This window comes from Colobus angolensis, unplaced genomic scaffold, assembly GCF_000951035.1.
Source record: "Colobus angolensis palliatus isolate OR3802 unplaced genomic scaffold, Cang.pa_1.0 Scaffold328, whole genome shotgun sequence".
NCBI lineage: Eukaryota > Metazoa > Chordata > Mammalia > Primates > Cercopithecidae > Colobus > Colobus angolensis.
Genome location: NW_012116577.1, coordinates 2,664,689 through 2,721,215, shown reverse-complemented (window position 1 = coordinate 2,721,215; position 56,527 = coordinate 2,664,689). Strand labels below are relative to the sequence as shown.

Here is a 56,527-nt window from a genome sequence, read left to right as displayed (position 1 = left end):
GCACTATTCACAATAGCAAAGACTTGGAACCAACCCAAATGTCCATCAATGATAGACTGGATTAAGAAAATGTGGCACATATATACCATGAAATACTATGCAGCCATGAAAAGGGATGAGTTCATGTCCTTTGTAGGGACATGGCTGCATCTGGAAACCATCATTCTCAGCAAACTGTCGCAAGAACAGAAAACTAAACACCACATGTTCTCACTCATAGGTGGGAATTGAACAATGAGAACACTTGGACACAGGAAGGAGAACATCACACACCAGGGCCTATTGTGTGGTGGGGATATGGGGGAGGGATAGCATTAGGAGATATACCTAATGTAAATGAGAGTTAATGGGTGCAGCACACCGAACATGGCACTACATACATAACAAGCCTGCACATTGTGCACATGTACCCTGGAACATAAAGTATAATAATAATAATAAAAAAAGCATACCTAACTACTCCAAGGTACTCTTATAGGAGCTAGGGATATAGCAATGAAGAAAACACAAAAATCCCTTTCATCATGAAGCTTACACTCTAGACAATAACAAATAAACATATTCCATAAGTGAAAAGTAAATTTGATTTAACTTTGAAGATGAAAGTGTTATGGAAAAAAATAAAACGGGGTAAAAAGGAAGGGGTGGCGAAAGGAGGGCATGGAGGAGGATGACTTGAGTCAACATTGTTGGCAAGGTGACCTTCAGGCAAACACATGAAAGACACGAAAGAGTGAGCCATGAGGACATCTGGGGAAGAGATTTCAGGTGGAAGAAGTGGCTCCTGGAAAGGCTACAGATATCCCTGGCATGTCTGAAAAATATGGAGGAGGCCAGTGAGGCTGGAGGAGGGTGAGTAAGGAAAAAGCAATGGAGTTGGAGTCAGAGAGTTCTGCTCGTCTAAGACTTTGTGAGCTGTTGTAGGAACTTTGATTTTCACTTATTGTGAAATGGTGAGTCCTCTGGAAGGTTTTGACAAGAAGACTGACATGACCTGACTCCTGTTTTAAAGACTCACTCTGTCTACAGGAAGGAGAATAGACTGTCGGGTGCGGGAGAGGACATATTAGGGTGAGGGTGGAAAGAGGGTGCTAAATAAAATGCTCATACAACCCTCTAGGCAAGAGGCGCTGGTCAGACCAGGTAGCCAAGGTGGCGAGAACAGAGTAGCTTCCAGATATTTTCTCAAGATAGTGCCAGCAGAGTTTTCTGATGGAGATGATGTATGAAACCACGCATAAGCAAGTCCATGAAGAACAAGTAACTCACATCAGAACAGGGTATGAGATGAAGAGAGGAGCCACTATTTTTGGCCTGAGAAACTGGAACAATGCAAATATTATTGGCTGAGGTGGGGAAATAATGGATAGAACAAGTTTGGGTAGGGGAGAAATCAGGAGTTCAGTTTAGGACATAGGAAGTTTGACATTCTGTTAAATATTCTGTTGGAATAGGTAGTTAATATGCAAATATAGAGTCTGTGCTCAGTTCATGGTATTTAAAGCCATAAGACAGGTTGAGTTCATCAAGTGGAAGAGAAGAGGACTAAAGACCGAACCCTGGGGCCCTCCAATATTAAGAGATGGAGAAGACAAGTCACTGAAAGAGTGGCCAATGAGGTAGAGGAAAAATTAAGTGCATGTGTTATCCTCAAAATCAAGTGAAGAAAATGCAGCAAGAGGAGTCTACTGATCAACCACACCAAATCCTGCCATTAAGTCAAGTAGGCTGTGGAATGAGAATTGATCATTGAATTTAACAATGTCATTGAGGACTTTGAAACAGCATTTCACTGTAACAGTAGAGGCAACCCACTGAGTAAGATGAATTTAAAAGAGACATTTGAAATACTGAGGAGTTTTGTTGCAAAGAGGAACAAATAAATGAAGATCAGTTGGTGGAGGAGTGGGGGCAGCAGAAGGAGTTGTGTTGTTGTTATTGTTACAAATGAGAGATGGCTACAAACCATATTGCACTGGGTTGAAGAGTGAATGGAAGTTGAAAAAAAGGCCGGGCACAGTGGCTCATGCCAGTCATTCCAGCACTTGGGGAGGCCAAAGCGGGCAGATCACTTGAACCCAGTAGTTTGAGACCAACCTGGGCCATATAGCCAAACCCCATCTCTACAGGAAAAAAAACAAAAACAAAAACAAAACCCAAAAAGTTAGCCTGGCATGGTGACGCATGCCTGCAGTCCCAGCTCTTTGGGAAACTGGGGTGGGAGGATCAACTGAACCCAGAACATCGAGGTTACAGTAAGCTATGATCACACTACTGCACTTCAGCCTGGGCAACAGAGTGAGATCTTGTCTCGAAAAAAAAAAAAAGGAAAAGAAAAAGAAAAAACAAATGATTCTTTCAGAAACCTTGGTTGTAAAGGGATGGAGTAAGAGAAGGTACTAACCAAAGGATTATTCAGGGCAGAAGAAACGTTTGCTTCCTGTCTTTTTAAAGAAAATTACTAATGAATTGTGGCCCTGAGAAGGTAGAAGAATTTGGGCCCCAGGGCACAGGTAGATGGTGGTGCCTGGACAGAATGCAAGCAGTCTTTAAATCAGCGTGCAGTAAGGATAAAGATGGAGGGAGCTGGAGATGTTTGTAGATGTGAGCATTGAGTGTTCAGGGGGATTGTACTCTCTGGTTTCTATTTTCTTTGCAAAGTGGAAGAAACAGCAATTTCCTGAGAGTTGGGAGAATAGCAGAGATGTAGGAAGAAGTGCAGAGATCCTGGGCTCAGGTGATAAGGGGAAACTCATGAGAGGGCATATGATTTGGAATGCTTGTTATTTGCTCTCTCCTGCTGGCTGAACACAAACTACTCTTCTCTAAGCACCCAAACATAGACACACAGCCACACACAAACATAGGTATGCAAATAGGAAAAAATGCAGCTGAGCATAATCTCTCAAATACCCCACTCGGATTGTAACATTCTTTCTTTTATTTACTATATAGCATATGCTAGGTGTGGGGCAGAATTCAAAGATAGTCTCCCGTGATCCTCACTTCCTGATAGTCATGGTTTTGTGTAATCTCCTCCTCTTAAGTGTGAGCTAGATCTAAAAACTTGCTGTCAACAAACAGAATACAGCAAAGAGATGAGATGTCACTTCTGAGATTAGATTATGGAAGACTATGACTTGTCTTGCTCACCCTCTTGCTTGCTTCCCACCAGTGGAAATTGACTTTCTTGTTCTGAGGTGCCCCATGGACAGGCCACGTGACAAAGAATTGAGGGTGGCCTCCAGCCGACAGCCAGCAAGGAACTGTGGCCTTCAGCGGGAGGAGTGGAATCTAACTAACAACCTTATGAGTGTGCTTGGTTGAGACTTGAGATGACTATAGACCCAGTTGACACCTTGACTGCAGCCTATGAAAGACCCTAAAGCAGGCGACCCAGTTAAGCCACGGTCAGGTTCCTGACCCATAGGAATTGTGAGATAATAAACATTTTTTTTGTAAACCACTAAGTTTTGGGATAACTTGTTACACAGCAACAGATGACTAATACACTCACAGATTTTACACTTCTGTTTCTAAAGTACATAGGCCACTTTAAATAACTAAAACTTTCCCTGTCCCTGAGTATTTACCATGACAATAACAAAATAAACACATTGTATAGAATGGGCAAGAATTGGGTAGGAAGTGGAAGAGAAGTTTAAAGGAAAAGTGAGGAAATTGATTTGTATATAAACCAGTAATTTCACCTGTATGGGAGCAGACATAGGATACAAGACAACCCAGATGAATGAAAAAGTGAAGGAGAAAAAGAAAAGGATTTTGAATAAAGAGGGTGGAGGCATGAAGGAGACAAACCCTCCCCAAACTTGCTTTAAATAAGCACTAAATAAACTCAGTGTTTAAGGAATGGATGAATGAGTAGCCCTTGCCACAGATCAGCCAAGATTCCTCAGTGTAGACACTGATTTTAGACAGTGAAATAGCAAATTGTGATACAGAAGCAAGTCAGTTGCCCAAGATAGCTCAGTGCCTACCTAGTGGGATAGGACATTGGATTAAGTTCTTTAGGTTCCGTGGCACAGTACAGCATTACCTCACATCTAGGCCTCAATAATTATGAGGCACATTGTCAGGTCTGTGCAGCCCCAGCCTTAACCCCCAGAAACCAATCTGCTTCTCCCATCTGCATGGTTAGGACACATCCATTTTGAACAACTTGATCGTATTCCACTGGTCACAGATGATCAGTCCAAGTTAGGCTAGTCAAAATTCGCCTTTGTTCTCCCAAATCACAGACCTTTTAATGCAGCAGTGACAATATCATCAATCCTCTAAGTGTAAAAAGAGCATGTAGTATATCTATACATTCTGTCTAGTTATAATCCTTTTCTATTTCTTATTGATTGTCTAGGCTGAGTAATATGGATAACATTTCGTTAATAAAATAAAAATAATAGAGGTCCTAGTTAAATGGAGCCCAAATTAGATTTGAATCAAGAACTCCTGGATTTAGTCTCCCACACTATCTGTTTTTGCCTTTTAAGAAAAAGGCAGATTATTTGGACTGGGATCCTGATTTCATGATGTTTTCAATATTTAAAAGGATCCTACTAATGTCTCCTCTGAATGTTAAACATGTTTATGATTCAAGTCCCCAGTTTTGGTGTTCAGTATAAGGAAAATTACATGTCAGAAATAGAATCTGTACTCCCAGAAAGAAAATTGCTACTCTTGGGTGTCTTTTTAAAGGTTCTGAGATTCATGATGGTGCTTCTGCCAAAATAGAGAAGCCAGTTCAGATCTGACTCTCATGAAAGTAAATTTTCAAAACTTAAAGCAATTCATTGAGTTGTCAATTTGAGAATATAAGAACTAAATTTAAATCTTTCTTGACCTATATTACGATCTGCCACAAAAATCCTGGTGGACGTTCCAAGCCAGTTCAAAACCCTCTGCATCTTCAAATCACTCTATTGCATTCGTGTCTTCCCCCATAGTTCCACCTTTTCCTTTTTCTTGTTTTGATTTATAGTACTTGGAGTTCTCTGATACTTTCTCTCACCTTTTATCTAATCATTCTCCAGGTTGTACAGATTATTCCCCCAAATGTCTCCTACGTATGTCCTCTTTTTATTATTACTTCAACATCACCATGGCACGGAACAGCATTACCTTACATCTAGGCCTCAATATACGGGGCACATTGTCACATCTTTGCAGCCCAGCCTCATCTTCCAGGAACCGACCTGCTTCTCCCATCTGCATGGTTAGGACACAACCATTTTGAACAACTTGATTGTATTCCACTGGTCACAAGTGATCAGTCTGAATTAGGCTAATCAAAATCTTTCCCTAAGATTAACAAAAGAATCAGTTTCTGTGATGATGGAAAATGTAGGATCCAGGTTGCTGGTCATCATCTTCTTCCCGTGTGTACCAAAAAAAGAGGCCGGGCACGGTGGCTCACGCCTATAATCCCAGCACTTTGGGAGGCCGAGGCAGGAGGATCACCTGAGGTTGGGAGTTTGAGACCAGCCTAATCAACATGGAGAAACCCATCTCTACTAAAAATACAAAAAAATCAGCCGGGTGTGGTGGCACATGCCTGTAATTCCAGCTACTCAGGAGGCTGAGGCAGTAGAATCGTTTGAACCCGGGAGGTGGAGGTGGCAGTGAGCCGAGATTGTGACACTCACTCCAGCTTGGGCAACAAGAGCACAACTCTGTCTAAAACAGAGAACGAGAGAGAGAGAGAGAGCGCATCTTTAAGAGAGAAAAGGAAACAAAAAAGGAAACAAATATATAGATAAGAGCGAAGATAGAAATTAGAGGCAGAGGTCTGATAGTCTAGGTCACTTTCCCTGTTGCTATTACTCCTGAGGCCTGCTGCTGCATTCCAATCCTTTATAATGAACTGCTTTTTAAATTTCAGTAATTTAAATAGCTCTAACTAAAACACGGTGGGAATCTCCTAATTGTTCTCCCTGCTTCCTGTCTTTCCCTATTTGTATCCATCCTGTATACCACTGTAGGAGAGGCCACATTTACCCCTACTCACTTAGAGGTTTTTGGCTGGGCCTGAGACTGAAATTGGCATAAGACAGACTACTTGGAGAAAAGCATACACATTTATTTAATACAAGTTTTGCATGGCACAAGAGCCCTCATAAAAAATGAAGACCCCAAGATGCAGTTACAATTGAAGATTTCAATACTGAATTGAACAAAGAGCAGCAAATTGTGAAAATGTGACAAGGCCAAGGGGTTTGGGCTAGGGGAGTTAACTAAGCGGAGATGTGATTAGGAAGATAAGGGTTAATTTAATAAGGTTTGTTTGTACAGATTCCCCTCAGCTTCACCTTTCCCCTGCTGATAAGAATGGAACTTTCCCTCTGGAATAGGAAGGACATCTTTCACATGGGACTTTCATCGCCTGCTGTTAAGAAACAGAAGGAAGGTCAGAGTGACCTTCTTGCACCTGCTGTTTTCCAAGTACCTTCAACTCCAAATAATCAGTATTCCAGAGCAGCTATTGTGACGTCATGTTCTTAACTCCTTCACCACTGACAGACAAATAAATTGGAATCAGTGTGTGAAAGCTCTTAATTTTCAGATTAAGGAATTAAGACTTTTTGTATAATCAAATGGAACTGTGTGCAGTTGTAGGGAGGGGGGGACGTGGGGGATAAGTTAATTTTACTAAGTGAAGCTAACTCAGTTTAATAAATAGTTTTAGAAATTTTTAGTGGTTAACAAAAGACTGCATCCCTCTGATGCAAGAACTGCCCATGTTTCATCTCGTCCGAGGTTGACCATACGCCTGTGCTCTGAATGTGACTCTTCCAGGCCCTCAGGGACCACACCAGCGAGCAACATCGCCACCTACTGGGAGTTAGAGAAATTACAGAATTGGATTACCTATTCAAATATTCTTGGATTTCAGGGTTTAAAGGTATATTTAAAAATCCTGTTTTTTTAATAAGAAATATAAACAAGTTCCAGTTGTGTTTAATGATAATTTTTATAGCTTATGTCATAAAGGTGTTGTTAAATTATAACTCTTAGACTTGAACTCTGGGAAGGCTGCAATTTAGGAAATGATGCTGTCTTTGAGTAATTCACATTTTAACTCTCAATTGGTGCCATTAAATCACCTGCATTAAATCAAGAAACTATAGCCTACGTGTTTAGCAATAGATGGGGGTTAGGGCACATATGACTCTGTGATTCTCCATTCAAACTGGGTGGAAGAATAAATGTAATTAAATTAAAAGGCATCTTGCTAGAGGGAAAAGTTGTTCAGTGTTACTCTTGGTAATGGATGCTCTTTTCTTTAGTTATTTACAAGAGACAATCTAGTGTTTTAAGTAGCAAAATGATATTTGCCTAAAGTTGTTCCTTGCTTCATCACGAATAGCAAAAGAAAAAGAGAAGAAAGATGGACAAGTAATTAAGTAATGTATGACACCTTAAAAACTGTAAAAATCTAAGAATATGTAAATTAAATGAGGAAAATAAAATTGCTGCAATTGCAACTGTGGAAAAACATGCATGCTTATGGAATGGGATCCCAGGAAGTCAAGCTGTGTTTCTCCTTATGGAACTCTTCATGTTAAAGCATTTGCATGTTCTCTATGGTACCTTTGCCATGTATCATAATCCTAACCGTATTAATCTAGTTTTGGCCAAGGTCTGAAGCCCCTGTCCCACTTCCTTCTATAGAACCTTCTCTGGGCTCTCTAATCCACTGACCTCATATGGATTAGATTTCAATTTGCCATAAACCTTCAGGCTTGCTGTTGAATCTCTCCCTGTCTTCAATACTCTCCTTAATACTGCATTTGAAAAGTCAGGAAGGTACAGTCCACTCCCAATTAGAAAATTGTAACATTGCAGCATCAAGCACATACACAATCTCCAGAGGACAGTGAAAACAGTTCTTTACTTTGGTCCTCTGACAATTATTAATCCATGTGGAATCCAGTTCCCATGGACATAAGGATGTCTCTGGTCTCCCTTCTCTGTCTTCCTCTTTCTTCTCTTCTCTCCTTTCATGCCTTTTCATTTTACTCCTTTCTCATCCCTCAGGGTTATCTGGTTCCATCAAATTTACCCCTTGGTGAAGCTATAGCAGAGAAAAGTGGGGAGAGTAATTCACATCCCTTAAGTCCTGCATAGGAAAGGATAAAGGACAGTGGTCCTTAGAGGTCCATCCTCAGAGTGAAATATCTAAAAGACAGACAAAAACTTTCTCTTACTGATATTGTCTTCATTTTAAAACATAGCAAAGCTTGTCCTTTCTGCATCTACGTAAATTCCCTATTTATTACTCTCTTTTGATATTGCCTGGGATTGGAGTGGAAGCATGATTTAAGTGGGGAAACACCGAACCCAGGAAGAAGATGAGGAAGGGTTGAAGTTCTACTTGGGGTGGGGGTGGATGTGAGCCCACCGCATGACCCAGTCAGACTCCCCACTCTCCCTCCGCTAGTCAGGCCAGCTTAGCGTGCTTCCTTCCTCCCCACGGGGGATTTCCAGCCAATCTGCTAGACCTACAATTTATAAAGGATAGCTTGTGCTGCATAAAAGGATGGTAGCGGTCTCTTTCATATCAGTTACACAATGAGGCCTCTGAGCAAACTCTACATTTGCATTCGGTTGCTTAAAATAATAGTTATGATCTGTGCCAAAAAGGGAAGGCCAGACTTTCTGTTTCATGTGTCTGACCATGAGACCTCCGGTCTGTAGTTATTTTTCCTGCTGTAATTTCTTCCATCTGTTGTATTGTGGTACAAGGACAGAGGGAAACCATTCACAAGCTTAGGTGAGATTTCTTTTGATGACAAGATAGATGCTAATGGAAAGCCAATGAGAGTGAAACTCAGAGACATTACATTATGATTGACTTTGTGTTGTGCAGTTTACCAAAAACTAAACTATTCTTACATTTTTTCAGATGACTGGTTATGCCTTCGCTAGTCACCATATGTGAGCTCATCAAAGCTACAAGCGCCAGTTACTGAAATGCTGGGCCTATTAATGTGTTGGAAGAAGAAGCAGGAGATCTCGCCTATGTGACTAAGCTAAAAATTTAACCCATCTTAAGAAATGGATCAGAGTTTGTTTAACATTCTATCTCCAATATTTGATCTATGCTTGGGACCCAAGAACGGCCAAAAGTTTCCAGAAGTAACTATTATATGATAGCAGGTGTTGTCAATGCTGACTGTACTTTAGAATTTAAAAGTACCACTACAGAGGCGTAACCTCAGAGCAGTTAAATGAGAATCTCTATGATGGAGCCCAGGCAATAACAGTCTTTAAAAGCTCCTCAGGTAATGTGCATCCAGGGCTGAGAACTAGTACTAGTAGGCAGACTACAATGGAATAGGAGCAAGCTTGCATTCTGATCTCATTTTCATGACATTCATTTATAACGGACAGATTTGCAAACTGCAACTGCATAATTAATGTCTCAATTTAAATTTCTGACCAATAATTATAGTTTCTGATGTAGCAGTTTACCAAACGGTATCTAGCAGATTTTTTTTTTAATTTAAATTTTATTTTAGATTCAGGGGGGACACGTGCATGTTTGTTATATGGGTAGATCGTACACTGGTGGGAATCTGGGCTTCTAGTGTACCCATTATCCAAAGGGTAAACATTGTACCAAATAGTTAACTTTTCGACCTCACTCTCTCCCACTCACCCCACTTTTGATGTCCTCCGTGTCTATTACTTCCATCTTTGTGTCCATACGTACCAATTGCTTAGCTTCCACTTATAATTGAGAACATGTGGTACTTGCGTTTCCATTTTCTAGTTAGTTTTCTTAGGATAATGGCTTCCAGCTCCATCCGTGTTGCTGCAAAGGACATAATTTTATTTTTTTATGGCTGCATAATATTCCAGTGTAGAGATATCACATTTTCTTTATCTAGTCAATTGTTGATGGAAACTTAGGTTGGTTCCATGACTTTGGTATTGTGAATAGCACTGTGGTGAACATAAGTACAGGTGTCTTTTTTGTATAATGATTTATTTTCCTTTGGGTAGATACCCAGTAATGGGCTTACTAGATCAAATTGTAGTTTTCTTTTTAGTTCCTTGGGACATACTTCTACTGTTTTCCATAGAGATTGAACTAATTTATATTCCCACCTACAGTGTATAAGCATTTCCTTTTCTCTGCATCCATGCCAACATTTGTGGTTTTAAAAATTGTTTTTGATAAACCATTCTGACTGATGTAAGATAACTCATTGTAGTTTTAGTTTGCATTTGATAATTAGTGGTGTTGAGCATTTTTTCATGTGTTTTTTGGCCACTCTATTCTACGATCAGGATGAGCATCTATTTCAAATTATGGATTAATCAGCCCATTGCAAGCTGTAGCCCAAACAATTTCATATGAAGCCACCCTACCCATTATCTTATTATCAGTTCTACTGATAAGAATATTCATGTCCTTTGCTCAGTTTTTAATTGAGTTATTTGCTTTTTTCTTGTTGAGTTGTTTAAGTTCCTTATAGAGTTTAAATATTAATTTTTTGTCAGCAGCAAATATTCTGCCCCATGATGTAAGTTGTCTGCTTATTGTTTATTTCTTTCGCTGTGGAGAAGCTCTTTAGTTTAATTAAGTACTATTTGTCTGTTTTTGGTTTTGTTATATTTGCTTTTGGGTTCTTCATCATAAATTCTTTGCCTAGGTCAGTATCTGGAAGAATTTTTTCTAGATTTTCTTCTAGGATGTTTATAGTTTCCCAAAATTTACTTCTTTTTTTTTTTTGAGAGTCTTGCTCTGTCGCCAGGTTGGAGTGCAGTAGAGCCATCTCAGCTCACTGCAACCTCCAACTCCCTGGTTCAAGTGATTTTCCTGCCTCACCCTACCAAGTAGCTGAGATTAAAGACACGTGCCACCACGCCTAGCTAATTTTTGTATTTTTGGTAGAGGCAGGGTTTCACCATGTTGGCCAGGGTGGTCTCGATCTCCTGACCTTGTGATCCACCTGCCCCGGCCTCCCAAAGTGCTGGGATTACAGACATGAGCCACTGCGCCTTGCCCAGACCTTACTTTTAAGTTGTTAATATATCTTGCGTTGACTTTTATATATGATGAGAGATAGGGATCCAGTTTCATTCTTCTGCATATAGCTAGCCAATTTCCCTGGTATTATTTATTGAATAGAATATCCTTTCCCTGTTGTTTATTTTGGTCAACTTTGTCAAATATCAGTTGATTGTAGGTATGTGGCTCTATTTCCAGATTCTCTACTCTGTTCCGCTGATCTATGTGTCTATTTATTTATTTATTTATTTACCAATACCATGCTGTTTTAGTTACTATAGTCTCGTAATATAATTTGACGTCAGGCAATGTGATTGATATGCTTTGGCTGTGTACCCACCCAAATCTCATCTAGAATTCCTACATGTTGTGGGAGGGACCCAGTGGGAGGTAATTAAATCATGGGGACAGGTCTTTCCCATGCTGTTCTCATGATAGTGAATAAGTCTTATGAGATCCAATGGTTTTATAAGGGGGAGGTTCCCTGGGCAAGCTCTCCCTCTTTGCCTTCCACCCTTCATGTAAGACATGACTTGTTCCTCCTTGACTTCCACCATGTTTGTGAGGCCTCCCCAGCCATATGGACCTGTAAGTACATTAAACCTCTTCCTTTTATAAATTGCCCAGTCTTGAGTATGTCTTTATCAGCCCCATGAAAATGGTACAGTAAATTGGCACCAGTGGAATGGGGCACTGCTGAAAAGATACCTGAAAATATGGAAGCAACTTTGGAACTGGGTAACAGGCAGAGGTTGGAATAATTTGGAGGGCTTAGAAGACAGAAAAACATAAGAAAGTTTGGGACTCCCTAGAGACTTGTTGAATGGCTTTGACCAAAATGTTGATAATGATATGGATAATGAAATCCAGGCTGAGGTGGTCTCAGATAAAAATGAGAAACTTGTTGGGATCTGGAGCAAAGGTGACTCTTGTTATGTATTAACAAAGAGATGGGTTGCATTTTGCCCCTGCCCTAGAGATTTGTGGAACCTTGAACTTGAGAGAGATGATTTATGGTATCTGATGAAATAAATTTCTAAGCAGCAAAGCATTCAAGAGGTGACTTGGGTGCCAAAGGCATTCAGTTTTAAAAGGGAAACAGAGCATAAATGTTCAGAAAATTTGCAGCCTGACAATGTGATAGAAAAGAAAATCCGATTTTCTGAGGAGAAATTTAAGCCAGCTACAAAAAATTATGTAAGTACTAAGGAGCCTAGTGTTACTCATCAGGGCAAAGGGGAAAATGTGTCTAGGGCATTTCAGAGTTCTTCATGGCAGCCCTTCCCATCACAGGCCCAGAGGTTTAGCAGGAAAAAATGGTTTTGTGGGTCAGGCCCAGGGTCCCTCTGCTGTGTACAGTGTAGAGACTTGGTGCCCTGCATCCCAGCTGCTCCAGCATGACTACAGGGGCCAAGGTACAGCTTGGGTTGTTACTTCACAGAAGTCAAGAATTGAGGTTTGGGAACCTCTGTGTAAATTTTAGAGGATGTACATAAATTACTGGATGCCCAGGCAGAAGTTTGCTGCAGGGGTGGGGCCCCCATGGAGAACCTCTACTAAGGAAGCATGGAAGGAAAATGTGGGTTTGGAGCCCCCACAGAGAGTCCCTACTGGGGCGCAGTTTAGTGGGACTGTGAGAAGGGGGCCACTGTCCTTCAGATCCCAGAATGGTAGATCCACTGACAGCTTGCACCATGTGCCTGGAAAAGCTGCAGACACAATGCTAGCCCATGAAAGCAACTGGGAGGGAGACTGTACCCTGCAAAGCCACAAGGCAGAGCTGTCCAAGGCTGTGGGAGCTCACCTCCTGCATCAGCGTGACCAGGATATGAGACATGGAGTGAAAGGAGATCATTTTGGAGCTCTAAGATTTAATTGCCCCACTGGATTTCAGATTTGCATGAGGCCTGTAGCCTCTTTGTTTTAGCCAAATTCACCCATTTGGAATGGCTGTATTTACCCAATGCCTGTACCCCAATTGTATAAAGGAGGTAACTAATTTGCTTTTGATTTTATAGGTTCATAGGCAGAAGGGAATTGCCTTGTCTTGGATGACACTTTGGACTGTAGACTATTGAGTTAATGCTGAAATGAGTTAAGACTTTGGAAGACTGTTGGGAAGGCATGATTGGTTTTGAAATGTGAAAACATGAGATTTGGGAGGGGCCAGGGTTAAAATGATATGGTTTGGCTGTCTCACCACCCAAATCTCATCTTGAATTCCTAAATGTTGTGGGAGGGACCCAGTGGGAGGTAATTGAATCATGGGGGTAGTTCTTTCCAATGCTGTTTTTGTGATAGTGAGTAAGTCTCATAAAATCTGATGGTTTTATAAGGGGGAGTTTCCCTGCACAAGCTTTCTCTCTTTGCCTGCTGCCATTCATGTAAAATGTGACTTGCTCCTCCTTGCCTTCCATCATGAATGTGATGCGTCCCAGCCATGTGGAAATGTAAGTCTGTTAAACCTCTTTCTTTTGTAAATTGCCCAGTCTTGGGTATGTCTTTATCAGCAGCATGAAAATGGACTAATACAGTGACACCTCCAGCTATGTTCTTTTTGCTTAGGATTGCTTTGGCTAGTCAGCCTTTTTTGATTCCATATGAACTTTAGGATTGTTTTTCTAATTCTGTGGAAAAAAAATGACTTTAGTAATTTGATAGGGGTTGTGTTGAATCTATAGATTGCTTTGATTAGTATGGCGATTTTAATAATATTGATTTTTCTTGTCCATAAGCATGGGCTAGTTTTCCATTTGTTTGTGTCATTTGTGATTTCTTTTATTAGTGTTTTGTAGTTCTGTTTATAGAGATCTTTCACTGCTTTGGTTAAATGTATTCCTTGGTATTTTAATTTTTTGTAGCTATTGTAAATGGGATTGGGTTTTTGATTGGTTCTCAGCTTAAATATTATTGGTATAAAAAATGTTACTGGCTTTTGTATGTTGATTTTGTATCCTGAAACTTTACTGAAGTCGCTTAAGTCTCAGAGTCTTTTGGAGGAGTTTTTAGGATTTTCTAGGTATATGATATATCATCAGTAAACAGAGATAATTTTACTACCTCTTTTCCAATATGCATATTTTTCATATCTTTCTCTTACTTGATTTAATGCTTTGGCTAGTACTTCTAGTACTGTGTTGAAAAGGAGTTGTGAGAGTGGACATCCTTGTCTTATTCCAGTTCTTAGAGGGAATGCTTTCAACTTTTTTCCATTCAGTATGATGTTGGATGTGATTATGTCATATATGGCTCTATGGCTCCTATTCTTTTGAGGTATGTTTTTTTGATGCTAGTTTGTTGAGGGTTTTTATCATAAAAGGATGTTGGATTTTATCAAATGCCTTTTTTTCAGCAGCTATTGATTTGATCATATGGTTTTTGTTTTTACTTACTTTTATGTAGTAAATTACATTTATTGATTTGCCAATGTTGAACCATCCTTACATTCCTGTAATAAAACCCACTCAATTGTGATGAATTATTTTTTGATGTGGTGTTGAATTTGGTTTGCTAGTATTTTGTTGAAGATTTTTGCATCTACATTCATCAGGGATATTGGCCTGTAGTTTTCCTTTTCTGTTGTGTCCTTGTCTGATTTGGTATCAGGGTGATGCTGGTTTCATAGAATGAGGGAGAAATTCTGCCTCCTTGACTTTTTGGAACAATTTCAGTAAGACTCATACCAGGTCTTTTTTATACATCTGGTAAAATTTGGTGGTGAGTCCATCTGGTCCTAGGCTTGTTGGAAGTTTTTTATTACTGGTTCAATTTCATTACTCATTATTGGTTTATTCAGGACTTCTAATTCTTCCTTATTCAATCTTGGGGTGTTGTATGTTTTCAGGAATTTATCCATTTCCTCTAGGTTTTCCAGTTTGTGCACATAGATGTGTATGACACAGTAGTCTCTGATGATTTTTTGTATTTCTATTTTATTAGTTGTAATGTCACCTTTCTCATTTCTGATTGTGCTTATTTGAATCTCCTTATTTTTTCTTGGTTAATCTAGCTAGTGGTCTGTCAATTGTTTTATCCTTTCAAAGAACCAACTTTTTGTTTTGTTGATCCTTTATAAAACTTTTTTGTCTCAATTTCATTTTGTTATGCTCTGATTTTTGTTATTTATTTTGTACTGCTAGCTTGAGGTTTGGATTGCTCTTGTTTTTCTAGTTTCTTGAGGTGCAATGTTAGGTTGTTAATTTGAGATCTTTCTACCTTTAAATGTAATCTAGCAGGTTCTTAAAATGGTATAACCTCAATTTATTCCCATGGAATAGTGTATATGCTAGGGCATTCATTACCCAAATTTGCAAAAACTAAATATTTTATTCATTTTAACTGATTCTTTAGTGCATTTTTTGTATACCACATAGATATTAGTAAGGATAGAGATTAAGCTTCTGTAATAAGGAGATCCTAAAATACAGTTCATCAAATAATGTTGAAGTTTGTTTCTCCCTCATAAAACAACCAAGAAGAAAATATCCTTTGGTACAAAAGGTTATTCCAATAGTTGCCAATTTCCAGTCAATGGGAAGACAGAAAAGGAAGAAGGCATAACACATCACTTCTACTCACATTTCACTGGCCAGGACTTAGCCACATTTGTATTCCTTGATGTAAGGAAGGCTAGGAAATTGGAATTTCCATCTAGGCAGTTGTATACCTAACTGAAAACCAAAGGTTTCTATTTCTAATACAAAGAAGAAGAGAATAGATACTGTGGAAATTGTCAGTCTCAACAACATCTTCATAAAACTCAATCTAAATATACTGGAATATAAATAAATGATATTATTTATACTTTTATTTTGAGGGTATTTTCATTATGCCTTTTAACTCTTCAAAAGCTTAAATTTTGTGTTTATTTGATCAAAAAGATATTTTATGATACACTATTTTTCTTTATACATAGTTTTATCTACTAACCCTAGTAAGTGACACATGAAATATGGGTCACAGTATACTTCTAACTCTTTAAGTTCAGCATTGACTTGGGATTTTCAAAAAGAAAAAAGTTTAACAGAACAAGGTCTAGACAGATCTTATGATTGTAAATGTCATTACTTTATTCAGTTGAATGGATTCCAGCAGTATACTCATGGACTCCTTTGAAAATCTCATGAAAATCATTGATTCTCTATTTACCTAGATCAATAATGTTAGGGATTTTAGGAAGTCCTCTCCCTATGAAGCTCAATTTTAGAATGCCTTAACTATATATACAGGGATATCCTCCCATTTTTCACAGCAACCTGGCAAAGTACACATAAAAATCATGAATCTATGTCTCCAGGACCCATCAGTGAAATTCCTGGAGCACTGGCCTAAGGTGAGACATCTAGCACAGGACCTATGCAATAAATGTCAGTTGCCTTGCATTTCAAGCCTCCTTTATTCTCTGTGAGAATCCCTTGGTGTTTTACACACTCCCCTTGGGATGAGTGTTATGCCTCCCATCTTCCTCAACACAGATCATACCTCCCCACCATGGAAGTTGACTTGGCTATTCCCACATCATTAAATGCTGCTCCTCCTTCTAGCATGGACATGGTTCTTCACTTCATCAATGAAACATTTTTTTAATCTTTTTGCTCACTCAGCACCTGAACCTTCTTTTTTTACATATGTTGTGTACATCATCCCTTTATTTTTGCATGTGAGACAAAATATACCTTGTGATATAGATGCTAAAAATGCAAGATGCTCTCTTTCTAAATTAACTTGTAACTAGCACATGGGCACTTGGTATAGGCTCTTCTTCGAATGGAGAATTAAGAACTTGTGATACAACAAACCAGGGCCTATGGAGAAAGGTCTCTGGCAGCAATGACAGCTGGAGATTAGGGGCATCAGTAGTTCCAGTGTTATTGGCAGCATCTAGAGTTATTGCCAGTAGGATCAGCAGTACAAGGCACAGTGTCTAGTGCTTTGTGGCAATATCTGCAGCTTCCAGGCTGACTGAGTTCTGCTGTGCACTAAACCATGTTTGTTAAAGACTCCAGTATAACCTTCCATTTTTGGAAATAAAGTTTTCTAGAGTTTCTCCAAAATCACCACCGCAGTTTTTTGTTTTGTTTTGCAAAAGCTTAAATAGTAATCCTTATCACTGTGATCTATATCTTCATGAGGAAACTTTGGGAGAATAAGAATGAACTCTACTAAACATGGCTCTCTCAAAATAACAGAACTAGGAAAACAAGCCATTAGGAAGTGACTGAGAGGCTCTTGGGTTCTTTAAGTGTTGAGATCAACCAGAGAATATAACATTTCCCTTGCCTATTTTATTTTGAGCAGATAAGGTCATATTCATGAATGCTATTCCACTGCTTAAAACTTTCAGTGCCTTATCATTGAACTGAAATGAAATCTAGGCCCTGCCATTTCTTGGATTTTGAAGTAGAGTAATTAACTTAGATTTCCTATGCTCCATTTGCTCTCCTTTATTTTATACATCTATTTTTAAGGGGGAGAGAGTTTATAATATCCATCTCAAAAACATTTGTGCTATGTGTAATATATCGTGTATGAAAACCTAGTGCTGGGAAAGCTCTCAAGAAAAATGAAGACTACTCTCTTTAGGCTGTTACTCAGATATCTTCCCATTGGATCCCAGCTCACTTTTCCAATCTCTTCTCTTACCATTTTCCTTTTTTCTTTCTTCTCCAAGCATCAGTGACTCCAGATTTTTTAAAATCACATCTTAACTTGCTGTAAACAATTCTGTACATTTACTTTGGCGTTCCCTCTACTAGGAATGTGCTTCTCTCCTGTTTTCTCATTTACTTCCTTAGATCAACCCTGTTTACGCCTAATGCCTGGATCATAGCGTGTGCGCTTCATTGAAATAATGAATGTTAATGAGTTGGAAACCATCAGTTTGTATTTATTTGGGAGCCACAGGAGGTGCCCACCTCACCAGAGAATTAGGATGAGTAAAATAAGACTGCCATGTAGAAACCAAATTTTAAGAGCTATATAGATATGTGAAATCATGTAGACAAGACAGAATGGCTCCCAGGCCAGCCAGACTCCATAGAAAGCAACTTGACTGTACTACTTTAAGAAAGAATGGCAATATTGGTGGGCATGTAAGCTGGTACAGCCACTATGGAGAACAATATGGAGGTTCCTCAACAACCTACAAATAGAACCAACATGTGATCCACCAATCTCACTACTGGAAATTCATCCAAAGGAAAGGAAATTATTATATTGAAGAGACATCTGTATCCCCATGTTTATTGTAGCACTATTCACAATAGCCAAGATATGACATCAACCTAGGTGTCCAACAACAGATGAATGGATAAAACAAATGTGGTATACATACACAATGGAATACAATTCAGTCTTAAAAAGAATGGAATCTTGTCATTAACAGCAACAGGAATGGGACTAGAGGAGATTATGTTAAGTGAAATAAGCCAGGAACAGAAAGCTAAGCACCACATGTTCTCACTCACATGTGGAAGCTAAAAATAGTTGATCTCATAGAAGTAAAAAGTAGGACAGAGGATACTAGCTGTGGGGAAGGGTAGGAAGAAGGTAGAGAGTTGTTAAGGGGTGCAAAATTACAGCTGGATAGAAGGAGTAAATTCTAGTGTTCTGTAGCACTGCAGGATGACTATATTTAACAAATAATATACAGTTTCACCAAAACGCAGGAACAGAAAACCAAATACTGCATGTTCTCACTTATAGGTGGGAGCTAAATGATGAGAACACATGTACACATAGAAGGGAACAACAGACACTGAGACCTATCAGAGGGTAGAGGGTGGGAGGAGGGAGAGGATCAGGAAAAATAACTAATGGGTACTAGGCTTAATACCTGAGTAGTGAAATAATCTGTTCAACAAACCCCCATTACACAAGTTTACCTATGTAACAAACCAGCACACATACCCCTGAACTTAAAATAAAAGTTACCTTTAAAAAAAGAAATTGGTTGTCTGACGAAAAAGAATGTATATATATATACATATTATGCAAAATATATACATAATATATTAAAAAGTGAGTGTGTGTGTGTGTATATGTGTGTGTATGTGTGTGTGTGCATGTGTATATATATATATATGGTTTCAAATAGCTGGAAGGGGGATATTGAACGTTCCCAACACAAAAACATAATAAATGCTTGAGGTGATGGATATCCTGTTTACCCTGATCTGATCACCGTACATTGTATGTATCAAAATATCACTATGTAGCCCACAAATATATGCAGTTATTACTTTTCAGTTTAAAATGTTTTTTAAATAGAGAATGGGCAATTTAATGAAGAGTGGATCAGCCCTCACAAGCTTAGAAAAATAACCACTGAGGCAAAAGTTAATCACGGCATTTTAGAGCACTTTTCAGGGAGAGAGAATGTTTCAGTTCCTACTGTGAGGTTTCCAGGGAGCATCGTAGATGCACCGTCTTATTTTAGCCCAATGCTGTTAAGCATTCACACTGCATAGCTCCCTCTGTTCCCATTTATGCTCACCATGCAGGCTTTTCATTCTTATTCTTTCCCATTATAAATTTAAAATTATTTGCTAATTATAATTTGGATTCCCAAGTGGACTCATCTAGTACAGACTTCAAGAGGAACTCCATGAGGAAACTTGTACACCTTGAAAGCCAAAGATCAAGTCCAGCCACCTTTCCTTTGAATAATGTGTCTCTACCACTTCCAACTGCAAGATGCACCAATGCCTATAGCAAGCACATTTAATGAGTCAATGGGAACTTAAAGGAAAACTCTCCTACATCTGCCCCAGAGGGGGGTTCTATCATGAACGTAGTCGAAATTCTTATCACTGTTCTTTCTTCTAAAACTCCTGTGAATTATCCGGATAAAGGGGTTAAAACAGGGCTCCTCATACCCTGGTTAGGAACCAAGCCACAACAACAAAAGGTGAGAGGCAGGCGAGCAAGTGAAGCTTCATCTGTATTTACAGTTGCTCCCCATTATTCATATTACTGCCTGATTTCTACCTCCTGTCAGATCAGCATTGGCATTAGATTCTCATAGGAGCGGGAACCCTATTGTGAATTTTGTATATGCCTGATGATCTGTCACTCTCTCCCATCAACCCCAGATGGAACCATCTAGTTACAGGACAACAAGCTCAGGGCTGATTCTACACTATGGTGAGTCGTATAATTATTTCATTTTATATTCCAATGTAATAATAATAGAAAATAAGTGTGCAATAAATGTAATGTACTTGAATAACCCTGAAACCATCCTCCTCACCCCCCATCCCTGGAAAAATTGTCTTCCACGAAACTGGTCCCTGACAGCAAAAAGTTTGGGGACCACTGGGTTATAGAACCTAGGAAGACTAGCTAACATAACATAAGTTTCTAAGTCTCTGTTCATTAGGCATTTTGGTTGCCGGGAACAAAGACTCACTCAAGTTGCCTCAAGAAAGGTGGGTGCTCTCATGCAGGGGGCATTCAAGAAGACAAAACATCCCAGAATCCAGGAAGGCCTGGGGGCAACAGGAGAGTCAAGTCCAACTTACAGGCAGGAAGTTGATTCTTTTGCCCCTCAGCATCAGGAGCTCCATAATTTTCCATTTTGTGTGCCACATTAATGGGGTTTAGCCCACTCTCCATTTCTGCCTCTCTGTATATTCCCTTCTGTTTTTGTTCTAACCGCTTTCTGACATCTCTTTCCCTAAATATTCAAATTTGCAGAGAAGGAAAATAAGATTAGACTTCAAGCCCCCACCATCAGCGTTCAGGCAGAGCCTTTGCAACATGGCTCCTTGGAGGCTGCCAGCCAGGCTCGCCTCATGTCAGGTGCTCATTCTTTCCAGTCCCCTATGGTGAGGTGGCGCATGTGAGTGGTTAGAACATGGCCACTTGTGCCTCAGGCAACGAGGAGGTCTGGGCATGGGGCAGTTCTTCTCAGGAGGAGCAACGGGTTGGCAGGAACCTGTAGGTTAATGGAGTCAGATAATGAATCCAAGTGGAGACCCCAAATAGCGATATTGGATGGGCTCCATCAGAATTTCCTGGAATCCTTTTAGAGATGCAGAACCCTGAGTCTCACTCCAGACCTACTAAATTAAAAACTCGAAAATTTCAAGGGGAAGTATTAGAGAACAGCACACACACACACACACACACACACGATTTTTAAATCTCTCCAAGTAAACACACCTTTGACCTTGTGAGGGAACAGAGAAATGTGAAGGATGGGAAGGGTGAGACTGAAAGTTAGAAAATCTTCTTGTTTTTTTTTTTTTTTTTTTTAAGACAGGGTCTTGCTCTTCTTTACCAGGCTAGAGTGCAATGGCACGATCTCGGCTCACTGCAACCTCCACCTCCCGGGTTCAAGCAATTCTTGTGCCTCAGCCTCCTGAGTAGCTGAGACTACAGAGGAGTGCCACCACACCTGGCTTATTTGGTATTTTTAGCAGAGACCATGTTGGCCAGGCTGGTCTTGAACTCCTGACCTCAAGTGATCTGCTCACCTCGGCCTCCCAAAGTGCTGGGATGACAGGCGTGAGCCACTGCACCTGGCCAGGAAGTCTTCTTGATTCTTTTAATAATTTTGTGGGGAATTCTGAAGTACTCTAGTGGAAGTGTGGGTAAAAACACATTTGTAAAGTAGAAGTGCTGAGATGAAGTCATTTATTTCAAAGAAATAAAAATATAAGGAATATGGTTCTCTGTAGCTTCCAGAGCTTACACAAATGAGTCTGAGACCAGCAGGAACTAATGTTAAGCCTGAACATCATAAACTTTTAGTGTGGCCTCAAACAAAAATTGAGAGTTTGCTTCATTTTTCTCCCTGTTCTGTAACAGGTATAGTTAGTGAAATATCATAAGCAACACATAGTACTTTTATCAAATGCTACCTGAATTACAAATAAAATTTTCAGGAAATAATTTAAGAAAATCTTGCATTTTAATAGGAGGAAGGTAATGAACAATTTGGGAATGTTTTAAAGAAAGAGTTGCTTAACATAAATAAATCCTAATAATCAACACCACGATTACAAATAAGCACATTTTTTTGGGTATTGTAATCTTTATTACAAAACAAGTATTTTATGTTGAGGTAATATTTCAAACGGTATTTGGCAAAAAATCAATTGAATCTTATATACAGAATTTTTCTCTGTAAAGGACTCAGAGAACAGTTTTTTTCTAGCATTGCACACAAACTGATTTTAGAAAAATAAAGCTAAAAAGTATCTATGTAAAGAGGAATTTCTTTCACCCACTCTTCCTGACCCAATCCTTCTTATCATCACCAGTGATCAGTAAGGTGATGTTTATGGGAGTTCTACAAAAAAAAAAAAAAAAAAATGGTGAATTGGTAAATTAATTGGGAGAAAAATACTTTCTTATCCAAAACAACTCACTGTGCCATAATTTCAAAGTGCTTTTGCAAACTAAGTATTTAATCCTATAGAATTTACTATTATTTATCCCGAGAAAGAATTCCCCAGTCTCCAATGAGGAAACCCTATGCAACCTTCCAACTCCAGTGCCTTCTGCTGTGAAGCCCTCCCTCGTTCTCCAACACATTGGTCACCCTTCTCAGTGCTCCCAGATAGATATCGTGTTCATAGCTCTGTCTTGGCACTCACCATACTGGATTGCAACAATTCTTGTTTCTCTTATACATATCCCTCTTTAACTCTGTAGCTTTGTGGATCCTTCTATAAGCTCCTACGAGCAAGAAGCAAGTCTTAACCTGCTTTACATTTTCAACACCTAGCACAGTGCCTGGTACATCACGGACCCCCAGTAGCTTTGTTTGTTAGGTTGATGAGTTAGGAACTATTTCAGCTGCAAAGTTATCATGCAGATCCTTTCTTGCTTCTAGCCTCTTTGGATTATCTGCTCTTACTCCACAGTATTTAAACCTCTATGAAATGATGACACGCTAGAAACAAGTATAATGTCCAGCAATTCCTTTCAGGAAAAAAAAAATGGCTTCTGGTTATTCTTTTGATCAACACATGAATAAATTATAGTTATCATGATACACTTTCAAGCCCCTAAGACTCCTTTATGTGACAGCTGCTTCTTAGGACAGCTGATGTTAATAGCCATCTTGGCAGTCATTGTCATCTTGGTCCCCAATGGGTTTGTTGTGATAGGCATCAACTGTTAATTTCCGGCTCTCTATCTCAATGTTTTTCAACTGGCCGTCTTCCTCACTGCTTGATTCGCTCTCCGTGGAGTTGCTATCTTCTTTGGAACTGCTGCTGTCTTGAGAGTCACTGTCGTCTTCCTCAGACTGGCTTTCCTCACTCTGACTCTCTGCTGAGTTGCTATGAGACTGCAGGCCTTCCTGGCTGGAGCTGTTCTCATCCTCGGGGGACTCCGGGCTTTCCTCTGAGAAGTTGAGGCTCTCACTGGATTCGCTATCTGCTTGCTCCTCTCTGGATTCACTTTTTGAGTGGGAGAGTGTGTGCGAGCTGTCCTCCTCGCTGGAGTCACTGTCTTCCTGGTCTTCTACATGACTAGTTGTGGGGTCCGGGTTGTCTCCTCTGGACTCACTCACCACCTCTTCCTGAGACTCACTGCTGTTCTCTTGAGATGGCAGGTTGCCCTCTTGGCTGGACTCACTGCTGGGGCTATCTACGTTTTGGCTGTCTTCCTGGGACATATTCTCCTTGCTGTCTTCTTGAGAGTCACCCTTGTTGTCTCTCCTGGGTTGGCCGAGGTCAGCGTCTCTGGAGTTGCTGTTTTCTGTAGAGTCACTCTTGACTTCTTCCATCGTGTTGTTGTCATCAAGTTCACCTCTATCATCTTCCTCTGAGATGCGAGACTTCCTAAAAATTTTCCTACTGGGATGCTCCAGCAATTGGCTGTCACCTGAATCTTGAGTGTTTGCTTGCTCACTGTTTTCTCCAGATTCTTTTGATTTCATGCCTGCACTGTTCATCCTGGAGTTTCCCCTTTCACTTCTGATGCTGTCTGGGTCATCACTCTGCATTCCCTCATCATCAAACTCAGAGCCGTCTCCATGGCTGCTCTCCCCATCACTGACACCTCCCACCCAGTGTTCTTCACTGTCACTCTCAGGCCTGCTGTCCACCTGGTCCTCATTGTCAAGTTCCCTGCTCTCACTGGTGGTATCCTGGGCACTGTCTTGCCCTTGTGGGGCACCCTCTTCACTGGATTGTATGGTGTCATCAGAGTCCTCATCATTTCCCAGTCTGGAGTTTCCTCCTTCTTGTCTGTCTTTGGGCCCTGGACCACTGTCATCATCGCCAAAGGTATCATCTCCACTGTCATCTTCATCGTCATCTTTATCATCTCCTTCTTTTCCTGTGCTCCTGGAGAAGCCACCAGCTGGCCTATAAATGTATTGATCATCATCAGAGCCCAGGCCCTCCTCTGACTCAGTGCTGTCACTGGGGTCTTCATTTGCCTAGAATTTGGGGTTAACAGATACAGTCATTACTCCAGGAACTGATAGAGAAGGAGTTATCTAGAGCCTGTCTAGTCTTTCTGCTTCCTTCATCCTACTTCCCCTCCTCTAATGGTCAGTTTTACTATTCAATAACATCTCCACCAGAGCTTAAACAGGAAGGAAGAGAAATTGAATCTCAAGTGGTTCCATTTTATATAGGCACACTTCACTCAATGCTGCTAACATTTTCTCAAAAAGCTTTCTGGAAATCACATTTATGAAATTCAAATCATACTGTATATATAATTCCTTTTAAAAAAAAAACAAAAACTCTTGGGCCGGGCACTGTGGCTCACACCCGTAATCCCAGCAATAGGGGGCCGAGGTGGGCGGATCACAAGATCAAGAGGTCAAGACCATCCTGGCCAACATGCTGAAACCCCGTTTCTACTAAAAATACAAAAATTAGCTGGCCGTGGTGCCACGCACCTGTAGTCCCAGCTACTCAGGAGGCTGAGGCAGGAGAATCACCTGAACCCGGGAAGCAGAGGTTACAGTGAGCTGAGATCGAGCCACTGCACTCCAGCCTGGTAACAGAGCTAGACTCCGTCTCAAACAAACAAACAAACACAACAACAACAACAAAACCTCTTAGGTAATTGTTTGTGAATTAAAGAGATGGTTTATAATGCTCATGCATGAAAGTGTTTTGTATAAAACAGAGTTTTCAGAAATAGTGAGTGATCTTAAAATGACCCCAGTTTTTTTTCATCTGGAGGGAAAAATGTACTAGGACAGGAGGATAAAATCTTTAGCTAAAATGAAAATAAAATATTATAGTATGGCATATACCTCACCCAAACCATGTTTCTACCTCATTGGTACAACCAGAAAGTTGCCTATAGATGATTCAGCTAGAAGACACCAACTAGTGTGACCACCAAGGCAGCTTAGCGCTGAGTGGGAAGTCAGAGAGGTGAGCCCTGTAAGTAAAACAATTGGATGCACTGTACCAGTAAGGAAGGACAGTGAGCCTTCACACATTATGCTCCCAAAATATCTGCTCTCTTTACCATACCCTACAACAGAGCATACCTGCTAGTTTTTTTGTTTGTTTGTTTGTTTAACACGTCCCGACTGATCAGCGTCTGAGTCTGTAATTGGGAGTACTTGTGTATATGCTGTTGATGTCTCTTCCTAGCACTGGAGTTTGATGCTGGTATGGTGGAACTGAGCATGGGTTTAACCTGCTATACCTCGTTAACCCAACTCACAAGCAGGAATTGCAGGAATCACCATACTTCATTAACCCTTTCTCAAGCAGGGATTGCTACCGTAACTTGAGAGCTTAGAGACCCTTGAGGCAACAAATCACAAAGTCCCCAGCAAACAGCATTTCCCCAGTGCTATGCTTTTAAATTTCTAGAATGTTCCTTTGATAACCTCAAGTAAATAGGGATAAACAGGCTAATAATTCATCTTCCAACTCTGGCTAAGTGTAGAATGCAACATGGAACAAAGTTTTGGGGAGAAACCTGGCTCCTGGACTCTCTGGAGTCCCACAGGATTGAATTTGGTTAAAACAATAGCATAGCTAAGAAAGTAACAACACTTAGTCTTAGAAAAATGAAAAAGAATGCCAGCTTTAAAGGATATAAACTGAGTCTGCCTTTCTCACTCCCAGAGCCCGGTCCCACAGATGGGACTATTTTTAAAGAGAAAGTCATTAATGAAGCAATTGTTTTACTTAAAGTTTCCTCAGGGCTCTCCTGTTCTGCCTTCAAGCAGGATCCTTGACACAGAGAAGTTCCCAGGCACTTCTTCACCTGATCTGAACTGCTCCAATTGTAAAAGCAACAGTTTCAGTTGATGAGTAAGTTTGACATGGTCAATGACCATTTGTGAGTGCGTGTGTGTCTGCGTGTGTTTATTGTTTAACTAGGAGAGACATTTGGGGCCACAATGCCAGCAATCTAGCCTCAGTGATGAAAATAAGATGAATAGCATGTCTGCATGTGAATTCTCTTTACTCATTTTTCTCTTCTTATTTTATGGGACTCTTTAGCCAGCATAACTCATAGTTAGAAAATATTATATTTAGAACTGTTGCCAGGTAATTTAATCTAACATCATTTCCTTCCATTCCTAAGTAGCCTGAAAAGTTAAGAAAGGTCTGTTTAATTACGTGTTCCTCTGAGTTAACTTTACTTCCTTCTGATGACTCACTGCTCTCCTGAAAGGGGAAAAATGTTTATTTTTCTTTTTAGTAATTCCTTAGGAAAGAAAAAAACATGATACACATCAATTGCTTCCAGTCTGGATTTACTACTTTCAAAATTGTAAAAGGCAGCGGGAAGAGTGTTAAAGTTGCTTCATGAGTTGTTTATGACAAAAGTAAATGAGATAGTTACCAAGGGAGGTGTTGGTGCCTGAGTCAAATGACCCTGCAAAAAAGAAAAGGAAGGAAAACAAATTACTCCCTCACAGATGGATTTCATTATTATAATTATTTACAATAATTTTAGGTGATTATTTTTAGTTTCTTGGTAGAGGTCTTACATTTACATGAGTAATTAGTGAAATTTTATGATGAAATAGTTCAAAACGGAAGGTAAAATGACTAATGGCTTGAAAAGATCTTGGGATATAAGAGACCTAGACGAAGTTTGTATTTCTGATATTTCATTTACAGAAATAAACATGCTGTCTTTGAACCTGGCCGTTCATACAACCTAGAGGAAATGTAACACATGAAAAGCAGCATTGAAACTCAGAATCCAGATGCAAGTCTCAATTAACTCACTGGTCTTGGTTTTAGCCCTGAGAACCAATCATCTTGGTGTTAGCACTGAAAGTCATGTGTTGCAGGAAACCCCTAAGTTCCAGGTAAACCGAGATGGTTGGTTACTCTAGGTGAAGGTAGGCAATTCACTTCATGTGTCTGACCCCCAGTTTCTTGTTCATAAATTAAGGAAATTAACACCCACTGTGCTTACCCCACAAGGTAGTTATGAGGGTGAAACCAGCTAATGCCTATGGAAGTATCTCGAAAACTATTTATTCAACATGATATAGACTAAAGAAAAAATCCATTTGAGAACATCCACCATATAAAATTTAATAGTAAAAAAACTGAATTGAGAAAGCCATTAAACCTTTCTCGAGTCATGTAACAGCCCTGGTTTTAAAAACAAATGCTAAGTCAGAAATTTAACTAGTCATACTTCTGATTTATTTCACTATCTTTAGTCTCATAAGCACTATAAAAATGCCTTAGCAACTTCTGGTACCCCTCCCCACCACTTCTCCCCCCTGCCCTTTGAGAAGAGCAAAGTCCTGTGTGGAACACCCAAGGCACGAAGTAGAGCAGGGAGGAGCTGCTATTGATATGTCTTCAACGTGCGTCTCAGCGGTGCTGGACTGGGGATATCTCCTTAGAGAAAGGAGCTATAATCACTCTGCCTTTGGCCTGCGACACTGCAGGCAGGCACAATGGCAGGCTGTGCTCCAGTCAGTTATCATTTGGAATTAATGGGTGGAAGGGAGCAAGACATTGTTATTTTTCTCATGCCAAGGCTCGACTTGAGAACAGAGCATGTTTGTGTGTCTCTGGTTAAATGAGAGAGAGGATCTACAGTGTCTGCTTTTAAACTAACCAGCCTATGGATATCTCTGAAGAAAGTTCATAACAAATACTGCAAAGTCTATTCCAGACTCAGGTGTGGACAAGACGACAAGACCCCACCTCAGGTCGCTGACATTATCTGGCCACAACCAAAAGCACTGGGCCCAAGCTTTATCATATGTAAAAGCCAGTAGGAAACAAGGTAGTGAACAAAATGCCCTGATTTCACATAAGATTTTAACCCTTAGTGCCAATCTTGAGAATTTTCTGACCTCTTAGACCCGGCTCCTTCCTGAGAGGGAGTAACACACTGGTTAAGAATGTGGGTTTTTTTTTTTTTTTTTTTCTGGAGCTAGAGTGAGTGACATAATATCAAAGTCTGGCTCTAACACTAATTAACCATGTAACCCAGACAGATTGAGTTACTCTCTGTGGTGAGTTTTTTCATCTGTAAAGTGAGAATAAAACATAATGCCTAATTCACAGAGGTGTGAAAATTAACAAAGTTAATATATGTAAAAGACTCAGAACTGTGCCTGGCAATGATTCTTGAGTTATTGAGAGTTAATAATTCTCAATACAATAACATGCCAGCAACATTAGCTCTCATTCCAGAGACTGTAGTGTCCTCTCATTCTTCTTTCTTTTCTCACCTCCCAGGACTTGACCTCTTGCCCACCAGATAACTCTTGTTAAAACAGATTTCAGGTCATAATATCTCCTGAAAACTCTTGGTTCATTGTCATGCATCCCCTGGTACTATTATACACATCCATTACAAGAAGAAAGCTAACAGAAAATATGCTTCCTTGCCAGATTATACTACTAACTTGGAATCGCAGCATTATTTTCATCTATGAACTCTATAGTTTAGCTTATTTATATGCTCATGAAGTCATTAGCAGTTTCAACATTTGCAATGAAGTCAATTTGGTTATACTCATAATAAATTAAAATTAAAATATTTCAAAAAGTCATATTTCTACTCACCTTCCATTCTTCAGAACTCTCAGATTCATTATTTTGATACCTGGCTACCTAGAAAATTCAGTACACATGGTAAATCCAAAGAGAAATTTCTGAAGCAACAGTTATTAACACTTTTCATACATAGGAGTAGGGATAGTCAAATTTTAGGCTGCATCAGAATCACCTGGAGGCCTTGTTAAAACACTGATTTCTGTTTCCTATCCCTAAAGAGTCTGTTAGCAGCTCTGAGGTAGGGTCCATGAATTTGGATTTCTAACAAGGTCCTAGTTGATGCTGATGCTGCTGGTTCCAGGATGACACTTTACGAACCACTGCTTATAAGGAAGAAAAATATGAATGATATCTATATGAATGGTAACTGAATAGAATAAAAAACAACTTACATGAAATTTCTTAAGAAAACAGCGTTCTAAGAAACTACTATTTTTACTGGACTGGAACATATACAGCCATCTTGGTTCATAGCCAATGAAAATCACGGAGTTTTAAGTATGAAAGGGTTTTTTCACATATCCTTACCCTAATACTTACTGGGAGAGCACAGGATAATCCCCAAAGGAACGTGAGCAGGATGCTGATCTTCATAGTTGGGTGTGATACGTCTACCTGGAACGAAGGACATAGATGTTTCTCTCCATGTTAAAGAAATAAAGTAGCTTCAACTTTTTAACAGTTTCTTCCTATTAAAAATTCATCCAAATGCCCATGAACTGATGAATGGATAAATAAAATTTACTATATCTATAAAACAGAATATTATTCAACCATAAAGAGGAATGAAGTACTGACACGTGCTGCAGAGTAGAGGAACCTTGAGAACACTATGCTAAGTGAAAGAAGCCAGATAAAAAGGCCACATTGGAATGCTTCTATATACATGAAATGTCCAGAATAGGCAAAGCTACAGAGACAAAAAGTAGATTAGTGGTTGCCCAGAGCTTGTGCAGATGGGAGGTTGAGGGGTGACAGCTAATGGGTATAGGATTTCTTTTGGAGGTGATGAAACTGTTCCATGTATCGTAGTGAAGGTTGCACAACTCTGTGAATATACGGAAAACCACTGAGCTATACACTTCAAATTAGTGAAGTATGTGGTGTATAGCTGATAACTCAACAAAGTGGTTTTTAAAAACCTCATTCCTAAGAAATAAATTGAAAATGTTCCAATGAGGAGATCTACAAACACTAACACATAAAGTATGATAAATTGACGAAAAAGTAAAGAAAGAGGAATACAGAAATTTCTATCCATTCACTTTTACAATAATTAAGCAGCTTGGTATGGCAGAGCACCCTAGCAAATGTATTCTCCCTAAAAACTACACTTATTGACACCAGTGATAGGCGGTGGGCATTTGTTTTCACACACACACAATGGCTTCTAGGTCACGTTTATGACTGCATAATAATGTCTACACAACATAGATTGTTTTCGCTTTTTTTTATCTACAAGAGATACGCTAGAGTGGGCTGCATATTACAACTTCAGAAAGTTCTTAATATCTACTGTGACACATTTAATCATACATTATACATGATTATGCTAAATTATTTTTGCTGGCATTCACAGTACTGAAGGATTTGGGGAAGATTAGAGGTTTAGGACACACTTGTAAATCATGCTGAGAGAAACATGCCAAATCAAACTGCTTTTCTGAAGGGTAACTTCATTTCACACTTCAATAACTGTTGCTTTGGAAAACACTTTGTTCTGTATTTAAAAATAGATGTACTAGATGCTAAAGTAAAAATTTATTGAAATGGTTTAAGGAACGCAATTTACCCTGCACTAGTAAGCCCTGGTAGCTGTCTTAGCATACTTGTCTGATGAACTTCCATATGTTTCACAAATAATCCTGCAAGTTTCACTTTTGTTGATTTGTTTCATTTCTTTAAATGTTAAATGTATACCGTGAAAGGAAAATAAAATCTTGGGACCCCAAACTCACTAAGCCCAAGGGAAAAGTCAACCTAGGAACTGGGTCACTCAGACCTGCTTCCCATTTTGTTCTTAAAAAGATAGCTACAAGGATAAAAAGCTACATACCTCCCTCACAGTTTTCTCACAGGAAAATTCCTGTGGGCCCTGAGATCTTCACCCTAAAACAGTCTGGCTGAATTTCACCCTCACCATGTAAATTAACAGCTTACCTTCACAAGTTCAGGACAAAGGACAGAACTAAAAGTCATTCCTCTTCTCACCTGAGACAGATGCATGTCTGACAGCTTCCTCTAGTCTATGTTTACGTTATCTTATGTAAAAATGCAGATTCACTGAGCATGAGACAAATGCATAATTGACTATTCCTCTACCCTTTCACATATAAAATCTGGGTTCAGCGAACACTAAACAAAGACTCAAAGGAATGCAACCACTTGCCTCTTTTATCTACCCATTCTTTTTATCCCCTTCCTCTTTCTCCTATTGTCTGCTCTTTCCCCTTTAAATACTGAAGTCCCCAGACCCTCTTTGTAAAGAAACATTGACCATAGATGTTTCTGGTGGTTTTGTGTTCCTTTTTCCCAGGTGCATCCTCAATTTTGACAAGATAAGTCTCCAAAAACTAATTGAGACTCAACTCAGTCATCTTCTTTGATTTGCAATAGTTTACTAGTGTAGCAACTCAAAAAACAATACTCCACAATGAAGGCCTCAGAAGCAAAAACTTCTCTCTGATCTTCCCCTGCCCTCCTATCTCTGGTCCCTCATTCTCCCCTGAGACTAACCATAGAAACTAGAATCCCTCTTCCCAAGGCAGGTTATAGAAACCAGAACCTCTTTTCCCCAAAGCCAGCAATAAAACCTAAAAATATTACCCTAAGTCCCCCTGTCTTTCTGTGTAACAACTGGCCATAAAGAAATTCTCTGACCCACCTAGTTTAATTGTAGGTCATAAGACCCCCATTCCAGAGAAGGTACTGTCCCATATCAAGAAGGAAGAAATACTGCACACAGAGGCCAAGAAGAATCTAGACAGGCCTGGCTGAGCCACTCAACTTGGTCTACTAGTATAAGGTTAAAACCTTTTTGTCCAATCATATTTCTACATGGCTGCCCATGTTTTATTGTACATAAGCCTAAAGATGGGCAGTTTCTCCTGTATCTTCAGGTCTTCGTTCTGAAGGCTCCTGTGTCACATAAAAATAAATTTGTGTTCCTTTTCTCCTATTAATCTATCTTTTGTCAGTTGATTTTCAGTGAACCTTCGGAGGGTGAGGGGTAAGTTTTCCCTTGGCCCCTAAACTAATGATAGGAGTTAAAAGCCAAAGATTCTCAACCCTAAATGTATATTACTATCACCTGGGAAGGGTTTTAAAAATGCCAATGCACAAATCCCATCCCAGGGCAATAAATCCATTCACTTGGGTGGGCACAGGAATAGGTTTGTTTTTAAAGTTCCACAAGAGATTTTAACACTTGATCTACGAAATAAAAATACCATAATTAGCCAGGCATGGTGGCACATGCCTGTAGTCCCAGCTACTCAGGAGGCTGAGTGGGGAGAATTATTTCAGCCAGGGAGGTTGAAGCTACACTGAGCCATGATCGTGCCACTCTACTCCAGTTTGGGTGACAGAGCAAGAACCTGTCTCAAAAAAAATTATATGTATATGTATATATACACATATATACACACATATATGTATTGTGTATATATACATGTGTGTATGTATATGTGTATACACATATACATATGTGTGTATGTATACGTGTATACATGTATATGTATGTATATGTGTATACACGTATACGTATATATGTATGTATACACGTATACATACACACATATGTATACGTGTATACACATATACATACACACATGTATATATATATGCAATACATATATATGTGTATATATATGTATAACACTCAATAATGCCTGAATATGCTGAATATTATCTGAAACATTGGGTTCAAGAAGTCATTTAATCTTATTTTTAATGTATTCAAGAAAATAATAGAGATCCTAAAATGAGAGCCTGAACAGGCTTCTCATTTCTACCTTCACACAACTCAAACAACCTCTCATGTATATTACAGGCATTATCTCTCCTCAGCATAGTTATTCTTAATTTGTGCTACTTTCTTTATTCTAATTCAGCATAGTGTGTATCAGTCCTTATGTTTGATACTATCTTAATTTCTTTTAAAAATCCTTCAATTAGTATCAACAAAGAAAAACATATGAAAATACTTAACTACACCAAAATCAAGCTTAATTTAATAGATGTTACTTCTCTTTAGATCCCACAATCAAAACTGTTTTTTAAATTTCTTAGGTTTATTTCTTCAGGAAAGCAAAATTTTCTCAAATATGATATTCTCAAAATAATCCTGTCAATGGTTTTAGCTCCACAGATCAAATGAAAATTAGATAGCTCACCATTTTAATTTTCAAAGTGAAATTTGCATAGGGTTATAATTTCATAATTCTCTGAAAACTAGCAAATGTTGAAGCCTTGACAGAAGGTCAATGACTATTGAATTCTCTTGTATTTTCTTTAGCTTCTCTCATCTAAATAATTAGAAAATTGGGGATGCCATTGTGCATTTATTCCAAACCAATGAATGTTGTGTTTTTTCCCAAAGAAGTGCATGCCCCTAGTGCTCAAGTTTCTTAGGGATGGAAGATTCTAAAGCATAAGAAAGATGCCCTAACTTGCTCAGGATTCTAGAAATACTATTTAGCACCCTGACCTAAAGCAGTAATTTCCCAGATGCAAGTCTAGTAAACTAAAATAAAAGACACCCTAGAGTTCTGAAAGAGCTGATGTTGCCACCCAAAGAATATAGTCCAACCGTAAGCATTAAAGAAAGTCAGATCTTAAACCCCATATTAGGTTTGCATTTGGTATTTTTGATAAAAATAATTGTAATTTTGTGAAGTGCTTTCCAAACAAGAGCTCCAAACTTTTTATAAACATTTTGGCTACTATTCAAAAAAGAGTAGAAGCAGATAGGCAGTAGCCCTATTCTGAATAGTAATTGTGAACCACAACTACAAGTCTGCAATTAAAAGTCCAGAACTTTGAGTTCTTCTTTAAGGATTGGCTAATGTTATTTCTACGTTCCACGTGCTGTCATTCTACAGTGAGATGACGTAACAAAAGGAAATCAACAACCTGAGTTCCATCCCTTTGGAAGGCAGTGTATTAGAGAATTTCTGACTTTTTGAATTGTTTTCATAGAATTGAAAAGAGCCAAATGTTTAGAGTGTGGAGAGGGAAACTAAAGTCAAGACTTCAGATATAGCCAAAACTTCTTTGGGCTCTTAAGTAAGGAAACTGGTTCTAGAATTTTCTCAAGGTTAAGATACATTTGTAAAATATATGTCTTCTTTTATGTAAACCAAAATGAAGGAAATAGGCCAAAGGAAGAAAATAAAGGTTTGAAAAGTCATAGGCTCTTTTTTCTTTTGGAAAACAATTCATCATATTAATTTGCTTTATGTGTGCTAATATTGTTATCTTCAAGAACACAACTGAATGATACATTCATTCATTAGCAGTCAATAAATATTTATGAACATCCAATGTGCTAGACACTTTTCTAGGTGTGAGTATACAGCAATTTGTAATAATAAAATAAGCTGGTTTCACAAAAATGAAATTACCCTGAATCCAACTAACTAGAAACTGCAAGAATTTGTTTTCTTATTACTCTTTGAAAATAGAGTCAAACTTGGCCAGGATATGAACTCGACCAGGAATCCAGAGAAACAAACAAACCAAAAAAAATTTCCAATCCTTCCTATTGTAAGTGTCTTAAGGTCAATTACAATGAATCCAATATTATATGCTTTTAACCACAGGAAAATAACTCTGAGGTGCCCCCAAAATTAAATATAGATTTGGAAGGCCTCTAAGCATCTGAGGCACTTTGTTTTACGTCACTATTTTCGGGTAGATAAGTGGACTAATACCCTTTGGAAAATAGTTTGTTCACATTTTTAAACAAGGTTAAAATAGGTTAGTCAAGCCTCAGTTAAACAGAAAGTATGGTTAAGCACAAGTTACTGCTGTTAAGGAAGATAAGTTGCTGAAACACGTGGGACTCTTCTAAATGTCATACAGATGAAGAAGTACAGTAAATACAGTACATAAAAATACACATGGACAGGAACATATACACAAATTCTCTACACTAAAAAATATTTTTAAATGCAATTATAACTAACATTTATTGAATTCTGACTGTATCCAAGGCATCATGCTAACGTGAATACCCAGTTAAACAATACAAAAAATGTAATGATGACACCCTCAGTTATTTCAGTAGTTTAATCATCTTTTAGTTACTTATGCAGTTCATAAAAATATTACTAGATGCTCTCTAGGTGAATAACGTTACATTTTTTAATTTAAAAAAATTATTTTGAAAGTCCTTCCATCCAGTTTAGATTTTTCTTCACAATCTTGTAGGCCATAAACATTCCCATATTCATCAAACCTAAATGTAAAAGTTTTGTATGTTTTGCTAATTAAAACTAAATTTCAAAATGACCTTCCATCTGCCTCCTGTTCTATAAACTTTCCCTTTTAGAAGCATCATGCGGAGATATAATTAAAGCATTACCAAGAAAAACACCTGGCTCTATTGACCTAACATGTCATTTTAATATCATTATTTACTGTGGCATAAACAACAGGCACAAAAATATGAACTGTTTTTACCCAAAGTGCAGCTCTCCCATCTCTCTCTACATGGTATAATGCCTCAAACATGTATACATATTTAATATTTTCCAAACAACCAGCAAAAGTCATTTTAAAAAATTAAATGATATAAATGGCTTACCCTCCTTAGTTCACAAAGACTTTTTTCAAAAAGTCTCAAAAATCAGGTTGCCGTTCTCATGGAGGAAATCTATGCCCAATGAAGCCACTCTTGTGTTGATATTCTGGACACTTCTCTGATGGTGCAGGAATTTAAACTCTGCTGCAGCTCTTCATAGCCAATCAACCTCAGCCTGGGGGTGACTGACATCACAAGGTATCACCGGGACCCCGGTACACCCACACTTCCTCCAGCTGGCAGAGGCAGATTTTCCCTAAAAAGCTCTTGTGGTTCCCAAATGACTAGACTAGTTTCCATTAAATTGAAGATCTTCCCAAAGCTTTATTTTGATTTCTAAATATATGTCATTCACATTCAGGCAGGCTTATGAACATTATAAACAATGACAATGTCTTCTACCCACCGACAGATCCCAGCAGACCCGAGGATGGGAAAGGCGGAGGCAGGGGTGGGTAGAAAGTTTCCTGTTAATGTACATTTCCAGGTTGTACATGGAGAAAGCTACTAAAATACTAGAGTTTCTTAAATTGTTGGTTTTGAGAATGTGGGCTTTTATTTCTTCCTTTTTCCTCTTTTAACAACCTCTACTACTCACCTCCTTTTCTTCCCATCTCCCCACTCCCATATACACACAAAGATCCCAAACTCCTACTCATCTAATAAAGCATCTACTAAAGTACCCCCCTTAGTAACTATTGTGTTATTCAAAAAATTTAAATCTAACACTTAATCATTTCCCCTGTTCGCCACATTTTAATGACTCTTTGAAATCAGAATTGGATTAAGAGGAATAGTAGTTGGGTAGCATCCAAGGAAACTAATCTTGAAGGAATTCTATGCCACCACTGAAAAGGTAATGAAATGGATAAAATGATATTTACCAAAACATTTTCGAGGAAGTGTACTAAAAGTTGTAGGGAGCTGGAAATGGGTTTGGCAATTTCCAAGGCATGTGTTTAAGTGACAGCAGGATGACCACTGAACAGGTATTTAGAGAATATGAGCTGCTGGACCTTAATTTCCCCAAGAGTAGGGATGTTTACTTGTTTACTGGTCTATAATCAGACCAGTGCCTGGATACCTAGAACAGTTCTTAATAAGCACTCAGTACTCTTTGAATGACTGAGTGGATTGGCTGGAAAATTAGCCAAACTATTAAGTTGATTACAGTATCTGCATAACTCACTGTGACTTTTTAAAAAATGCTTTAATTGTTAAAAAAAAAAAAAAGTTTAGCTGCTGCTCCTAACATGGATCTAGAAAATTAGAGTGCCCAATTTATTCAGGCAACTAATGTCAGATATATGGATTGTCAACGTATTTAGTGTGAACTATAACATGGTGAGGGGGTGGTGTGCACAATGAGGAAAGAGATGTCTTCTTTCATTTAGGGTTGATTAGAAAGCCAAAGTCCATATGGGGAAGCTATAAATTCCCTGTGTTTTGCTCTGGTTCTGAATTACACTCTCTGATGGTTTCATGGGTCTTGACTGAGATCTATGCTAGAAGAACCTTATAATCTTATGACAGAATTGGATTCTGGGCAGATTTGGGCAGATCGCATTACAAGACATTATTTTAGACTCTCTTCACATCCCTACATAAAAACAGAGGAGCAGTTAGATAACAACATTAAAAACTGTGGATAACAATTTACAATAAAACCAGGCATTTTCGTTATCTATTGCTATATTAAAAACCACTTCAATATTTTGCATTTTAAAACAACTACCATTTTGTTATCTCTCACAGCTAGCGCTGTAGTCGTCTGAAGACTCAGTTGGGGCAGAACGTTTCAGATGCCACTTTCATAGTTGTTGCCTGAGAGCTCAGTTGGAGCAGTAATTCTGAGCACTTCAGTTCTTTACATGGCCTCTCCTTGGCTTGGCCTTCTCACAACCTGAAGGCTGGGGGCCAAGAGTTCCTAGAATATCAATTTTCCATATTCTGTTGGTCAGTCAGTCACAAGAAGATCTCAGATTCATAAGAAGAAATACTCTGTACCTTTTGGTGTCAGATCAGGATGCATATATATAGGGAGCAGAGGAAATGTTGAGGCCATTTTTGATTAGTTAACACCCTGTGTGACAAGTTATATCCACTAACTCCAAGGTGACTAAGGACAAACGACCAACTGTCACAAGACCTAGAGAGTCTATGCAGGAGTGAGCAGAGAGAAGCAACAGGAAATCTGATGAACATAAGAACAGCAGAACCCAAAGCCATCAAGAATTATTGCTCATGGGTGCCAATGGTTCATAGCACAGCTGAAGGATCTAGAGCAGTCTAGCCCCTAAGGATTCTGAGCCACTACAGCTGCTTTCTAAGACAGACTCACATACAGGAGAAACTTCTGGGAGTGGAATAAAAATTGCACAGGATATAGACAACAGAGAAAACATAGATAAGTATGGGAGAGGGGAATGGATCCAAGAAATCTTAGAAAACTGCTATTTTTTTTTTAACATAACATGAAAGCAACAGAAGAGGGAGCCGTGTGAAGTTTGAAAGTTACCCTGAACTTTCTAAAAGTACAGGAAAACCAATTTCATATAAAACAAACAGCAAAAAATCTATGAAGGTTAAATCCCATAGGAGCAGAATAACAACCTGCTAGACAATGAAAGTTTGCTTAGAAGACATAATTAAATAATAAACTAAAACCATAAGTTTCTATTTTTAAAATAGCAAAGAAGTATCAAGAAAATGACACAATAGGTGAAAAAAACATACATGGAAACTATAATAACTCAGAAAATAAATATCAGGACTCAGGAAAATATTGGAACAAAAGAAAAAAATATTTTAGAAATGAAGACTAATCTAGAAGGAACACAACAGAGAATAAATATAATAGGTAATTATTCAATGGAAGTAGAAGGCAAAAAAGAGGAAAATATTTTAAATTTAAAAATATAAAGAAAAAGTATTTGGGAGAAAGTCACATATATTAAAGACTGGCAAAGAACATCCAAATTACAGATTATAGGAGTCCTAAAGAAAATAACAAAAATAAGAGAACAGCAGAAGTACTAAAAATCAAATGAATAACAAACACATCATCCAAGGAAGTTTCCCTGAATTTAAAAAAAGAAGATTAAAAACTCTTATTTCAAGAGCATATCAGGTACCTGAGAATATGGGCCCAAAATGACCAACATCAAAACATATTCAAATAAAATTACTGAACTTTGAAGATAAAGAAAAAGTCCTTTGGGCTTCTAGGCAAAAGCAACAAGTGTTTCATAAGGGAAGGAATATTAGATTATTGTTAAGACTTTGACAGTAATGCTTCATGCCAGGAAAAATAAGGTAATATATTTAAGGCATTCAAAATAAGAAAATGTGAAGCAAGGATTTTGTAAGTCAGCAAAACTGACTTTTAGGTATGAAAGACTAAAGCAAACTGTTATCAACAGGCAAGAATTCAAGGAATATTATTTCCTCAAACCATTGCTGGGGAATGTACTAGATAAAGAGCTTCAGACAACCAAAATAACTAGAGAGGCATTGTCATAAGAACAGGTGATAAGCATAAAACATATAGTTACTTGCAGAAATGTAATTAAGTGAGGCTAAATGGGAGACAGCACAGTATATAATGATTAAATACTTAGCATTGATATAGTGCAGCTTTTACAAAGGTGGGGCAACTGGAGAGCATATATGCAAAAATAATTTCAACTGTTCTCAATAATTATACTAGTGATGGCAGTATTATTGTTATTCTGAGAATGTTGTATATGTAACGTGGAATAAAGCATATTAGCAATTTTGAATTATTCTCTTTCTTTAACCAATGTGTTCAAGAGAATCAGGATTCTCAGTATGAAAGAAAGGAGATACAAATTTGATACAAAAGTGTAAGAGCCCTTTGGGAGGCCGAGGCCAGCAGATACCTTGAGCCAGGAGTTCCAGACCAGCTTGGGCAACATGGTGAAACCTCGTCTCTACAAACAGTACAAAAAATTAGCTGGGCGTGGTGGCTCTCACCTGTAGTCCCAGCTACTCAGGAGGCTGAGACAGCAGGATCGCTTGAGCCCAGGAAGTCGAGGCTGCAGTGAGCCATGATCATGCCACTGCACTCCAGCCTGGGTGACAGAGTGAGACCCTGTCTCAAAAAAAAAAATAAAAATACATAAAAACTAAAAATAAAAAAAAAAGAGTAATGTCCTTAATCCTGAGTTTAAATGGAAAAGATTAGAATTTACTCAGGAATTATTATAAAGACACATGCACACAAACACACATCCCACATGTGTATCTTAGCTCTGTCGCCATAGAGACCTAAAAACACAGTCGTAGCTAGGACCCCTAGAACCCGGAGTGTGATCTAGCATCTGGGGCCTGTTGGGAAACTGGTTGATCCCAGGCTATGACCCAAAATATGCAAGATGAGTTTGGAACATCTTGTCATCCCAGATTCCAGGAAAGCTATCAAAGATTACCAAGATTCTGTCAAAGGACTCAGGAGCCAACTCAAATAGGCCTCTACTGGCCAAAGATGGAGCAATGTAGTCTTTAAAATAGACAATTTTAGATCTCTGAGTTCATAATGATATTACAAAAATGAAATAGAATACTAATTGATCACCTTGGGATGATAACAGGAAGCCACTTCATGACCTTGAAAACTTGTAAGTAAGTGGAAAGAATGAGACATTTGTGTAGACCTCTATGAATTAAACCAAATCAGATGTGAGGGGAAGCTTATCTTTGTAAAAGAATTGTGTGATGATTAATTTTAGGTGTCAACTTGACTGGATTAAAGAATACCTAGAGAACTGGTAAAGCATTGTTTCTGGGCCTGTCTGTGAGGGTGTTTCTAGAGTAGCTTGGCATGTGAGTCTGTGGGCTTGGTGAGAAGGATCTGCCCCCAGTATGGACAGGCAATATCCAGTCTGCTGGAGACCCAGATAGAACAAAAAAGGAAACGGAAAATGATTTCCTCTCTCTCTTCTGGAGCTGAGACACTCTTCTTCTCCTGCCCCTGGACATGACAGCTCCAGCTTCTGTGGCCTTTAGGCTCCAGGATTTATACCAGCCTACCCCTCCCGACATCCAGGTTCTCACACCTTGGGCCTCAGACTGAGAGTTACACCATCAGCTTCCCACGTTCTGAGGCTTTCAAACTTGGACTGAGCCACACTATCCTCACCACAGGGTCTCCAGCTTGCAGGCTGCATGTTGTGGGACTTCTCAACCTCCATAATCACATGAGCCAATTTCTCTAATAAGTCCCTTGTCAATTAATATGATATATATATCCTATTTATATGCATAAACGTACATATCTTATTATATATATTTATATATCCTAGTCATATAGGATATATACACAGATGTATATACACGCACATATATCCTATATAAATAGAACATATAAATAAATATACATATGATAGGATATATAAATACAAATAAATAGGGTATCTGTATATACATATATATAAATATATGCTATATATAGGATATATCTGTGTGTGTGTATATATATACACACATGCAGATATCCTATAATATATATATGGGATATACATGGATATATACAGATATATATATGTATATGTGTACACATATCCTATGCGTGTGTATATATATCCTATGTATATGTCTCTCTGGAGAACTCCAACTCTATATACATAGCTGTGTATACATATCCTATTTAGATACAGATATATATATGGAGTCGGGGTTCACCAGAGAGACATCTACAGGGGTATATCTGTATATGTCTATCTTACTAGAATATGTTTTGGTGTTGGTTATGTAATATTATTATGAACTCACAGATTTAAAATTATTTGATAGGTCTCAGTCTGTTGCAATTACTATCTATCTTAAAGATTACATAGCTCCATCTTTGGCCAGTAGAGCCCTATTGGAGTTGGCTCCTGATACATATGTCTGTATATGTCTCTCTGGAGAATCCTAATACATATTCCAATTAATAAATTAAAAGAGACAGGCACGATGGCTCACGCCTGTAATCCCAACACTTTGGGAGGCCAAGGCAGGTAGATCACGATGTCACGATGTCAGGAGTTTGAGACCAGCCTGGCCAATATAGTGAAACCCCATCTCTACTAAAAATTCAAATAAGTGGCCATGTGTGGCAGCAGACGCCTGTAATCCCAGCTACTCGGGATGCTGAGGCAAGAGAATCACTTGAACCTGGGAGGCGGAGGTTGCAGTGAGCTGAGAACACACCATTGCACTCCAACCCCGGTGACAGTGCGAGACTCCATCTGAATAAATAAATAAATAGAAAATGAAATAAGTCACCATTTTACAACTCACAATGAATTTATCCAGGCATTGCAAATCAATGTCTACTTCACTCATGAAAAGAAAGACAACCAGACTATGTGGTTCCTGGTGAAAGAACACAATATCACCTACAGTCTGTTAAAGGGATCAAATTCGTTGTGATCAAACTTCTGGATCCAGTCATCAAGTTTCAGGAAATACAAATAGCAGGACTATTTTGAGTTGCATTACATATGTAATCGGTAACATTCAGACTGTGGGAAACTCTACAATTCAAATACTCCAGGTTCTTCAACAGATAAATTATTAGGAAAAAAAATAAAAAATTGAAGTACAGTTTAAAAGATTTTGAGACTTAAAATACACAGCAATCTTTTTTCAATGGGCAAGACTAAATTATAGTGTCAAGATCACACACTTGGGTAATAACACACTGTAAAAAAAACAAAGTCCAGGAAATGATTTCTATAAAATTCAGTATGGTTGTTACTTCTTAGAAGGTGTTTCACTGTGATAGAGCAAGAGAGGAACTCTAGCGTGAGTTCTCGACCTCTATCTCTCGACCTGGGTGGTGATTTCAAGCATATCTTTCATATAATAACTTACTGAGCTACAGATTCATCTTGTGGAACTTTCTGTAACTGAAGTTATTTTACAATAAAAAATTTAAAATATATTTAAATCCATGTGTGTGTGCCTTTTTTAGAGGCAGGATCTCGCTCTCTTGCCCAGGTTGGAGTGCAGTGGTACAATCGCAGCTCACTGCAGCCTCGACCTCCTGGGCTCAGGTGATTCTCCCACCTCAGCTTCCTCAGTACCTGGGGCTACAGGTGTGCTCCACCACACCCGGCTAATTTTTTTATTTTTTGTAGAGACGGAGGTTGGTCTTGAATTCCTGGGCTCAAGTGGTCCTCCTTCCTCAGCCTCCTGAAGTGTTGAGATTAAAAGTGTGAACCTCCACACCTGGCCAGTTTATTCATCCTTAATGATACCAAAAACAAAACAATGCGTGCGTGCGCGCACACACACAAATTTCCCAACATTGAGAATATTAAAGAACCAATTCATTATTTTTGAACTTTACCTAAATATAAATAATCAAGCATTTATCCTGTCTTTCCTTTATAAACTATACCACTGGGTAACAAATGAGAAGTTTTTCTTTACAGACATAAATGAAGAAGGAATGATAAAATTAGAATATCATTATTTTGCAAACCCAAACTGAACTGCAAACTCAGTAAAATCCAGACTGAGAAAATCTATAGGATAAACAACTTTGTTTCTTCAACAAATAAGTCGCAAGTAAGAGAGCAAGAAAGAAAGTAGAACCTACAGATTAAAATAGGACTGGGAGACAAAGCAATCACTTATAATATGTGGATTTTATTTGTGTTCTAATTCCAAAAAAAAGCTGAAAGAGATGACGGTTACAAAACAATTGGAAATGTAAACACTGACTTGAAATCTGAAGATTTTAGAGAATTCTTTTTATTTTTAGCATGATAACAGTATTGTTACATTTATTAAAGATTACTTAGCTTTTTTTTCCTACTTTTATTTTCAATTCAGGGATATATATGCAAGTTTGTTACCTGGGTACATTGCATAATGCTGAGGTTTGGGGTACAAATGATTTCCTCACCCAGGTACTGACCATAGTTCCCAATGGTTTTTCTATTTTTTCTTTTTTATTATTATAGTTTAAGTTCTGGGATATATGTGCAGAACGTGCAGGTTTGTTACATAGGTATACATGTGCCATGATGGTTTGCTGCACCCATCAACCCGCCATCTGGATTTTAAGACCCACATGCATTGGGTATTTGTCCTAATGCTCTCCCTCCCCTTGGCCCCTACCCCCCAACAGGCCCCAGTGTGTGATGTTCCCCTTCCTGTGTCCATGTGTTCTCACTGTTCAACTCCCACTTATGGCTGAGAACATGTGGTGTTTGGTTTTCTCTTCCTGTGTTCCTTTGCTGAGAATGATGGTTTCCAGCTTCATCCATGTCCCTGCAAAGGACATGAACTCATTCTTTTTTATGGCTGGATAGTATTCCATGGCTTATATGTGCCACATTTTGTTTATCCAGTCTATCATTGATGAGCATTCGGGTTGGTTCCAAGTCTTTACTATTGTAAAGAGTGCTGCAATAAACATACGCATGCATGTGTCTTTATAGTAGGTTGGTTTATACTCCTTTGGGTATATAACCAGTAATGGATTGCTGGATCAAATGGTATTTCTGATTCTAGATCCTTGAGGAATCGCCACACTGTATTCCACAATGGTTAAACTAATTTACACTCCCACTAACAGTGGGAAAGCATTCCTATTTCTCCACATCCTCTCCAGCATCTGTTGTTTTCTGACTTTTTAATGATCGCCATTCTAACTGGCATGAAATGGTATCTCATTTTGGTTTTGTTTTGCATTTCTCTAACGACCAGTGATGATGAGCTTTATTTCATATGTTTACTGGCCACATAAATGTCTTCTTTTGAGAGGTGTCTGTTCATATCCTTTGCTCACTTTTGATGTGGTTTTTTTTTTTTTTTTTCATGTAAATTCGTTTAAGTTCCTTGTAGATTCTGGATATTAGCCTTTTGTCAGAGGGACAGATTGCAAAAATTTTCTCTCTTTCTGTAAGTTGCATGTTCACTCTGATGATAGTTCTTTTTGCTGTTCAAAAGCGCTTTAGTTTAATTAGATCCCATTAGTCAATTGTGGCTTTTGTTGCCATTGCTTTCGGTGTTTTAGTCATGAAGTCTTTACCAATGCCTATGTCCTGAATGGTATTACCTAGGTTTTCTTCTAGGGTTTTTATGGTTTTAGGTCTTACATTTAAGTCTTTAATTCATCTTGAGTTAATTTTTGTGTAAGATGTAAGGAAGGGGTCCAGTTTCTGTTTTCTGTATATGGCTAGCCAGTTTTCCCAACACCATTTATTTAATAGTGAATCCTTTCCCCATTGCTTGTTTTTGTCAGCTTTGTCAAAGATCAGATGGTTGCAGATGTGTGGTGTTATTTCTGAGGCCTCTGTTCTGTTCCATTGGTCTATATATCTGTTTTGGTTACTGTAGCCTTATAGTATAGTTTGAAGTCAGGTAGTGTGATGCCTCCAGCTTTGTTCTTTTTGCCTAGGATTGTCTTGGCTACATGGGCTCTTTTTGGATTCCATATGAAATTTAAAGTAGCTTTTTTCTAATTCTGTGAAGAAAGTCAATAGTAACTTGATGGCAATAGCAATGAATCTATAAATTACTTTGGACAGTATGGCCATTTTCATGATATTGATTCTTCCTATCCATAAGCGTGGAATGTTTTCAATTTGTTAGTGCCCTCTCTTATTTCCTTGAGCAGTGGTTTGTAGTTCTCCTTAAAGAGGTCCTTCACATCCCTTGTAAGTTGTATTCCTAGGTATTTTATTCTCTTTATAGCAATTGTGAATGGGAATTCACTCGTGATTTGACTCTCTGTTTGTCTATTATTGGTGTATAGGAATGCTTGTGATTATTGCACATTGATTTTTGTATCCTGAGACTTCACTGAAGTTGCTTATCAGCTTCAGGGGTTTTGAGGCTAGACAATGGGTTTTTCTAAATATAAGACAAATTCACTTCCTCTATTCCTATTTGAATACCCTTTAATTCTTTCTCTTGCCTGATTGCCCTGGCCAGAATTTCCAATACTATGTTGAATAGGAGTGGTGAGAGAGATCATACTTGTCTTGAGCCAGTTTTCAAAGGGAATACTTCCATCTTTTGTCCATTCAGCATGATATTGGCTATGGGTTTGTCATAAATAGCTCTTATTAGTTTGAGATATGTTCCATCAATACCTAGTTTGAGTGTTTTTAGCATGAAGGGGTATTGAATTTTGTCAAGGCCTTTTCTGCATCTAGTGAGATAATCATGTGTTCTTTGCCATTGGATTGGTTTATGTGATGGATTACGTTTACTGATTTCTGTATGTTGAACCAGCTTTGTATCCCAGGGATGAAGCTGACTTGATCAAGGTGGATAAGCTTTTTGATGTGCTGCTGGATTCAGTTTGCCAGTATTTTATTGAGGAATTTCACATTGATGTTCATCAGACACATTAGCCTGAAATTTTCTTTTTTTATTGTGTCCCCGCCAGGTTTTGGAATCAGGATGATGCTGGCCACAAAATGAGTTAGGGAGGAGTCCCTCTTTCTCTGTTATTTGAAATAGTTTCAGAAGGAATGGTACCAGCTCCTCTTTGTACCTCTGGTAGAATTCAGTTGTGAATCCATCTGGTCCTGGGGATTTTTGATTGGTAGGCTATTAATTACTGCCTCAATTTCAGAACTTGTTATTGGTCTATTCAGGGATTTGACTTCTTCTTGGTTTAGTCTTGGGAGGGTGTATGTGTCCAGGAATTTGTCCATTTCTTCTAGATCTTCTAGTTTATTTTCATAGAAGTGTTTATAGTATTCTCTGATGGTAGTTTGTATTTCTGTGGGATCAGTGGTGATATCCCCTTTATCATTTTTTATTGTGTCTATTTGATTCTTCTCTCTTTTTTTCTTTATTAATGTGGCTAGCAGTCTATCTAGTTTGTTAATCTTTTCAAAAAAACAGCTTCTGGGTTCACTGATTTTTTTGAAGCGTTCTTTTATGTCTCTATCTCCTTCAGTTCTGCTCCGATCTTAGTTATTTCTTGTCTTCTACTAGCTTTTGAATTCGTTTGCTCTTGCTTCTCTAGTTCTTTTAATTGTGATGTTAGGATGTTCATTTTAGATCTTTCCTGCTTTCTCCTATTGGCATTTAGTGCTATAAATTTCCCTGTAACCACTGCTTTAGCTGTGTCCCAGAGAATCTGGCCCGTTTTGTCTTCATTCTCATTGGTTTCAAAGAACTTCTTTATTTCTGCCTTAATTTCGTTATTTACCCAGTAGTCATTCAGGAGCAAGTTGCTCAGTTTCGATGTAGTTGAGCGGTTTTCAGTGAGTTTCTTCTAATCCTGAGTTGTAATTTGATTGCACTGTGTTCTGAGAGACTGTTTGTCATGATTTCTATTCTTTTGCGTTTGCTGAGGAGTGTTTTACTTCCAATTATGTGGTTAATTTTAGAATAAGTGCTATGTGGTGCTGAGAAGAATGTATATTCTGTTGATTTGGGATGGAGAGTACTGTAGATGTCTATTAAGTCCTATTGGTACAGAGCTGAGTTCAAGTCCTGAATATCCTTCTTAATTTTCTCTCTCGTTGATCTTTCTAATATTGACAGTTGGGTGTTAAAGTCTCCCACTATTATTGTGTGGGAGTCTAAGTCTCTGTGTAGGTCTCAAGAACTTGCTTTATGAATCTGGGTGCTCCTGTGTTGGGTGCATATATATTTAGGATAGTTAGCTCTTCTTGTTGCATTGATCCCTTTACCATTATGTTATGCTCTTCTTTGTCTTCTTTTTAGCTTTGTTGGTTTAAAGTCAGTTTTATCAGGACTAGGACTGAAACCCCTGGGGTTTTTTTCTGTCCATTTTCTTGGTAAATATTCCTCCATTCCTTTATTTTGAGCCTATGTGTGTCTTTGCACATGAGATGGGTCTCCTGAATACAGTACCCCGATGGGTCTTGAATCTTTATCCAATTTGCCAGGCCGTGTCTTTTAATTGGGACATTTAGCCCATTTACCTTTAAGGTTAATATTGCTATGTGTGAATTTGATCTTGTCATTATGATTCTAGCTGTTTATTTTGCACATTTGTTAATGCAGTTTCTTCACAGTGTCATTGGTCTTTATATTTTGGTATGTTTTTGGAGTGGCTGGTACCGGTTTTTCCTTTCCATGTTTAGTGCTTCCTTCAGGAGCTCTTGTTAAGCAGGCCTGGTGGTGACAAAATCTCTCAGCGTTTGCTTGTCTGTAAAGGACTTTATTTCTCCTTCACTTATGAAACTTTGTCTGGCTGGATATGAAATTCTGGGTTGAAAATTCTTTTCTTTAAGAATGTTGAATATTGCTCCCACTTTATTCTGGCTTGTAGGGTTTCTGCAGAGAGATTTGGTGTTAGTCTGAAGGGCTTCCCTTTGTAGGTAACCTGACCTTTCTCTCTGACTTCCCTTAACATTTTTTCCTTCATTTCAACCATGGTGAACCTGACAATTATGTGCTTGGGGTTGCTCTTCTCGAGGAGTGTGTTTGTGGTGTTCTCTGTATTTCCTGAATTTGAATGTTGTTCTGTCTTGCTGGGTTGGGGAAGTTCTCCTGGATATCCTGAAGTGTGTCTTCCAACTTGGTTCCATTCTCCCTGTCACTGTCAGGTACACTAATCAAGCATAGGTTTAGTATTTTCACATAGTCCTGTATTTCTTGGAGTCTTTGTTCATTCCTTTTCATTCTTTTTTCTCTGATCTTGTCTTCACACTTTATTTCATTAAGTTGATCTTCAGTCTCTGATATCCTTTCTTCCACTTCATCGATTTGGCTATTGATACTTGTGTATGCTTCATAAAGTTCTTGTGCTATGTTTTTCAGCTCCATCAGGTCATTTATGTCTTCTCTAAACTGGTTATTCTAGTTAGCAATTCCTCTAACCTTTTTTCAAGGTTCTTAGCTTCCTTGCATTGGGTTAGAACGTGCTCCTTTAGCTTGGAGGACTTTGTTATTACCCACCTTCTGAAGTCTACTTCTGTCAATTCATCAAACTCATTTTCCATCTAGTTTTGGTCCTTTGTTGGGGAGGAGTTGTGATTCTTTGGAGGAGAAGGGGCATTCTGGTTTTTGGAATTTTCAGCCTTTTTGCACTGGTTTTTCCTCATCTTTGTGGATTTATCTTTCTTTAATCTTTGATGCCGTTGATTGGATGGCGTTTTTGCGTGGGCATCCTTTTCATTGATGTTGATGTTATTGTTTTCTGTTTGTTAGTTTTGCTTCTAACAGGTATCTCTTCTGCAGGTCTTCTGGAATTTGCTGGAGGTCCACTCCAGGCCCTATTTGCCAGGGGGTCACCAGTGGAGGCTGCAGAACAGCAAAGATTGCTGCCTGCTTCTTCCTCTGGAAGCTTCATCCCAGAGAGGCACCCACTAGATGCCAGCTGGAACTCTCCTGAATGATGTGCCAGTTGACCCCTGCTGGGAAGTGTCTCCCAGTCAGGAGGCAGGGCGGTCAGGGACCCACTTGTGAAAGCAGTCTGTCCCTTAGCAGAGCTCAAGTGCTATGCTGTGAGATCTGCTGCTTTCTTAAGAGTCAGCAGGCAGGAACATTTAAGTCTGCTGAAGCTGCACCCAGAGCCGCCCCTTCCCCCAAGTGCTCTGTCCCAGGGAGATGGGAGTTTCAGTCTGCTGCCTTTCTTTCAGAGATGCCCAGAGAGATGGAATCTGGAGAGGCAGTCTGGCTACAGTGGCTTTGCTGTAATGTGGTGTGTTCTGCCCAGTATGAAGTTCCTAGCGGCTTTGTTTACACTGTGATGGGAAAACCGCCCACTCAAGCCTCAGTAATGGCCGGTGCCCCTCCCCGAATCAAGCTACAGGGTCCCAGGTCGACCTGAGTTTGCTGGACTCTGTGGGAGTGAGACCCACTGAACAAGACCGCTTGGCTCCCTGGCTTCAGCCCCCTTTCCAGGGGAGTGAATGGTTCCATCTCGCTGGGGTTCCAGGTGTCACTGGGGTGCAAAAATTAAAAAAAACTGCTGCAGCTAGCTCAGTGTCTGCCCAAATGGCCACCCAGTTTGTGCTTGAAACCCATGGCCCTCGTGGCCTAGGCACTTGAGGGAATCTCTTGGTCTACGGGTTGCAAAAACCATGGGAAAAGCATAGCATCTGAGCTGGACAGCATCTTCCCTCACAGCACAGTCTCTCATGGCTTCCCTTTGCTGACGGAGAGAATTCCCAGGCCCCTTACACTTCTTGGGTGAGGTGACACCACACTCTGCTCGGCTCACCTTCCATGGGCTGCACCCACTGTCTAAGCAGTCCCAATGAGATGAACCAGGGAATCTGGCAAGATGGCTGAACAGCAACTGCTCCGTTCTGCAGCTCCCAGCAAGACCAATGCAGAAGGCAGGTGATTTTTGTGTTTCCAACTGGATAATCCGTAACTTTAAGAGACTTATATGCTATGCTATCTGGAATTTGCTTCAAAATAAATGGGAGTGTATAATTGGGTAGGGAAACAGATAAAACTGATTTGGTTATGGATTGATCACTACTGACACTGGGTATGAATAATAATAGTTTACTATGCCATTTTCTCTAATTTTGTATATTTTTAAATTTTTCCATAAAAAGAAGTTAAGGATAAAATATTATGTCAGATACTTAACCAGGTCTTCAGTATCAATAGATTATCAAATGTTATAGAGTCTGACAGCGCTAATATATGATCCAGCAATTCCACTGCTAACTATATACTGAAAAGAAAGGAAATCAGGTTATTGAAGAGATATCTGCACTGTCATGTTTATTGCAACCCTCTTCACAACAGCCAAGATTTAGAAGCAACTTAAGTGTCCATCAACAGAAGGATGAATAAAGAAAATGTGGTACATATACACAATGAAGTACTATTCAGCCATAAAAAAGAATCAGATCCTGTCATTAGCAACAACATGGATGGAACTGGAGAATGTCATATTAAGTGAAATAAGCCAGTCACAGAAAGACAAACTTCACATGTTCTCACTTATTTGTGGGAGCCTAAAGTTAAAACAATTGAACTCACAGAGATAGACAGTAGAAAGACAGTTACCAGAGGCTGGAAGGGGTAGTGAGGAGGTGAGCACAGGGGGAAGTGGGGATGGTTAGTGGGTACAAAAAAATAGTTAGAAAGAATGAATAAAACCTAGTATTTGATAGCACAGTAGGGTGACTATAGTCAATAATAATTTAATTGTACATTTTAAGATAACTAAAAGAGTATAATTGGATTGCTTGTAATACAAAGGATAAATTTTGAAGGGATGGATACCCAATTTACCCTAATGTAACTATTACACATTGTATGCCTATGTCAAAAATATCCTCTATACATCATAAATATATATACCTACAATGCACCCCCCAAAATTAAAATTAAAAACTATAAAAAGGCCTGGCTCATACCTGTAATCCCAGCACTTTGAGGGAATGAAGCAAGAGGATCATCTGAGCCTAGGAGTTTGAGACCAGCCTTGGCAACATAGCAAGATCTTGTCTCTACTAAAAATTCAAAAAAATTAGCCAGGTATGGTGGTATGCACCTGTAGTCCCAGCTACTTGGGAGGCTGAGACAGGAAGATTGCATGAGCCCATGAGGTCATGGCTGCTGTGAGCTGTGATCTTGCTATTGCACTCCAACCTGGGTGACAAAGCAAGACCGTGTCTCAACGAATTTTTTTATATTTTAAATACACAATCTGGAGAATCAATTTGTGTATTTCATAATATCAATATGAAACCTGGATGTATTTCCTATAAATAAAAGGTAATTTTATATAACTATAAAATTGTAAGTCTATACAACTTAAGTATATAAAATTCAGATGGATTAATTTATTTTAATTGTATATAAATTATATTCATTAAAATGCAAATTCAGTGCACAATAATGAGCACTACATAAGATGCATTCAATACAAATGTACATGAATATAATTAAGAGTTAATTATAACTATAATTTTTTCCTTATTCATGTGAGATTATAGCTTTGAATTTAAATGGGTGAAATAGGACTCATCGAACCACGCAGTATCCTTCAGTAGGCAATACTCTTGCAAATCAGTGTCTCAGTTTTATTTGAAAACACATGGAACTTAGATAATCAAGGATTTTTCTAGAGGGAAAAAACTAAAACAATTAACTTTTTCAAATTTTATACTTGTGTATTCTTTCAAATATCTACTCCACAGCTGAATTCTGTGCTTTCCTTGGGTTAGGAACTGTTCCAGGCACCAGTGATAGACACAGCCTCTCTACTCACATTCTATGAATAGAAAAACATATGCAAAATATTAGTACAATATAACCTCATATCTTACAAAAATTAATAGGATATGAGAGATAATGCAATTCCTTAATCCATGCATATACATTTTATAAGACCTGTGACACCACATTACTTGTATTAATTTGAAACACACAGCACAATAGAGTTTTCTAAGATACACGTGTATCGAAAGATATACCAAAATGTCAGAGTTCAGCCGTCTGTGGGATATGGGGAAAAACAGCAAGGGTGTGGAGATGGAAGCTAAAGGGAAAAAAAATGAAATAGTAGCATGTCAAAAACTAAAGATAATTAATAACTCAATTACCTGCTACCGGAGGCAAAATGGTGGTGGATAAGGTGGAATGTGTGAAGGGAGGAAAAAGGGAAAGGCTGTCTAGAAGTATTACAGACCATTTCTACTCACACTCCATTGATGATCATTGTGACGTGGGCATATCTGAGTGCAAGGAGGAGGGGGAGGAGTCCTGAGCCCAGCAAAGTGTCTCCCAGAAACAACACTCCATATTTTACAATAAAGAGCACATGTTTGGCAGAAAGCCAGATTTTCTGCTTAGCTGCCAAAAGCTGCTGAGCTTAAAACCATGTTCAAAGATTTATAGTAAAAGGAATTTGCCAACCAGCAGACCCAGTTCAAATGAAGTCAAGTAATTTGCTATTATTGGTACCTTGCATGGATTTTCTCATTTAATGCCTATGTTAACCCTGTGAAATAGGTATTGTCAATATCCAAACCTTAAAACGAGGAAACTGAAATGCCAAGAGGTTATCCAACTTGCCCAATGTCACATAGTCAGCAAGTCAAAGAGCCAGGGATTCCAAATATTACGCTTTCGACGTCTCTATGTTCTCCAGGCTCCAGGAGACACATACAAGCTCTTTAAGTGGTCTCCTTAATACCTTTCTTAATTGGTTTATGATGAAGAGAAAGCAATCCTCTCCTTATCCCACATTACATTATGAATGGAGACTGGGAGTGATACAAGAACATTCCAAATGTATCTGAAGGAATCTCTTTTTCTTTCCTCTTTTCTCTCTCTGCCACCGCCCCCCCCGCTCCCGCCCGCATCACCTGCCCCCATTCATAAGGTGAGGGTGAATGATCACTAATACTTGTTTCATAGTCTCCTTCTCACATATTTAGGATATTGGAAAACTATTGCATTGGCCACTTTTGTCATGTTCTCAGCCTTTCGAACCTCATTTAACATTTTGCTTATTTTCTATTTTCACCACTGGACTCTAAGCCTCCTTGGAGGCAGTCTAGTCCAACAGGCAATTGTCAAAAGAATACTGTATCAGGCATTGTGGTTCGGGGCAGGGCATGGAGGTATAAGAAGAAGGCATCATAGCCTGGGCTCTGAAGTTGTTGGCATTCTAGAGCAGCACGTCCAGAAGAGCTTTCTGAGATGACAAGGTGTTCTATATCTGCATGTTTCAATGTAGTAGCCAGTAGACATTGGCAAAATTCACACAATGGTATCTCAGAATGCATATTTAGGTGCATATTTATATATTAAGTAAAAGATATGCAAGGAAGTGATTGCCACAGTCAGGCTGAGCGTTGTCTCTGGGGGAGGGTTACGGAGTTGCTTTGGAGAGGCAGCAGTATTATTTGTCATAACGTGCATGGTGATTACACAAGCATTTGTTTTAAATGTTTGTTAAAGTTGGATTATATTTAATAGTAAAAAGTCTTTAAGATGACTATTCTGTTTTCAAAAAGTTAATACTGGATATGATAGTTAAGATCAGTTCTTCTATAAGCTCATAATGTAATTTCACCATTTTTATGGGCATCACTTTAGTTGGTTTTTCTAGTCTTAAGTAAGCAAGTGTTTGTAATTTTGTATATCAGAATGCATTTGATTTTTAAAAATGTTTCTCTTCTCCATGAAGGTAGTTTAATTAATTCTTTGTCTTAGGATTCAGAAGTGGATAAAACTGGTTTTTTTAAAATGTTTTATTTGTAAGAACATTTGAAAGCTGCAGCTATTTGGAGATTATTTTTGAATTTACAACACCACAGCTTGGTTATTTGAAAAAGGTTGATTTCACTCTGCCACAAAAATTGATTCTTTTCCAATCTGGAGACCTCAAGATGTTCTGATCTTGGAGAAAATTGCTAGTAGAATAAAAATGGCTAACACTGAGAACACTATGTCCCACATTTTTCTTTGCCAACTTTAAATAATGCTTAGAATAGATTACAGCATCAGTTCTCCAACATTTTCTCCTTGAGACTTCCTTCCTACCACCCTTCATGGTCAATAAAAGGATTCCAGAAGAGTCAGTTCTTAATTAGCAAAAGGAAAAAGATTGGCCTAGAAAAGAGTAGCTTAATCTGAAGATAAGTCTTCTGTCAGTGACAGACCAGTCCAATCTCGATAAAAATGTGTGAAAACCTTTTATTGACATCATTTAATAAGACAGTAAAGCAACTCCATTAAGGCATCTCAACATGAAACATCAACCAAATAGTCATTGGTTCTGGATATAGACAAACTTGGTAGGGCATATTTTCTTCCAAATGCTTCCTTACTTTTTACTCATGGCATTTTTTTTTTTTTTTTTTAAGAGACAGAGCCTCACTCTGTTACCCAGGCTGGAATGCAGTGGCATGATTATAGCTCACTGCAGCTTCCACTCCTGGGCTCAAGCAACCCTCCAAGCTCAGCCTCTTGAGTAGCTGGGGACTCAACATGTTGCCCAGGCGGGTCTCGAACTCCTGCCCTCGAACTCCTGCCCTCAAGCACTCCTCCCCACTTGGCCTCCCAAAGTGCTGGAATTACAGGCATGAGTCACTGCACCTAGCCCTTATTCATGACCTTTTTTTTTTTTAACCAATTAGGATTTTTCACTTTGCTGATAAAGTATGTGATGTTGGCAAACCAGATTATACATACATTTCTATAAATTTATATATGTATAAAAATATTCATCAAATGTACCATCATGTCAAAAGATAATAAGAAAGGTGATGCTGAAGTAGATTTCTGACTTCTCCAGTAGTTCATTACATCAATGGTGTTTTGCCACTCTAGGTTATCTGAATTTGATGAGCAGAACCATAATAATCACTGATACCTTTGACAATGGTAATTATTATTATTATTTTTGCATTTTTAGTAGAGAGGGGGTTTCACCATAGTGGTCAGGCTGGTCTCAAACTCCTGACCTCAGGTGATCCACCTGCTTCAGCCTCCCAAAGTCCTGGAATTGCAGGTGTGAGCCAGCATGCCCAGCCCAACAACAGTAATTATTACGAAGACAGGTAAACATTTCACTTAGGCATGCATTAAGCTTCATATCGTATTATGACGTTTGCAGTCCTTGGTTTGATTGGTATGTTTAAGAATCCACATGAACCAAGTTAGAGTTGTCCTCTTTAAACACAGGTGTGAAAATTGCTAACCTTCTCAAAGCTTTCTTACACTCCCGTTAATTGTAAGACCAAAAAAAGTTTCTCCTTTCTTAGTAGTAGAATATCTACGTATCTACTAGGTTACATTTCTGAGTATGTAAAATTACATACATAAATATCAATTGAAATCTATGTGCTCATTTTAATATATTTTCTAATTTTATTTTCAACAATCTAATCTATTGCTATTTCTTCACTAATGCTTTTTTTGTTTGTTTGTTCGAGACAGGGTCTCACTCTGTCACCCAGGCTGGAGTGCAGTGGCGTGATCTCAGCTCACTGCAACTTTGCCTCCTGGGTTCAAGCAATCCTCCCACCTCAGCCTCCCGAGCAGCTGGGACTACAGGTGCACGCCACCATGCCTGGCTAATTTTTGTATTTTTTTGTAGAAATGAGGTTTCACCATGTTGACCATACTGGTCTTGAACTCCTGGACTAAGTGATCTGCCTGCCTCGGCCTCCCAAACTGCTGGGATTACAGGCATGAACCACCGCGCCTGGCCTGCTAATGCTTTTAACTTTTGTTGTTGTTGTTTGTTTGTTTGTTTATTTTTGAGGCGGAGTCTCGCTCTGTCGCCAGGCTGGAGTGTAGTGGCACAATCTTGACTCACTGCAACCTCTGCCTCCCAGATTCAAGTGATTCTCCTGCCTCAACCTCCCAGGTAGCTGGGACTACAGGCACACACCACCACATCCAGCTAATTTTTGTATTTTTAGTAGAAATGGTTTCACCATGATGGCCATGATGGTCTCGATCTCTTTTAACTTTTTTAAATTTTGCAATTTCTTCTTCCACTCCTTAACCTCTTTTTCTCTTCTTTCTCTAGGTGCTTGTTAATTATCACCAGGGTCAGAAAGAATCCTTGTAGGCACTTTGAGAAAAGATAACATTTCCTTCCTTGAATAATTTAAAGGATATGAATAGGTTTGTCCAAGATCATATTTATTATTACTTTAGGTCAAACTATTTGAAATTGCTGTTTTTTTAATTTAATTTTTAAAAAAACAAAACCCATTGAAATGTAGCAATAAGCATTGCCCTACATTTTTTTTTTTT

General features: G+C 38.7%; 1 protein-coding gene and 1 long non-coding RNA gene across 3 annotated transcripts; one reads left to right on the top strand and one right to left on the bottom strand.

The window, feature by feature from the left end:
• Positions 1-22,056: 22,056 nt before the first annotated feature.
• Positions 22,057-35,913, bottom strand: DMP1 (dentin matrix acidic phosphoprotein 1). Of its 2 annotated transcripts, XM_011951818.1 has the most exons (6): positions 35,831-35,913; positions 29,559-29,637; positions 29,032-29,075; positions 26,828-26,860; positions 26,602-26,649; positions 22,057-24,434 (listed from the first exon to the last, which is right to left on the bottom strand). In XM_011951818.1, exons 2-6 carry the CDS (start codon positions 29,614-29,616, stop codon positions 23,097-23,099), a joined length of 1,521 nt encoding a protein of 506 aa, XP_011807208.1. In that variant the 5' UTR covers positions 29,617-29,637; positions 35,831-35,913; the 3' UTR covers positions 22,057-23,096. The 2 variants fall into 2 exon arrangements, with proteins under 2 accessions (XP_011807208.1, XP_011807209.1); XM_011951819.1 differs by lacking the exon at positions 26,602-26,649.
• On the top strand, positions 27,166-29,005 carry LOC105518719. Its single transcript, XR_001002873.1, has 2 exons — positions 27,166-27,302; positions 28,702-29,005. It is a non-coding gene; the product is annotated as an uncharacterized LOC105518719 (long non-coding RNA).
• Positions 35,914-56,527: the final 20,614 nt, after the last annotated feature.

Excerpts from the sequence above, each read along its gene's own strand:
- DMP1 (XM_011951818.1), bottom strand. The coding sequence starts at position 29,616 with ATGAAGATCAGCATCCTGCTCACGTTCCTTTGGGGATTATCCTGTGCT. Across the intron at positions 26,861-29,031 it reads AGAGTTCTGAAGAATGGAAG|GGTCATTTGACTCAGGCACC; the intron begins GTGAGTAGAAAT and ends TCTTTTTTGCAG. Across the intron at positions 24,435-26,601 it reads AAGTTAACTCAGAGGAACAC|GCAAATGAAGACCCCAGTGA; the intron begins GTAATTAAACAG and ends CCCAAATTCTAG.